Below are 72089 nucleotides of genomic sequence, written 5' to 3'. Positions count from 1 at the left end.
TGCAGTCTCAAAATTATTCAACCCCCCGAATAGAGGCACAAATCTGCAAAAGCAGTGTTGTCTCAAGCACACCTGATGCAACTAAGGGCTTCATTTCAAACGTTAAGAAAAGATATCATCGCCCTTCACAAACAAGGAACAGGATACAAAAAGATTATGAAAGCACTAAATGTTCCAAGAGACACCGTGGAAGCAGTTTGCAAGTTCAAAGTTACAGGAACTGTGGTTACTCCACCTGGACAGGGCAGAAAAAGGAAGATATTAATGGCTGCAACCAGATTTCTGAGAAGACGAGCTGAGGAAAAACCCTTGAGTGACTGCAAAAGACCTGCAGCCAGACTTGGTCGCAACAGGCACTGAGGTTTCAGCTTGCACAGTAAGGCACATACTAAGCGCATGCCAGAAGTCCAAGACGTACACCCCTACTGACCCAAAAGCACAAGAAAAGTCTGCTCCAGTTTGCTCAAAATCATATAAATAAGCTACAGAAATTTTGGGATACTGTTCTGTGGAGCGATGAAACAAAACTGGAACTTTTCGGGCCTATGGATCAGCAGTATGTATGCAAGGAAGAAGAATTAAGCATATGCTGAAAAGAACACTCTGCCTACAGTTAAACATGGTGGGGCTCAGTGATGCTCTGGGGCTGCTTTGCATCCTCTGGCACTGGAAACCTGCAGCGTTCGGAAGGCAAGATGGATTAATTTAAGTATCAGGAAATCCTAGGAGAAAACATAATGCCGTCAGCGAGGAAGCTGAAGCTTGGGTGTCAACAATGATCTCAAGCATACCTCAAATTCCACCAAGGCTTGGTTGCAGAAGTCATCCTGGAAGATTCTACAGTGGTCATCACGATCACAGTAACCTGACTTGAACCTCATAGAAAATCTCTGGTGGGATTTGAAGAAGACAGTTGCAGCAGGCAACCCCAAGAATATTACCGAACTGTAGGCCAATGGACTAAGATTCCTCAGAATGCTGCCAGAAGCTGATGTCTTGTTTGCCGCAGGTCATAACAGCAAAAGGGAGTTCTAAAGATGATTGCCATGAAGGGGTTGAATAATTTTGAGACTGCAGAAGTCATTAAAAGTTGCATTTTCAGTTGAATTTGGGAAAACCACTTGAAGCATTTGTTGTGTTGTGCTTTTTCAATTATTTTGTTTGATTTGTTCCTTGCAAACAACTGAAAAGTCTATAATTTTTGCCAATAAACCTGATTTGCGCGCGTGTGAACTCGGCAATCGACTACTTTGGACTTCACCCGAAAACAGGATGTAAACACAGGTATTTGTGCTGGCTTATATAACATCATTTTTATACATATCTTTCACATCTACTGCAGTCAGATTCACTCGTGTTCACTCTGAAGGAATCACTCACATGACCTGTGCACTTGTAATGACACATCAAGGATGTTAAGAGGCTAAAAGCAGGTTTAGTACTTGCCCTATTGAAGTCAACAGGGTGCAAATTTTAAAAATAGAATAACTCGGTGTAGGCAACACCGATTTTTGTCGTTGTTCTCTGTATTGACAGCACTCCAAATGTACAAAAAAATGAGCTCAATGTTAAAATTGACCGGAGTTCTCCTTTAAGGAAACCTTGCCATATGGCAACGCTGTACCACAATGGAAAATGGTCAAAAAGTAATCTTTCTATAATATTATGATTTTCTTTTCTATTTAAATGCACTTTTCTTTTATAAATTGATATATTATAATTGATTTATATAATCTTAACATCCAATCTTAATCTCCATCAAAATCTGCCACACAAATAGACATTCACTTACACATTAACACTTTACTTTACTACTATCCATAAGATCATACCTGCCACTTCTGCCTCTGACTCTAAATATTCTCCCTTACATGGTCACAGTCACTGAAGGCTAACTCAACCTCACTCTCATCACATGGAAGAGCTAACTCTGCACTAAGAGTAAAATATTGCTGTTTTAATTTTCAGAAAAGAAGAAATCATTTTGTTATTTATACATAAATACAACTATACTACAATAAACACTTCAAATAAATAAATAACTGCAATCATATTGTTGATGCTACTATCTATTAAAACAATCCAAATGGGGAAATACATTACTGCAATTCCACTGGTATACCAACGGCATACCTATTTTTCTGTTGCGTTGCCATATGGAAACATTGATATTTTCTCAATTTACAGTAAAACTATGGGCTGATTTGTGTTGATTTGTTGATTTGTGAAGAAACATATATGCTGTAAAAAAAAATCCCCTTTGAGAAGAGATGTTTAGAAATTAGGTTATTAGAGCAATTTCTGGAACACAACAGTTGTCTTTTGTGTGAGGGTGACAGTGGGAAAGAATTTTGAAGGACATTCAAGCACATCATTGGCTTTGCCCTTTTAATTCCCATAGTGCAATATATTGTATTTCTTTTTTTAGAATAACAAGGAAATGAGTATAAATTAATTCTTGCCATATCCCCCTGAGACCCAGAAAAAAGTTTTTTTGAATTTAGTATTTTTTCATGTCATCACATTGTTTAAAGCATAAGAAATAAATGGTAAAAACATTTTTGAAAAATGATATTTTATTCATATGTTATGCTATGTCCTCTGTAGTGGACACCAGGACTCAGTTGTTTAAAAAATATTTTTTTTTTTCTTTTTTTTTCACCAATCAATTTTGGGGTTTCTGGATTTTTTAACCAAAAATTGTATAAAAATGATTCTCAACTATGTCATGAAAGATATAACAGAATGAATCGATACACCATTTTGCTTTATGCAATAGGCTATGTGGGTAAAATGGTCATAAATTAATATTCCCATTCAATACAATGGTATATATACACTGTATCTAATTTGCATATTAATGTATTCCTGGGGCAACATGTAATGAAAAAATAAGTGTTATAACGGGAGTAATAATTGGCAACATTTTAATAATATGTAATATCTAATAGAAATATTGATGTATAATTTATTTCCATATTCACTTGTTGTGTCTCCCAAAATGCCTGATGAACATGATTTAAGTCCTGGCGTCCTCTACAGTGGACTTGTGTGAAATTGATGCTCTGTTCTGAAACAGAAAGTCATCTTTTGATTGGAAACCCCATAATGTTTTCTTGAGATGTTGGTTTATGAAATACAGATTGAAAAAAGTAGTTCAATTTAAATGATAATTAGAATTTATTATTATATTTCCATAAGAGTGCTACATTTGATAACTAAAGTAATGTCAGTCATTTTTAAAGACCAAGGAGTTGTTTTCATGGTGAAACCTCCAAACATTTGGTATCTCTGTAAAGCCCTGAGTGTGCTCTTTACAGGAAATCCAGACTGTGACATGTATGGTGACAGAGAAATTCACTAAAATATAATGTCCACTACAGTGGTCAGTGCGTGGACAAATGTATATTCTGGGTCACAGGAGGATATGGCAAGCATGGCCGTAACCAGGGTTTGAAAATTAGTGAGGTCCGGGGTGAGGTGCAGGGCCGGATTAAGAATTCGGAGGCCCCTGGGCACAATGTGTTGTAGGCCCCCCTTAGGCAGGCCAAATGTATAGTTTGTCGAAGGATATTTGAATTTTGCATTAACAGTTTTAGTTTACTGACTTAAAAGGAACTTTGTTATACTATGCTGGAGTAAATTTCATAAATGATCGTTCTTTCCCATAGGATTTTGTAAAACTATGATGGGTGGACCTCTGTCCCTCTAGGGGGGTTCGGGGGCATGCTCCCCCGTAAGAAAATTTTGTACATTTTAAGGCTAAATGCATCAATCTGGTGCTCTTTGAGAGCTCAAAATTAAGAGCTTCAACGGGCTTCAACCCATGAACTGTGCAAAAAGAAAAAACATTGACTTGTACCTGGACATTAAAGGGGGCTCAAACTTATTTTTTAGTTATGATATAGAGTTTGTCTACATTACATTATCACTGGTGTTTTAGTATGCCAAACAATTAGTGATATATATATATATATATATATATATATATATATATATATATATATATATATATATATATAATTGTATATATATATATATAATATGTATATATATATATACTGTATAAGAATATGACACATAGGCCTACTGATGATGAATAAAGTATAAGGCTATTAAATAGCAGTTCCAAAATAGTTTTTGTAAATACAAATAAGTTGGTATGTCAGACCACAATCATTTAGAAATATAGTGCAAAAACACAGTGAAAATAAGTGGCATTTTTGGGTTAAGGAAACAACAGTAACCATGGTAAATACACAATACTAACATGAGCTGTTAATGAACATGACCACTGATCCTGATGAATAGAATGAAAATTGAATGAACATAAACCTGCATGTAAATCATTCCAAACATGAAGTAAGTTGCGGAATTTATTGGCACTTTTTGGTAATTTCATGACTTACAAATTGACATCAACTACGATGTTGTTGCATCATGCTTGTAGTTTCTTTTGCGCTTTATTTATAATAAAGTGACATAAAGCGCTCTGCCGCATTTGCGCGTGTAATTGAAGAGGACGCGCAACGAGACTGACGGGACAGGAAAGTACGTTTTGTTTAGGTGAGAGACTTTTTATTTCGTAACAAGTTACAAATAACGTTAGAATAATGATACAGATCTGTATTATGCTATTGTTTTTGATAGTGTTGTAGCCTACATTTCTTACAGATAATCATGATCATTGCGTTTGTCTTACCGAATTTGGTATCTTCCTGTCAGCAATTACAGTTTGTCTAAGCTTCTTCTTTTTATTAATGCCACGAAAAACATTAAAAAAAAACAAAAAAATAATAATAATGAGAAAAAAGTTCAAAGCTTGTGTTTTGGAAAAGAAAATTAATATATCACTAGCCCTAACATTCAACTTTCCACTTTATTAACGTCCTAAAGTGTCACAATAAATGGGAAAAACGAGTCCAAAAGACGTATAATAGGTGGATCTGGCAACACAGAGGCTGCACCCGCGCCCTCACTCACAACCATAGACTGTAAGCTCACAACGCGCTCTCAAGCCCCGTTCACTGTTCCTTCTCTCAGCGACATGAATTGCAAACACACATATGACGTAGCTTAAACGGCTAATTAATCATTCAGAGAGCTTGAAATTTTATTTTTGAATATAAAAAAATGACCGAGGTCCGGACCTCGGTGACCTCATAGCTGGCTACGGCCATGATGGCAAGTCTGTACCGGTTAGGGTTAATCCGGCAGGTTTTAGGACCCAGCGGCCGGGTTCCCTCCGTTACACACAGGCTGCTCAAGGCTAACAACCATCGCAATGAAAATGCCGTCGTCTTTACTCAACATTACGCTGGTTTCATTTATACTGGTTTTTATTGCATCACATTTCGGGGAGGTCTTAGCTGATGGCAATGGACGAGGTAAAAAATGTCAATAAATTTGGACAATCGATCTAGAACAATCCCTATCAAAGCTAGCCGTGCTAACATTAGACCACCGGCTTCACACCCGGAACGCGGATCTAATGTAACTCCCGACTGACCGAGATAAAACTCACTAATATAATATCATAGTAAGGGTGACTGTCTGTTGTTAGTTACAGTATATATATAAAATCAGTGTGTTTTATTCAGATATGAGCTCATCTTTAACCTGAGTTGGTGGGATTTTGTAACATTTAAGATCATAAATGATCAGAAGAGCTCAGAGTTATGAATGCTGAACGGCGAAGTCAGCTCTGTCATTGCATTTGGGAATTGCATGAAAGACTGATCACAGGTGTTTTGTGTCAGATTTCTTTGTTCTGTTGTTATAGTCCTGGCTTGTTCCAACAGGTAACGTTACACTTGTTCCCAACCGGATGTATCATGTTACATAATTATGCACTTGTTTGTGTTTATTGAAGGATTTGGGGACCACATTCACTGGAGGAGCCTTGAAGATGGGAAGAAGGAGGCTGAAGCAAGGTATATATGACTGTAATAGCCTTTCATCTCTGTAACGTTGTGGTTTAAATATTTCTATGAAAGGTAGGCCTGTACCAGACTTTCAGAAATTTAATCAGGTCATGTTTAATCCTATAAAGCTTACTCTATCATATTTGATACAGGCATCTCTGAGGCCTCCAAATTTATCAGCATGATAAAAAAAAACCTTTTGTGCAAAATCTACTACATGCATTCTGTTGTCTGACTGATTACAGGTTTTATCCCCCACAATAAAAATTACAAAGCTTTGATCAGAAAACAGTCTTCAGTTCAGATATAGAGTGTGAGACTGATATTTATGTGTACTTTATGTAAGTAGTCTGCTATACTGTTAGAAAACATGTTAACGATTTGCATTACAAACTATCAGAATTTATTTGCCATATAAATATCAGCAACTGCACCAAAATGGCTCCGTTTGGACCTGATTAAAATTGAGTACGACTATAAAAATTATAGTATAAAAGCTCATAGTATTGCCATTGCTCATTGTGGGACTGAGAGTTTGCTTACATAAGGTTTACATCTTCCAGCGTTTGTTTTTGAATGTGATTTTCGAACATAATTCTGACCTTGTTCTGTCCAGTGGACTCCCTCTGATGGTCATTGTTCACAAGACTTGGTGCGGCGCCTGTAAAGGTATGTGGTCGCTCGAGTCTTTGGTCAGAATATCTGTCATAAGAATGGAAATACAAAAGTATTTCAAAATAATATTCAAAAGGTTGGGGTCAGTAATATTTTTGTTTAATGCTTTTGGAAAAATACAATATAAAAAGTAATGTGTACAATATAATAAAAAAAATCAGTAATGTAAACTATTATTTCAATTTAAAATAACTCTTTTTCTATTGAATATATTTTAGACTAATTTATTCCTGTGATGCAAAGCTGAATTTTTCAGCATCATTACTCCAGTCTTCAGTGTCACATGATCCTTCAGAAATCATTCTGATATGATTTGATGCTCAAGAAACATTTCATATTATAGTCAATGTTGAAAACAGTTGTACTGCTTCATATTTTTGTAGAAACCGTAAAAAAAATCAGCATTCAGCATTAATCAGCATTCTCTGATTAATAGAAAGTTCAAAAGAACAGCATTTAGTTGAATTATATATATTTTTCTGTTACTTTTGGTCAGTGTAATGCATTCTTGCTGAATAAAACTATTTATATATTAAAAAAATCTTACTGACCTAAAACTTTTTAACAGTATTGTATGTATGGCTTATTATGTTACCTTGAAGTGTACACATAAATGATTATGTTATGTTAACTTTAGCACTAAAGCCCAAGTTTGCTGAATCGAATGACATCTCTGAGTTGGCCCACAACTTTGTCATGATTAACTTGGAGGTGAGTATTATTTATATAGTAACGCTTTACAATACGGTTTCATTAGTCAACTACTTTAGTTAAATGAACCAATAATGAACTGGACTTCTACAGCATTTATTAATCTTCTCATTACATGTCCCATGTGGCTACAGGATGAAGAGGAGCCTAAAGATGAGGCCTTCAGCCCAGATGGTGGTTACATTCCCAGAATACTTTTCCTGGGTAGGTTATATATACATAAGCAAATCGGCTAAGCAAATGCTCTGGATTAGAACATCAACCATTGCTTGAAGGTGGACTCCATTTCCTTTATCATTTAAAAGGTTTATTCCTACAGAAATAACGTGTTTTTTTTTTTTTTTTCATCTTGATGAAGGCTATATTAGTGGCCTAATAAAGCAGTTTTATTTAATTTTACATGGAGGGAGGGAGGAGTCAGTGTCTTAAAGGGATACTTCAGGATTTAGCATTAAGCTTTGTATTAGTAGAAAACCTGTAGTATTTTCGAATTACCATGCTTTCCACCCTCATATCCCCCTGAGACAAGAGATTTATGTATTTTTTGTCTGGAAAAAATCCTCCGATGACGCAAAAATCGTCATTTTGCGTCATCGGAGGATTTTCTGGCCAGAGGCTAAAGACTACAGCCAGTAGATGGCGTTGTTCCGCATGTTTTCAGCCCGCCCATAGAGGGATCTCACTCACAGAATGTACACAGTGTCAGCCGTCTTTCTTTGGAAGCTAAGCTAGCAGGCTCTTGTTCTGTGGAGAAAGCTGAATAGTAGGAGAAAGCTGAGTAAGTAGGGGTTACCATCCTCCTTTTCCCGGACTTGTCCGGCGGGCGAGATCGTTCAAAATGTCCGGGATTCAGCTTTTGCGTTCTGCGGTCGCCATTCATTGTTTACATGCACACCTTTTGTTTCAATCTAACTGAATTCATTCCGATTGGTGAATCTAAATGTATTGTTTACATGAACGCTAAACAAATGATCGGTTGATGTGCGTTTTATCATTGCTAAGAAAATTCCCGCTCCTCCGTGAGCGATGCGAGACCCGGTGCGTCTCAGTAATGACGCCACCGGCCTCGCGCGGTTCTCCCGCGGCCGTCAGCCTCGTCCTGCTCGCCACAGTAAACATGATGAATGGCGACTGTAGAACGCAAAAGCCGAATCCCGGACATTTTGGGCGGTCTCTAAATCCCTGGCAAACTCATCACGTAGGCTAACCTTGTTGTTTTCAACTGTGCTCTCTAACCGGTAGGCGTGGCCTCCTAAGGCAGCGAAGCAAGTGCATTCTGGGAGTTGTTGTCTTTCATCCACATAAGCCAAAAAAAAAAATTTCTGGCTTTTCTCAGTCTAGAAAGCTCCAAATTCAAAAATTTCTTCACATTTCTAATACTTAAATGACCTATTTTAAATACACATTCATCTTCCCAGAGGTGAAGTATCCCTTTAATGGGTGGTGAAATGTTGTCATCACATAACCAGCCAAATATGAATACCTTTATCTCAGTAACCCTCACATTTTTGGAGTTTCATCACAATTTCACAGTAGCACCTCAATGCAGTCCACAAGATCCAGGGGGTGGGGTTGGATCCACATCTAAGGGGTGGAGATTGGTAGGTTTAGGGGTGGAGATGGGTAGGTTTAGGTATATGTAAGGTGGGAGGAGTTGGATCTGGATCCAACTCCTCCCCCTGGATTTTGTGTTCTGCAGTGAGGACCATCTCCAATTTCATCACAAATTAAGCATGTTTGAAAAGTGTGTTTCTACAATATCATAATTAACTAACCAGTTTACTCTTGTGCGATGCTACATCCACGGCACTAGGCGTCAGTAAATGGTCAAGCCGACTGTTACAACATAGATGGAAAATCTGTGTTTTGCTCTTTGTTAGATCCCACTGGTAAAGTCCACTCTGAGATCACGAACAAGAATGGAAACCCCAACTACAAGTACTTCTACAGCAATGCAGATCAAGGTAAGACATTTTACTTTGAAAGTGTTGCGAAATATGCAAGAAACGACTAAATATCTTTTTCTGTTTCCCCAATGAGCCTGAATTGGTAATACCATAAATAATGCACTGTATTGACGGGAGCTGTGCCTGAATTTTAGTTTCCGTTCACTTTGCTTCATAGAGTATACCGTGCATTCGAATAGCACAGCAAAACAGGATTGGCAGTGTGTACAGTTCATTCTGAAGATAAATGTGAAAACCAAACTAGACTTAAGTGCAATGTGACGAAATGTTCCTTGACCTCACATCTCTTCCATGTGCAGTTGTTGCAAGCATGAAGGAAGCTCAAGAGAAGCTGACTGGAGATGCCTTCAGGAACGCCGCTCACGTCGGCGACGAACTCTGAGAACGGCAGAAGTGGCACGGAGAGATCTCAACCAGAACACTACATCTCTCCGCTGGGCACACCAGATCCATCCATCCATCCGTTCATCCCCAACCTCAACTCCTCCTGTGATTTCATTTGACCTGCTATAGCACAAGAAGCTTCAGAAATGAAGGAATTTATAACGCATCTACTGATTACATTTCCAGATATCGCAGCTTTCGGTTGATTACTTTGCGGTTGATTACTTTGAGAACCAAAGCATACTTGCTGTCCATGTCACATAAAGGGTGCTAAAAAGTTTTTTTTTTTTTTTTTCTAATTCAAAGCTTACGTGTCCATTTTGATTATTCATGTCGAAACCGATCAACCCTCTTGACTTCATTCTCAAGGCACTCCACATTTTGTCCGACTAAGAAACATTTAACACAGGCGATTCTTGTGCTTCCAAGCCATATCTTGCAAGCTGTGGTGAAACTGATCCAGTCACCCAGTCGCATATATGAAGGGCCTTATAATCCCCAAACTGTACTCACCTAAATCTAACATATGATTTGTTTTCATGAGTGTGAAAGATCTATTATGTTAAGGCTATTAGAAATGTGTATTAGAACAGTTTTAGTCCTCAATATATGGAGTTGCCTTTGGTTTAAAAAGAGATTTTTACTATTGACAATACTTGTGATTTAAGGACTGTAATGTAAACTGGCATTTTTCTTCTTCTTTTTTTCGGATTGAGAGGGAATTGTCTTTCTTCACCATACTGTATTTTTTACCAATATGTAAAATGAGGCTACAAATAAAGTTGATATAAAATATTGTAATATTCATTTCAGTGTTAGCTTATATAGAGTGGAGTGACTGATGTTTGACTAGTTTCCCAAAGGTACTTTATGGAAATATCGTCTCTCAGGCCCTTCTTGGTGTTTTTGGATTTTATAAAACGAATTTAAAAATGATGTGTTACATTGTCTCAGCTGTATTATGAGCAAAATAGAAATATTTTTTATGCAATTGTTGACAACAGTATTAAACATAATAAATTTATAATATAGAAGTCTGATCTCTACATACCATTCAAATTTTGGGATCATTTATATATACAGTGCTATGCATAAGTTTAGACACCCATGCTAAAGTTGACTAAAAAGAGGAATAAAAAATCATCTTTTGAAAATTGAACTTAATGCCTTAATTAAATTTTTTTGGAAAAATCCAACCTTTAAGGACACCAATTTTCTTTGTGAATGAATAATGTATCGTAAATAAATAAATGTTCTTCCTTAAAATACAGGGTGCATAAGTCATCACATAGCCTTCACCATAACTAGAGTTTGGCATGGTTTTATTTCAGTTAGCCTAATAGCTGGTTTGATTTGCATTGAGAGATGATCTTATGGAAAGTACTCCATGCCAATCTCTAGGTATGGTGAAGGCTATGTGATGATGTGGGGCTATTTTAATTCCAAAGGCCAAGGGAACTTTATCAGGATGCATAGTATCCTGGATCCATGAAGTAACTGGCCTTTAAAAATAAAAATCTGCCTGCCTCTATGGGAATTTAACATAGGGGTGTCCAAACTTATGCACCCTGTATTTCAAGGAAGAACATTTATTTATTTATGATACATTATTCATTCACAAAGAAAATTGGTGTCCTTAAAGGTTGGATTTTTCCTAATTTTTTTAATTAAGGCATTAAGTTCAATTTCCAAAAGATGATTTTTTATTCCTCTTTTTAGTCAACTTTAGCATGGGTGTCTAAACTTATGCATAGCACTGTATATATACTTTTATTCAGCAGGGCTGCATTAAATAAATGCTGACCCCAAACTTTTGAAAGGTGGTGTCAATACAAGAAGACCAAAAAGTATGATTTGTTTTTGATGATTTAAGGTTTCCAAAACTTTGGAGGAATTTAATTGAAATTGTCTTATTGGAACACTCTTGGAAGAAAAGATTAGAAACTTTTAACGGTATTTAGTTTTTAATTAATTTAGTTTTGATTCATTTTTTTATTTTGATAAACTGCTCATAAACAGATTTTATCACTAGGAAAAATTATGCAATCAAGATATATAACGGTTTTGACATAAAAGGTTCTTTAAAACTGAATCAAGAACCTTAGTATTCTATATAGAACCCCACTGAACATTTTTTTTTCTAAGAGTACTAATCAAATGATAATTTGCAACCATTTTTATGTTCATATATCATTTCCACATTATGGAGCGGTTTCGTCAGAAAGAGTTTTGCGGTACAGCAGAGGGCAGTCTTCATCCAGATATTCCCCCTGTTCCACTTCTCTACTGCAGTAAGTGCAAACACACTAACAACAGTTTGAGCCTAATGCAGAGCTTTAAATGACAATTAAGTGCCACATTGTGGCTTGAATGATAACAATCTTACATGTTAGGCTATGCTAAAATAATAAGAGAACTAGATCGGCAACAGTTTATTATTTCATAAACAGTGAATGATCAAATTCACAAAGTAATTTAGTACATATTTTTTCACCTTTAATGTGAAAAAAATCAGGCAAAGACAAATCTTGTGATTTGAGCGCAATAGAAATTGTTCATACAAAATTAAATTGACATCACAACAGCGAAGGCACACAAAAATAAACATACGTCTATCATACAAAGTGATCCCTTATGGATTGTATTTTACAATAAACTCAAAACAACAAAAATCAACAATGAGAGATCAATTCATTTGTGGAATTTCTTAAATTAACTGTATGGCACCATTTGTACGGTTAATATGACGTTTTTATGTTCATGTGTATATTCTGAAATCAGCTACTGACGCTGACATTTTTTTCCTAAATCAAATCGTTTTATCACTTTATTAAATAAATTAAAAAGTCTAAAATAGCTCTAAAAAGACAACTGATGTATATCCATTATGCTATACAAAATTCTCTCTATGCAAAACGTGTTTCAAACATCACCCTTTCCCTTTGCTTGTGTTAAATATCATATATTCCCCGCTTCACCTAGAAATGCTTCCCACGGAAATAGGTCAAAACTTGGTGACTAAATGTTCTTGGAGGTTTTTTTAAAGGCTTGAGATTGTATTATGTGAAGAATATGTGATATTTACTCTTATTTTTTAGTTTTTATTTGTAAAATAATCGTCACAAAGTCAAATGTTACGCATGCTAGCTATAAACAGCTGAAATCAAGGGGATCTTTTTGAGAGTTGTGCAGTTTTTCAGTGTATGGTGGTGTGTGAATGCAGCAGCGTTTAAAACCGTCCCTGTTTGGCGTCACCGATGGCTCCCCAGACGTCAAACACAAACTCATCCGGGAAGGCGAAGTCACCGAGAGCCTGGTCCAGAGCCATGGCGAACTCGTCAGGGTTCTTCTTGTCTCTGCCCACCTCCACCATCGTGGCCGCTGTGCAGAAGTGAGACAGAACATAAAGTCATCCTGTTTTGCAATACTCAAGAGCCTGACACATATTGGTGGTATTTGTTAATGCAATGAACCATTGTTTCCAAATTACATTGCAAAGGTCAGCCGTCTTGTTTCGGCAACCAGATGTTAGACTGGACATCATGTGGTTACACAACACAGTACCAAAATTATTTAATATATAAAAGTGAATAAAATGTATTATCATTTATGTTGCTGTCCCAAATATGCACTTATTATGTTATATGGCTACTTTAATTATTCAAGTATTATTAATTAGCATTTAAGATTGTCTGTAAATCTACTGTAAGCACACACACACACACACACACACACTATACATACAAACATGCACACACACACTTATGATGTTAACATTTCTCACATATATTCATAAATACACATACATGCACATATACAAGTTAACAATTATTAAATAAATATGGATTGTAAACAAATTTGGCTTTTGACAGTTGATAATGACATCATTATAAAGAGACAATTCATTGTTGGTCTCTCAGATAATGCTATAAAATGTTTTGCCAACTACCTTTCAGTACAAACTCAGTGTGTGCTTTTAAAGGATGGTATTTGATGGAGTACATCAGGAGTCAGTTCTAGGACCCATTTTATTTTATTTTTATACAAGTACCATTTGTGATAACATTCCTAATGCTAGGTATCATCTTTATGCAGATGATACTGCCATTTATTGTTGTGCATCTTCAGCTTCACAAGTTCTTTAATACTTGCAATCAGTGTTTGATATTGTACAGTCTCATCTGTGTCAACTTAAACTGGTTTTAAATACAGTATTAAATACAATATTTTAAAACTCCAACGCTCTACCCATCAATCTTCCTGATATTACATCCTCCCTATTGTAATCCTATTACAAAAAAATATGTGTTGCTATAAGTACTGTATTCTATTTGATAGCAAATTATCTTTTAAGCATCATATTGATAAATTAATTTCTAAACTTAAGCTTAAATTGGGGTTTTTATTTCAGAAACAGAACTTTATTTCCTTTTCAGCTTGGTGTCTGCAACCTTTTTTTTTACCACTACTGGACTATGCAGATCTGCTTTATATAAATGCTCCAGTACACTATCTAAAAATACTATATATTTTTTTAACAGTGCTATACGTTTTATTACTGGTTGTAGCTATCAAAAACATCAGTTCATGTTATATGATAAGGCTGAGATACCATCTCTTTACACGCAGAGAGGTTTTACCTGGTACTATTTTATTTAGAAGTCTATCTGTGGTGGTGTCACTCCATCGTATTTGTCTCTCATTTTATCCAACACAAACACACACTCACTGGCCACTTTATTAGGTACACTTTTTGCAAGTACCGTGTTGGAGCCACTTTTGCCTTCAGAACTGCCTTAATTCTTTGTGGCACAGATTTAACAAGATGCTGGAAACATTTCTCAGAGATTTTGACTCATATTTGTCATGAAAGCATCACGCAGTTGTTGCAGATTTATCAGCTGCACATCCATGATGCGAATCTCCAGTTCCTTCACATCCCAAAACTGCTCTACTGGATTGAGATCTGGAGACTGTGGAGGCCATTTGAGTTTAGTGACTCAATGTCATGCTCAAGAAACCAGTCTGACATGATTTGAGCTGTGGTATATCCTGCTGGAAGTAGCCATCAGAAGATGGGAACACTGTGGTCATAAAGGGATGGAGATGGTCAGCATCAGTACTCAAGTCGACTGTGGTGTTCAAACGATAATCAATTGGTACTAAGAGGCCCAAAGTGTGCCAAGAAAATATCCTCCACATCATTATACCACCAGCAGCCTGAACTGTTAATACAACGCAGGGTGGATCCATGCTTTCAAGTTGTTTACGCCAAATCCTGACCCGACCATCTGAATGAAGAAATCAAGACTAGGCAACGTGATTTTCCAATCTTAAATTGTCCGATTTAGTGAGTCTGTGTGAATTGTAGCTTCAGTTTCGTGTTCTCAGCTGACAGGAGTGTCACCGGTGTTCTTCTGCTGCTGTAGCTCGTCTTCCTCAACGTGTTATCCGTTCAGAGATGCTCTTCTGCAGACCTCGGTTGTAACGAGTGTTTATTCGAGTTACTGTTGCCTTTCTATCAGCTGAACCAGTCTGACCATTCTCCTCTGACCTCTGGCATCAACAAGGCATTTTCTCCCACAGAACTGCCTCTCACTGGATATTCTCTTTTTCTGCCCATTCTCTGTAAACCCTAGAGATGGTTGTGCATGAAAATCCCAGTAGATCAGCAGTTTCTGAAATTCTCAGACCAGCCTGTTTGGCACCAACAACCTTGCCACATTCAGTCACTTAAATAACCTTTCTTCCCCATTCTGATGCTTAGTTGAACTTCAACAGAATGTCTTGACCATGGCTGTGTCTAAAATCACCCCCTATACCCTTTAATAGGGCAACACAATAACGAGTGTAAAACTGATGTACACTCAACAAATAGAGAATACCCATAATGCACTGTGAGATTCACCACCGAATGAATTCCCGCGTCTCACCAGAAGATGACGCTCACAGCTGAATCATCCATCCATCCATTTTCCAAATCGCCAGTCCAATGTGGCTACAGCCTAATATTATACTGAATATTCCTTTTTGATTGATTATTAAATTGTTTAATTAAGGTTTATAGATTCTAGTTTCCATGACAGAGTTCAAGATAAATCTTTTCATCTTACTAATGGAGCTGCCAGTTTGTTAATTTTTAATGATTATTAGACAGCAAGCACAAACTATGCAAAAGTGGCAGCCCTTCCAGAGCACTCAGTGTTCGAATTCACTGACTCAATTTCATTCACTCCTTCAAGTGAACTATATTAGTGGAGTAATGTAGGGAATAGTAAATGAGGGGTGATTTTAACACAGCTCATGTCCACATGCCTAAATGCATTGAGATGCTGTCATGATTAGATATTAGGCTGATTAGATATGTCAGTTAATGAGCAGTTGAACAGGAGTACCCAATAAAGTGGCCGGTGAGTGTATAGGCTACTATAATCTAAATTCATTGAGTCAAAGTTCATTGGAATAATCTACAAAATAATTTAAAGTTGACCATGCATCCATCACTGAATGAATTTAAGGTACTTTTATCCCCTGGTAAACTGTCGCTGTCATCCCTGATTGTATTGGCTCGTTTGATGTTGTGAATGTGTATATTTATGTTATTTGTTGTTGCCCTCTTGGCCAGGTCACTCTTGTAAAAGAGATTGTAATCTCAATGAGATTTTTTTAACCAGGTTAAATAAAGAAATGCATATTCAGCAAGGCTGCATTAAATAAATCAAAAGTAGCAAAGCAAAAATATTAAGCAGCACAGCTGTGTTCAACACTGATAATAAGAAATGTTTCTTGAGCAGCAAATCAGTATTGTTTAATGATTTCTAATTAATCAAGTGACACTGAAGATTGAAGGAATAAATTGCATTTTAATTTTTTTTTGTAAGATTAAAATTGTAATCATATTCACATTATTACTGTTTTTACTGTATTTTTGATTAAAAAATTGCAGCCTTAGTGAGCATTAGAGACTTTAGAATCTTTTAAACAGTAGTGCATTTAGTTAAAAAACACTTTTAATGCCAAAATTGAACCTTTATATGATCTTGTAAAAATAGGTGATGCACACTACATAAGATCTCACCTAATTCAGTGTCTCGAATGCCCATGTAACTCTCAAGAAGATCATCCACTTTCTTCACTGCCTTCTCTTCAAACTCATTGGGCTGTAGAGTAATAGAAAGGCATTAGATATACTCTCAACTTTAAGTGAATGTTACAACTCGATTATCAGTGCTAATACTATTGCAAGCAATGGCAACACTGGTAAAACACAGTTACCATCTCCTCGACGGTTGCAGGACCCTTTGAGCGCAATCTGAGCGTTTCTCTGCCTGTGCCTATCTTGCCTTCTCCTGAGGATTTGCCTCCGCCTCCTCTTGACCTTGGTTCAAGCATCTCTGCCAAGTGAAAGAACATTAAATTTTTTAACATTAAATCTACATTTATACATTAAATAGAGCACACGATGAAGTCTAAGGAGAAATCGCAATGCCTCATGGGAGTAAGCAAGCATCTCTGCCAAGTGAAAGAACATTATTTTTTTTAACATTAAATCTACATTTGAAGACTTCAGATGCAAAAGCCTCTTAAGTGCCATCTGAAATGTTCTTCTAAAATTAGCATTTTTATCAAGCTTGTATATTTAGGTTCAGTAATTTCACTTTAATGACATAATTAATAGGTCATTTTCATTGTCATTAAAGTGAAATAACTGAACACAGACATACAAGCTTGATAAAAATTATCATTCTAGAAGAACATTTCAGATGGCACTTAAGAGGCTTTTGCATCTGAAGTCTTAAATCATACATTCAATAGAGCACATGATGAAGTCTAAGGAGAAATTGCAATGTCTCATGGGAGTAAGCGTTCTCTGCAGTTTCCACTGCCACGGCTTCTCTCATTGGTGGGTTTCTCTAGAGGGTACTGTAGTTCCTCATTGGGAATTTAGCAATTAAACATTTTTCTTTTAAAATCAAATTGAAATCATTGACTTGTGGCTTCTTGAGAAGCAAATACAATCACTTATCAACCTTAGAGCTCATTGGTTTATGTTTTGTTAAAAATAAAATTCTGTATTTTCTGGATATGTGCTCCAGAAAGCTACTGTTGCACTGACTCAATTGTCTAGATTATCTTCCATACATCAGTCACGTACAAGATTCAAAGTTAAGAATATACAAATATAGTACTTCAACAAGAAGCGTGAATGACAAACCGAAGGCTTTCATGGGCTCCATCAGTTTGAGGGTGAAGGACTGATCTTTCGGCAGCTCCTTCAGCATTCGCGCCACCTCATAGTGCCGCATCCCCACAATGTTCTTTCCGTTAATGCTTTCGATATGATCTCCCACACAGATCACCTTCACCCCATCCACCACACTGCCCTCTTTGATACGCTGCCAAACGGAAAACACACACATGCTTCAGATTTAAGAATGTTAACATGTTAAAGTAGCAATTTGCATTCAAAACAAATGCATTTAGGTCTACTTGTACTTTAACCATTACCTAGGCTTAATTATGTACGAACAATTCAAAAAATGTGTCTGAAACACAACTGACACTTTTCTTTAAAGATAAAAACCCAGCGTTCAGAGCTACAACGTTATTAAAGTCGCTCAATCAAAGCATGGCCAAACAAAAGCAACACAGGACAAAAGGGTAAATAACATTTATATATTACAACTTACACAAAGTCATAAAATAATCTTCACTGCATTTGTTTACTTTCAAAAACATGCAAATCATTGTCTGTACGTGGGAAGCGCTAGTATTACGGCAAGCCACAGTATGTGCGCTATGCTCAGAAAACTGCATCCCATAATAACAGCCTGTTCTAGAGAGAAGCATCATTGAGAGTCTACCTTTATGAAGGCGTATCCAGCTCCATTGTCTGTGATGGTGAGCCCAAGTGCATCCTCAGTTTTGTGCACCTCCACCTCCTTTTTGATCCCTTTTATGTGAGCGAAGATGAAGTCCTCCAGTCCTATCTGCCCTCCCAGCAGCTTTTCCATATCAATTTTGTGGGTGTTGAGTGTGCAAAATAGGATCTGTTGTAATACATTTAGAGGAGAGTTTCAACTATACAGTAGTGACACGGCACTTTTTAAAATAAAACATCCAGATGACATTAAGGATTTATGCAATTTTACGTCACCAAATACACTGTAAAAATTTTAGACGATAAAACAGAAATGAGAATCTTCACTGCAGTCTTAAACAAAGCTCTGCAGATTTCTTGACAGAAATTCGGTTTAAGCCCATGATCTCTCTCTAATTTCAACACACTAAGCCTCTATGAGGACATGGTGATGGTAAAAATATGAGATGGAAGAAACATTTTTGGGTGATCTTTCATCTAAGACAGCACAAAATCATACAACATGTACTGGGCATTAGGGAAAGCAAAAGTTTTGTGCGAGAATGCAAATGCATTGAAATATAATTTTTCCTCCCATCTAATTTTTTTACTTTCCCCTTTAGGGGTTCCGTACTAAGGGGATATATGGTGAGGGAAAAATAAGATGTGAGGAAAAATTACATCTAAATGCCTTTGCGTTCCATTGAAAACATTTGCGTTCCACAGAGAAACTTTGCATTCGCTCAAAAAACGTTTGTGTTCACTCTCAAAAGTAGGGCTGCACGATTTTATGACAAAAAACATAATTGTCGATTGTTCCCTTGAAATTGTAATTGCAATTATTAATTACGATTAATTGCGATTATTAATTACGATTAATTATGAGTAAATTGTGCATAAATAGCACAATTTACATTGAATGATGTTTTGAATAGCCTAGCTTTCTAACATTGTTTGAAGCCATATTTATACCATATTGTTACCGGTATATCAAAATAAACATCTGAAAACGGTCTTCCTGAAAAACTTTTATTGCTTTTTTACAGCATCAAGCCTCAAAACTAAAATTAAAACAATGGGGAAAAAACCCTTAAGATAAGCTGTAGAAAGAAAAACACATCTTAAGCACAGAATAAGGTAAGTGGACGTTTTTTTGTTGTAATTGCACCTTTGAACGATTACATAATTGTGGCATCCGTAATTGTAATCGCGATTACATATTCGATTAATTGTGCAGCCCTGGGCATTGCATACTGTATATTTTTCCCCTCCCATTATATCTATCACTTTAATATGTGCTTGCGAAAGTATATAAGAGCAAATGCAAAACTTTTGCAAGCCAATGCAAAGTCAACAAATATACAACAACAAATCAACAAATATATTATTTTAAAGGTGCCCTAGAATGTGAAATTGAATTTATCTTGGCATAGTTAAATAACAAGAGTTCAGTACATGGACATGACATACAGTGAGTCTCAAACACCATAGTTTTCTCTTTCTTATTTAAATCTCGTTTTTGAAAAACACCCCTGTAAAACAGGCGAATCTCCACATAACACCAACTGTGACGCAACAGTTGGGATCATTAATATGTACGCCTCTAAAAATTTGCATAAGCCAGCCCATGCTCAGTGCCAGGCGAAACTGCACAGCCGAATCATCGGAAGTTCTGCAGGTGAAGAAACAAGCGAGGATCATAGAGAAAATGGCAGATCTATCTATAATCTATCTATAATCTATCTATAATCGGATACCGCTACAGTTTAATTCGAAGTTGTTAGTTGCTCTGCCCATTTCACCGCGGACTGTTTTTCTAACCTGGAACAACATCAAGCAGCCAGGCTTCTCTCGGCGTCTCAAACGGACGAAGGGGGCAATTTCAACTAACGTTATATTCCCGCAAGCGGTAAGTAGTGATTTTATTAACGATAATTTACACTGTGTTATCTAGATCCAGCGCGATATTGTTTTTTCCTCGAGAGACATCGTGGCTTGCAGACGAGCGAACGAAGCATGGCAGTTGCTCAGTGTTTGGATGTAACGTTAACTACAAATGAACACAAAAATATTTTTTTAGCTCCTTCATCCGAGCCTCTGGAGAACCAGTGGGTTATGTGAATTTCTGATGTGTAATTGTTCAAGTCCAGACAGATAATCTTTCTCTCAAAGTCGTTCAACACTGTTTATGCATCAGTAAATCGCGTTGCAGTGATAAGATCTTCATTCACGCGATCGACAGGCTGTCATCTGCTCAATGCTGGAATAGATCTAAATACTTAAAAAAACTTATCATGATTCGTTAATCCCGATAGCTGTAATAGTAAAAACGTATAATCGCTGTAATAGTAAATGTTTTCCAGATAGCTCTACATGTAATGCCAGATATTTCATATGCAAGCATGTCAGCCAATCACAGCAGTGGGCGTTTACACTGAAGTCTCACAGCAGACACGCCCCTTCAAACAGAGTGTCCAGATCAGGGTATGAAATCAGGCTAGGAAATATGCCTTTTATTTCTAAATTATAACAAATTTTGATCTAATAAACATACTAACATTATAAGGGCACCCCAGGAAACATTATAAAATAATAAAATATTCCATTCTACGGCACCTTTAAGAACACAGTGGCCAAAAGGAAAACTATGACTATAATGCAATTCCCCAGTATGACATCAAAATGAATTAAAAGAAAACCTTCAACAGTTCCATATTTATTTCCTTTAACTGTCCAGTTTCATTAGTAGGTTCTGACAAAGATAGCGGCATATCTAGGAGGAGACAAGAATCAAATACAAATGAAAAAATCCTGTTTCAGTTAATCCAGTAGGATCCTGTTTGATTTTAATTGGATTCTTAGGATCCCATAAAGATCGTTTCAGACTGTTTCCAAATTATGATACAATTTCATGGAATCATGTACTTGTTTGTACATGTGCTATCTTCCTTTAGGACATTCTGGTTAATTTGTTAATTTTTCCAAACTACCAGTTATAATCACTTAACATGTTTCACGATATTCAAAACAGAACAGAATTTCCCCCATAATCAATGCCTACAAGCCAATGAAGGGTGTATTCTTTTTAAAATAATAGTTTTGTACCTTTAGTTTTACCCCATTGAAAATAAAACAATGATTAAGCAATAAAAGTGACTTTTATGCTGCTGAGTGTCTTATAAAGCTAGTTTCAGTAGTATAAAAAATAGATATACTTAGTGTATATGCAATAATATATAAAAGCAAAAAGCACCAATTCCATAATACCCCATAACCAATGTCCACACAGACAGATGGGGTCACCCTGGTGTCAATCATCTAAAAATCTGGCATCATGTCTTTCAGTGTCTGGCAGCAGTGAGGAAACATGAGACCTGAGAACCTGAGACACCAGATTTAAGGTTGAAGGCTGATGGGCCGGGCCAATGAACACTCGATGACAACTAAACACAGTATTGCATAACAAGTCAAGAAAAGACTAAAGCATTTCACTTGCTTCATGATAACTTGATAGTTAACATGATCTCATGCTTGTAAGCGAAGGACAACCTTTGGACGCAATTTAACGTAAAAGAAGCGAACAGTCCGTATCAGCTCTTTATAGCGACCTTTGGTGGTGCAGAGACGCTCCAACAAAGACGACTTGTTTTCTCCCCCTTTTGTGCACAGCGGGCACTTTGGACACACATCAGCTGACACTCATACAAGACTGTTGCCCTGGTTACCAGAGCCTATCAAAAGGCCCGGGATTAAGGGGGAGCTTTCGCGGGGACAGGAGGGGGGAGGAGGAGAGGGCTGTCGGCTGCTAGATGACCAGCTTTGCTCCGTCCTGGCAGGCTGGAGGAGGATCTGTGGGCCGATTCACGGACACCACACTGTGTTACCAAGGTTGCGACTGACATCATGCCTCCTCTTACACATCGCACGTTTTTAGAGACACGGCGGATCTACGCTCTGACGTACCCGCCCACATCATATGAAAAAAAAAAAAAAACTCCTTCAACTGGCAATGTTCAATGTTTCACCTTCGATACGAGACACACCCACAGACAGGATTGCAACAGGCCGACCTTTCAGAAGCACATTCTTGAAACAGGCAGGAAATAACTGAGCTGATCAAAACAACTTTGTTAGCCAATATACAGGATTATAGTAATCTACTACAACACTCCGGTGGAAATTAAGTGGAGAGCGAGGCCCGTTTCTTTGGTAACAGAGTGCTATTTTGGGGGCCTTGGCAGGGCAATCTGCTCTAATGAATGAATGAGCAGAGCCTTAAAGATTAAGCCGGCATTAATAACGGACCAAAAAAGGAACAAACATGATGTATACGCCTTGAAAGATTAACACAGTTTAACAGGTCAAAATGCTGAAGCAGCCAGGTTTCACACCACACCAACATGTTTGTTGATGAAGTGACGAGAATCATCGAATCATTCATTACAACGACTGACTAACCAGCCAGTTTAGATATTACAGTGGAAATCCATTCACAACAGCAAAATGAGACTCATCGACATTTTTCCATAGGTAACTATTAACAAAGGTGGGGTAAAAGAAGGATTTACCAGCTTTCAGAACTTCACTGTGTTTACGCTATGAATGAGAGTGAACTTGGGTGAACTTTGTTTTTAACATACTTTTACATTTATCAACAAACCAAACAATTTAAAGTCCCCCTGTAGTCAGTTTTATCCCTTAAAACTCCAAAATGACATATTTAAAAGTTTTTTTTTTTTCCTGTGAAAAACTTTCTTCATGCCTTAAAATAGCTTGAATGTAACTCTACACCCTTGCTTCATTCAGTATACATTGAGCCATGAATATGCAAATGAGTCCCGCCTCCACTCACTCACGCCAGCTCAAAGATCCACTCGGCTAACTTACTTTTTCTGTGTAAGCGCTGCACAATGGTAAAACTCTTTACAACGTCGGACACATAACGGAAATTATTTATATGATTAGCCTTTTACTTGCTATGTTATTAAACAGCTAATAATGTGTTGCTAATGTTTCTCAAACCATGTTCCCGTTCGCCATGTCAGCCAATGGGAACAGGCAGCTTTTTCTAACAATCATCAGAAATGCTTTGAACAACTCAGAACCTCAGTGGAGAAAGGCATATAGTTCATCATAACATCATAATATACAAATCTACCCGATTTTTCATATCAACAGAAGAATATACCGGGATAACCTGACATCTCTCAAGATACCGGGATAATCTCTCAAGACTCCCCTGCTAGTTCACTGTTAATGATAGGCTAAAGCCCGCCCGCATGTTGATGTGATTGGTTACAAGGTAGTTTGTGACGTCAGAAACACCAACAATCTTTTGTTCACTGCAGTTTTAAGGACAAAATACTCAAGCAATGACTTGCACATGGTTTGTCTTAAAGCATATTAAAAACACCACACAGACATAAACTACATTAAAAACTAAACAACACTGGACTTTGTTTACTTTCATTGTATTGATTAAAAAAAATAATAATAATCTGGGAATTTTCAAAAAAAATTATATATAATCTTTTGTGTTTCACAGAAGTCATACAGGTTTGGAAAGACATTAATAAAATGTTTGGGAGAACTGTCCCATTGAGATAAAATAAATGGCATGTTTCTGTTTTTTTTTTTTTTTGTATTTCATAAAGTAAAAGGGTGTTAAAATGTGTTCATTCAAAATACACAGACTGACATCTGAAGTTACAACGTAACCATCTAAACGGGTTTCAATAAAGGCGCGACTCACATTCCATTCAGATGACAACAGCAAGAACATACTTGAAGGACGTGTTTCAACACTGATAAATCATATTCCTTATAATGATCCTGAGTGCTGAAGGATCAGCCTCGGTTCACAGATGACAAGAATTGCAACATAATATGATATGCTTTGTAGAGTGTCAATAAACATCCGCAAAGATTTTGACTCCTTACTGTTATACATCTTTTACTTTTAAGATTTGTGGTGCAAGTCAGGTACTTTACCCTAACAAAATATGAATCCATTTCAAGTGTATTTGAGCAAAAATATAAAAGTAATTGATTATCAAAATAACAATAAATGATTAATTTGCGAATTGTACTGATCTAATTGCAGTGGTTCTCCAGTTCGATACAGTGATTCTATATATATATATATATATATATATATATATATAGAGAGAGAGAGAGAGAGAGAGAGAGAGAGAGAGAGAGAGAGAGAGAGAGAGAGAGAGAGAGAGAGAGAGAGAGAGAGAGAGAGAGAGAGAGAGAGAGAGAGAGAGAGAGAGAGAGAGAGAGAGAGAGAGAGAGAGAGAGAGAGAGAGAGAGAGAGAGAGAGAGAGAGAGATTTTATGCATTGGAATGTAGTGAAGTAAACGTTTTCCAAAATAAAAATAGCCTACTCAGATAAAGCACAGATACTTCTGTACAAACATGTAGCCTACAAATACTTTGTTACTGTAATTGTCAATCACAATGATGTCACAATCTAATAAAGTAACTAGAATCATGTCAGGACACAATTTTATTAAAATCAGCAGTGCAGCAGCTAATATGTATAAATACCGTTTTCTGAAATATGGAAAAATTAATTCTTAACAACCCCATGACATATCATCCCCATTGCTGACATATTGAAATAGGAATATCCAAAGGACTTTCATCCTTTAATTTTTTTTTTTTTTTTAAATGGCCAATATGCTTTAGTTGAACTATAATTCTAGTAAGTGGCTGGTGGTGTTAGAGGGTGGGACATTCTCATTGTAAGATCTGATTGGACAAAAATTTGTGTCGTGCAGGATGAGTCATGAAATATTTTTGGCGCATTTTCACAGGATAAAAAAATACATTTGAATAACTATAGTCTATACCTATGGAAGCTTGTTTCCGCCACAAAATAAAACATTTTAAAAGATAATTGCGACTTTTTATCTCACAATTGCGAGTTTACATCTCGCAATTCTGACTTTATTTCTCACAATTGCGAGATATAAAGTCAGAATTGCGTGAAATAAAGTCGCAATTGCGTGTTTTAAAGTCAGAATTGCGAGATATAAAGTCAGAATTGCGTGAAATAGTCAGAATTGCGAGATATAAAGTCAGAATTGCGAGATATAAAGTCAGAATTGCGTGAAATAGTCAGAATTGCGTGTTATAAAGTCAGAATTCTGACTTTTTTTCTCGCAATTGCGACTTTATATCACGCAATTCTGACTATATAACACATAATTGCGAGTTTATATCTCGCAATTCTGACATCTTTTCTCAGAATTGTGATATAAAGTCCAATTCTAAGGAAAAAAAGACACTTTTTTTTTTTACCTCAGAATAGTTTATATCTCACAATTCTGACTTTATAACATGCAATTGCGACTTTATTTCATGCAATTCTGACTTTATATCTCGCAATTGCGACTTTATTTCTCAGAATTGTGATTTTATATCTTGCAATTGCGACTTTATTTCTCAGAATTGCGACTCTATTTCTCACAATTCTGACTTCATATCTCGCAATTCTGAGAAAAAAAGTCAGAATTGTGAGATAAAAAGTCGCAATTATTATTATTTATTTATTATTCAGTGGCGGAAAAAAGCTTCCATATATACCTGCAACTTTAAGTGCAGCAAAACATTTTGTTAATGTCTTTAATACATTAAAATAAGGCTTAACATTTATATGCAAAATATAAAATGTTTTACTTCTCTTTGGTTTTAGATGTTCTTGCTGCGCTTTACAAAACACTCCTTAATGAACAACAATATGGAATTGCATACATTGTCAGTGCATAATTCAACCAGATAAACCCTGACCTGACTGGAATTTAGTGTTTAGTCAGATTGTGAATGCAGGGTCTCGTATCTACAATGGATGATACTGTCTATGAAGCATAACAGAAATCTAGGTTGTAAATAATCTCACCAGGAGCCGTATATATAATATGCCAATGTCACACTGAGATAAACTTTGTGTTCCTGCCACATCAGATAATACTGATACTAATAAACAATGCTGCCGTCTATCCAGCTTTTAAAAAAAGAAAGCATGTGCATCTACTCATTTGAATTTTTAAAAAGTGTCAACATTTTCAGCTCTGCTTTCTTCAGGCTTTTATCTGGGCGTCCATTATAATTCCATTCGCAATACAAACATACTTTCCACTCCGATAGAAGGGAGCTTTCCAGTTCAATTGGAGTCTTAATAAGGAGACTTATGAGGAGACTGCTTCAGATCACACTATACTGGCTCGCTGTTATTAGAACAAAAAACAGTGCGAGAAGAAGAAAATAAAAATTAACTAGTCAATACGGTGCAGTTTGAAGGCCTTCGAGCAAATATTCAGATTAGGCCTGCTAAATCAAACAATCTACCAAATGACTGACCCTGCAAAAACATAGAAAGCTGTTGAGTAGACAACACAATGTCCAGACATCAGCACCTGTATGCAAATGCTAAACAAATGACATTCCAGCTCCATGAAAGCACACTTTAGTGAAGTCACGTAGTCCAGCATGTGCAACAGAGTTGTGTCGTGGTAATAAACAGACTTTGACCAGTGAAGTTCTGCAAAAAATGACAGATAACTCTTTACAATGTCTTCATTTTTACCTGCGTTAAACAATATGATAGCTGAAATCTGGCTTGAATCTGCCAGTCACTTGACAAAAGGAGTCTCTTTGTCACATTAATTTTGCATGGGAAGGTAATGAATGCTGTGGGCTAAACGCGTTAAACAGAGAGCAAGTCGAACCTAATCGACAAAGCCCTTTTAACCGGGTATACCGACATGGTGAAAGTTGCAATGATATTTTCAGTTCAACAAACAATAAGACGGCTTTCAAATTACTGCTCAAATCCCAAATAGTATCCCAAATTCATCCTAATATCCTGGTATAGATAGGAATTAGGTCTAATAGGCAACGCATGCAAAAAGAGTAATACTGTATACACTATTCTGCGCACACCCTCCATCCCCGGAGAGGCCGGAGCGATTTATCACCATTTGTTAGGGTTGTAACCACTATAACAGGATGTGAGGGACTTCCTCTGAGGACCTGCAATGTTCTTATATCATCAGGACCCACCATTTGAACACGCAAAATATCAGTGGTAGATTCATAAAGGAACTGTGTTGGATTGAGGTATCCGCAACTGATACACTTCACCAGGCCATCATGCGATTTATTTTCAGAATACTATCAAACCAATCTGTTGGCTGACCTTTAAATCATTTAAACACCACACACCGACAGATCTGTCCAAACAGTCTGGTTACTGGTCTGACTGGTTTTGGGGTTTTTAAAGCCCCTTAGTGTTTTTAGTAAGTAGTAGGAAACTTTCTCAAATGAGGACCAACCGCTATATGAGAGGCCAGACAACACTATTCACTCACACTCACAAAAATAAACGTTTCAATTGCAACCAAAAAGATTTGTAACACTTGATGCCATAGGAGAGCCTTATTGTCTTCAACAAATAACTTTTTAAAACCAAATTCTAAATTTAAGAACCTTTTAAGTTCCAAAATAACAAATTCAAGAATCTGGTCAACAAAATTAAGTCACACTATTATAAAAATGAAGAATTTCCAACTTTATCTTGAGAAATCGTGGTGGTTTTTCCATATAGATTTGTATGATGTGATAAGCCTGGAAATTTATGATTTCTGGGAAAAAGCAAGCATGATGTCACTCCTGAACCTAACCATCAGTGGGGCATAAGCAGATCGTATGCATCATCACAACATAAACTAGTTTTGTGATGAGAGTTGGAATTTCATCTTGAAGAATTATTGTATCACCAGAATTATGTGGTGCTTTCAAATTCATGTATATGGGTCAATGACAGAATGCTCATCTTTTTTTTTTTTTTTTGCAAGTCATTCAAAAATATATTAAGAATTAAATACAAAAATTTACTTTGAAACACATTGGTTATTTCAATACAAAGGCAAACAACACCAACACTGAAACTGAGAAACGTTTTTTGAACGCAAATTCTTGGGGGGAGAAAAATAAAAATACTTTTTTTTTTCTAATTTAACAATTAGGAAAAGAAAGACATTTCTAAGCACTTGGAAAATGTTTTAAAATAGTTTTTTAATAGCTAATCTAATTTGTATCATATCAAATATACTTATCTGTCATTGACCCATATACATTTTTTTATTTTGACAACTCATTTCAAGATGTAAAATTGTGTCTTTACAACGAGTGTTTTCAGGAGTAAAAAAAAAAAGTCACCGACTCCTCGAGATTTAGAGTTCCCTGTAGCCTACTCAGAAAGACGCACCTTGTGCAAACACCATGTTTTTGATTTGCAACTTTGTGTTGCTAATTTATTCCTGACTCACTGCCTGCGTAGTGCGTACTGACTCAAGTTCACACTTGGATATTTAACAGTTGACATTTACCTCATCCGGACTTAAATTAAACGCTTCAGCTATTTTGCTGTACAGCTCTTTGACGTTCGTGAAGCCCTCGATCCTCCCCGTGGGACTCCCGTGCGCGAGCTGCGTGTGAAACACGAGTTTCGGTCGGAGGCTGGCAGGTGGAGGAGGGAGTCCGCCGCCGACTCCGCCGCCGTTCACCGCGGACTTCCCGGCACCTGCGTGCCCGCTCACCTCCTCGTTCTCCACTAAGTTCGAGCTTTCCCTCGACTTGTTTTTCTTTTTCCTGAGCCCCAAAGGCATGTTCGCTCCTCCTGTAAATCCGTAGGGGGGACTGAAGTGCACACGGGAACCGGACGGCTAGAGCATTGAAAGACGGAAAACAACCTGTTGAAAGGGTCCTTTTAGTTCGGTGCGCTAGTTTCCTCTCTTCGAAAGCGACCCAGGGGCTTAAAAACAGCAGGTATTAGATTAGAAATAGACTGTACGGGGATCTACTGTAAACTCTCTTGCCGATGAGACGCAGACAGACACAATGGACAGCTCTATGGCCGAACGCACGCGCGCTACAGGGCGCAGTGACGTCACCCTGAAACTCATTTACCTGGCTCAGGTGTCAAGTAATGATTTTTTTTAAACTTCAAGCAGCAGGTTTATCACACTAACAGGTGATAAACATACGCCCAAAAACGGGATTATTAACTATCACTCAAGATTACTAATTACTTTCCTCTTCAAATGTAAATAACTGTAGGCCTAACGGGCGTGAAGAAACTATAACTGATGAATAAATAGGCCTACACACATTACGAGTTTAGCCTATTCATAGGCTACTTTCGTCCAGTACTACGAACTATTTTTGTAGGCTACATATTTGTTACATTCATTCTTAATCATTTAGTAAGGATACAGACGATTAGCTGTTTTCATTGAGATTTAAGCCCGAAATTCTGCTTTCATAATTCACAATCATCATTCTAATGTGATAAATGATTCTCAGTAGCAAAGGTTGCTGATTTTTTTGGACCTAACTTCCCTCATCTAGTCTTTTTTTTTTTTTTTTTCATGTGGCGTCCTCTGGCGGATGTTTCAATGAATCACGTGTACAGTTGTTGAGGGTTCTGTACCTCCTACAGTTTTTATTAATTGTATCATATTAGTAATAAACTTCCAAACACAAGACACTAGTAGTAAACGGAGTAAAAATGTAAGGTAAAATAATACTAAGTATGCAAATGCTCTTCAAATTTTCAATGAATAAAACATGGTATGCTATGAACCCACAGCACAAGTCACCATTTTTCTGGTCTCTGTCAAAGACAGGTACTTTATGTGAGTGTGTTGCTCACATTTACAGGGATCTGACATATCAGATCTGAAAAGGCATTATGTCTAGCTAAATGCAAAGTATCATGAATGAAGTATCCATGGTATCATCACACAGTTTACTTCAAGCCATCATTTACTAAAATTATATAGTTTTGTGCATTTAGAGAGAAGAACAGTACATGATCTGTCAGTACAGATGGATTTTCTACTTGAAAAAGGCAATCAAACACATCTTGCTAATTTAGTCTGTAAAATACTGATGTTGTATAAGGTTTCAATAAAACATTAAAACAATTCAAATGAAGCGTTAAAAAAAATAACTGCGGGGAAAAAACATTTCAGACAAAAATTGCACTTTAAGCCTGCACTGTCACTGACATACATAGGCATGCAACACAAACACACACACACACATATGTGTGTGTGTGTGTGTGTGTGTGTTAGACAAATAACATACATATATATATATTTAACAAACATTTAGATAAAAAATAGAAATTGCACATTCTCAAAATTTGATTTGTCATTTTAGTCCACGTATGCGAGGGGACCGAATTGTTCATGTAGAAATGTCACTTAAGTCCAAGTTCACTTTATGAGACGGGTAAGTGTCTTTTCAGGACATCCTTGGCATTAGATGGCAGACTTTCAGGAAAGTTCACATCAAACTCCACAATGAGGTCCCCTCTTTGTTCTGGGTTCTTAGGGAAGGGCAGTCCTTGTCCAGCAATGATCTTCCTCATGCCGGGTTTGATAACATCGGTTATCTTCATATTGCACGTGTTACCGTCTATCGTCGACACGGTGACGGAGCAGCCACACAATGACTATGATAAAAGAAATACAATACAGTAGTTAGTAGGATAAGAAATATTCTTTAAACTTTATCTTTGTGTGCTATTAGTTCTAAATTTACCCCTATTTCAACTTAATATCAAGTTCAGTTGCTGCCTTAAATTTTAAGTATAATCAAATTGGTATATTTTAAGTATAACTAGTTGCGTAGTTAAATCCTGTATAACTTAAAAAATAAAGTTGAACAACATGGTAACATTATTTTAATGAGACAAGGATAAGACAAGGATACACAAAAGCAGTTTTGTTGTTCATAAAAGTTGCTTTTAACATTTTTAAGTACAATCAACTTGGATGTTTAAGTAATTTCAACTTAAATTACATTAAACTGATTTAAAAAGTGTTGAATCTTGTATAACGGATAAAAAAGTTGAAAATTGTTTAATTGTTTGATGAGTTACAACAATGTAAAAACATGTTGCCATTACTTATTGATAATATATTTTTTTTTCAGTGTGCATAGCTGCATAAATAGTTTGATTTTACATTGTCATCCATCTAGAAAAAATAATTGAGTAAGGCAAATATAGGCTACTTAATATTCATGTCTGGTATGAGCTGCTGTTTGAAGATAATTGGACCTGCTTAGATGTGCTATCATTTAATTATTATTTTTTTAATATTATGAATTTATATTCATCCCGATTCACAGTGTACTCTTTACACTTTCTTCTTACATGACCAGAATCAGGACAGGAATCTGAGAATTTTAGATATTACATGTGTGCACAGCTTTCACATTATGACAGTAACCCCTGCAATGAACCACTGCCATTTCAATAATCATTTCAATTCAATCATTATACTGCAGATATTGTGTGCAAAAAGGTATCCAACTCTTTCCCTTTCAGTACACACACACAGCCTAAAAGCATATTTTATTGGTTTGACATGTTTGGTACTCTATGTACAGACACAGGACTGATTCTGCCATAAAAGTACATCTTGATGGCAGTTAACAGTTTAAGTGGGCGAGCTCCTTTTCTGGCATCTCACAACAGCTGATCGAGCTCATATTCCTTCTCGTGTAAACTGCATTATGTAAGAGGTGAAATTTCACACAGAAGAATGTAACGTTTTTAACTAGGGAAATTTACAAAACAGTGCCTTATAAACCTGCACAGAATCGAAAGTATAGACTGAAAAAGTGTCAGTATAGACTGTAAAAGTGTTTGTAGTTGTAACTGAAAAGCAATATAATAATGATTTGGTAAAAAAAAAAACATGTTAATTGGTTAAACTATAATTGATATGTGCTGCAAGTTAACTTACATGGTGGAAAATTATATTGCATTTAACGGACAATACATGTAGACCTAAGGTTACTGTAATTATTATACTGTAATATTATTGTATAAATTAGATAGATAGATGGATGGATGGATGGATGGATGGATGGATGGATGGATGGATGGGTGGATGGATGGGTGGATGGGTGGTTGGGTGGGTGGGTGGGTGGGTGGGTGGATGGATGGATGGATGGATGGGTGGATGGGTGGGTGTGGTAGATAGATAGATAGATAGATAGATAGATAGATAGATAGATAGATAGATAGATAGATAGATAGATAGATAGATAGATAGATAGATAGATAGATAGATAGATAGATAGATAGATAGATAGATAGTGTGTGTGCCATTTGTAAAAGGCTACAGTAAAACAAGTTAATTGGTAAACTGTAATTTATAGGAGGACTTACTGTAATTTAACTTACCATATATGGTGGGATATATGATTTACTCTAAAATTGGGAGTGAAAATCTATATATTATTTTTTAGATACCACTTTTACAGGCGGATGGATGTATGGATGGATGGATGGATGAATAGTAATAGCATTTGTAAGTGGCTCTTCTCACCTGCCGCAAACTGACCCGGACCGGGTACACAATATCCGACCCCTCTCGTCGAAAGTGGCCATGAGGCTTGTCTTTAATGACAAACACAATGTCGGCAGGAATCGTGTTTGGCGATTCGTCACCCTCGCGTGGAAACGTGATTTTAGTTCCCTCTTTCCAGCCACGCTTGATCTCAATCGTGAGGATTTTGTCCTCGGTTCTCATGGTCCGACCGTCCGGATTCAAGCGCTTGCGTGAGATTTTCATGCGCTTGGTGCACCCATGAAAGACCTCCTCTAGAGACACCCGGAGCTCGTGGTGGATCGCGGGGTCCTGCTTTCTGCGTGGCGGGCCGCCCTGACCAACGTGTCGTTCGCGTGGAAATCCATTTATGTTAAAACTCGTAAAAGAACCAAAGGGGTCACTCCCGTCCACCTCCATGTCATCGTCATCTCGTCCATTGACTTTCCTGCCAAAAAATATCTCAAAAGGATTGGCTCCTCCGAAAAACGTGGCAAACGTTGCATGAGGATCTCCATGGAAGGTGTAGGTGAAGTTGCCTCCTGGCCCGTCGGACGCTCCTCCACCTCCTTTAAGGCCTAAAAATGGACAAATTTGAGAGAAAACACATTTTATCTCAATGGAAGATTTAGGCCAAAGAGAGCATGGTGTTAGGCTTGCATTAGGGTACAACGGGGCAAAAGTTGCACCGGGGTAAAAGGCACCTTTGATTTTATTTGATTATTTTAGATGGCACAAAAACTTGCCGCAGGACTTTCCAAAGCATCCGCTTTTCAAGATGCACGTGGAAATTTGTCTGACCCTTGACGCAGCAACACACCGTTGATTATGTGCTAATTAGATCTAATATTTGATGTTTTTAAAAATAATGTAGATTTCAGTAGCAAACGAGAATCGCAAAAATTGCTGAACATATTTTGAGACAAAGGTCATCTTAATGACTTTCAGTTTGGTTCAAGGTAAATAAACCTTGCATGTCAAGGCAGCATGTATGGTATTTGGGGTAAAAGGTGCCCCTGCTGTCGGGACTAAATGCACAATAATTAACATGATAACAAAAAGCTGCCTGACTTTTCAGTTTGTTGACATGACGTGGTTAGATTCAGATGGTAAATAGTTGGGTGTCCACTTTCCAGATAATCACCATATTTATTATGAAACCCTTATATTTAAAATATGATATTAATCCTATCATTCAATAAACTATAACTTATTGTTACTTACTATATTGTAAATCTATATTCAATTATTATGGGATCTCCTTCAATGCTTTCAGAATCTTTTCTTTATTTTTTTTATTTTTTTTACATTATTAATGAACAAAAATGTATTTGTATATTTATCAAAATAAACAGAAAATAGTACAAACTTCGTTAAAGTAATTGTTTTGAACAAGAATTAACTTAGACATTATGCAAAACATATTATTTTAACTAAAATATTTGAATACCACCTTGCCACCAGATAGCACAAGTACGTCTGTAAGATGTCTGCTAAAGATCTGGAAAACATCTTCTGTGTAAATACATCTGATAAACATAGAAAGAGCAGTTTTACATACATTCTAAATAAATATCTTACTAATCTTCTAAATGTCTCTGACAGGAGATGTCTCAGAGATGTAGGCCTTGCTGATGAGCAACACTAAAAAATACATCTTGCAGATGTAAATGCAGACATCAAATAGACGTCTCTGAGATGTTCTTGTGCTATCAGGATTATTAAACAAAACAAGCCACTTTTATTTTCACACAAAATATGTCGCTCCATCACCTGATAGCACACATCACATAGCCTAGAGTTTTTGCTCCTCTGCATGTCTATAGGACGTTTCCTGTCAGGTGTCAAATAGACGTTTAGAAAATGTTTATGATTTAGAATGTATGTTAAACTGACATCTTAAAGACGTCTATCAGATGTTAGTAAACAGCAGATGCTTTCCAAGATGAAGTCTTTATCAGACATCTTGCAGACGTGTGCTAGGCAACGTTTTCTCCAATCATAAACTAGGAGTATGCGAAAAGCACATTTTTGCCCCGTTGTAGCTACTGCGGTAGGCTGTGTATCCCAGCAAACACTAATAAGCACGTACAGACCACTAGAATTGGACAACAGGATCTAATTTCGACGCTTACATACAATACAGAGCTTGTTGCCGACTTAAGATATGTTGGTTGAGCACTGCCAGCACAATAAAACCATGACTCCATGGTCAACTTTGTATAGCCATACTGTACGATAAATGTCCAGAGATTTCGTTTTCATTTCAACATCCTATTTGTCTACATTGTCTAACGTTAGCTACATCCGACATATTTAAAAGATGAGCAGAAGGATTAAGCATTCGTGGTCAAATAATGTTCACTGCTAATATGGATGTGCTTCAGAAGTTCAGAGATGGAAGAAGCCTACCTTCTTCGCCGTACTGGTCGTATATTTCCCGTTTCTTTGGATCACTGAGAACTTCATAAGCCTCCGCGATCTCCTTGAATTTCTCCTCCGCATTGGCCGCCTTGTTTTTGTCAGGATGCCATTTCAGAGCCTGTTTTCTGTACGCTTTTTTGATGTCGTCGTCTGATGCTCCTTTCGCGATTCCCAATATTTTGTAGAAATCTTTGCCCATTTTCTCCTATGCAGAGCGGGTTGGCACCGCTGCCCGAGGATTCAGTCAGTCCACTGAAAAAGAAGAGCGTGAATAAAAGCACCGTCGTGGCTGTCAAACCCTGCCTCTTTAAACCGTGACACAGATGATCAGTTGATCCTGTTGTGTCTGTTTGGAGGCGGTTACTCAGCACTAAAGATCTTGTGTTATTTTAGCCTCTTTAAATAGCCACTGCTCCCTCCCCTGTGCCAGTGCAGTTCTGGAATCAGAGGGCGCTTCTAGAACGTGTGATAGATGAAGCACGTCATTTCCCATTTTCAGATACATCCATTTTCAGATCTAAAATCCTCTCGAACCAGAAACGCAAATAGCCAATGTCTCTGAGAATGTTGTCTATCTATCTATCTATCTATCTATCTATCTATCTATCTATCTATCTATCTATCTATCTATCTATCTATCTATCTATCTATCTATCTATCTATCCATCTATCTATCTATCTATCTATCTATCTATCTATCTATCTATCTATCTATCTATCTATCTATCTATCTATCTATCTATAGGTCTGTTCAATCCACATGAAGACAAGATCGGACAAGAAAGAGGTTCCACTTTAATACCCATTTACAGTTTTTAAAAAATATATATATGTTTTTTTTATCAAATGCTAGGACCCATTTCTCAATACTTTGTATTTGTTATGTGAGCTAAACTATTGATTTATCATTGCTTTGGTACAAAATGCATTCAGTGACGACAACTTTCATTTTACATGAATTCTTTTTGCACTTAGACACAAACATCACCATAACTCTTATATAGCCTACTATACAGGCCAATTTGCACGTTTAGTTCTAAAACCTAGAACAATACAGAAATGTGCTACATTTCTACAGTAATACCATATTGAAATGCCTATTCTAAATCTAAAAAATCAAATAGGCCTAGGCTACTATCAAAACAATTAGATGTATCTGATCTTTCAACGTGTTTTTTTTCTCTTTTTTTCTCTCTCATTTCTCTCCTTTCTCTCGCCTTTCTTCTTCCTTATTACATCTTTGATTATTGCTATTGATGTGTGTGTATATATATATATATATATATATATATATATATATATATATATATATATATATATATATATATATATATATATATATACACACTCACCCAGGGGCGGAGTGGCAATCGGGAGAGTCGGGACTTTTCCCGGTGGGCCGGTAGTGTTTTGAGGCCGCGGAGGGCCGGTCTGATAATAGTTATACATTGCGAGTTATTTTAGCAACACCCGTCTGGCGGCCTGATGTGCGGCCGCTTCTCGCTGGTCAAACTGTGCAGCCTCTCTGCTCAACACAGTATATAAAAGTGCTCAACCCGTTCGGCAGGTCCAACCATGTCTATAGGATTTTCAAAAACATAGGGGGGTCAGTGAGCGGCCCCTCCCAAAATCGGGTCGGCCTTTGATGTAAAAAGCCGCCGAACACCTCTTTTTCCTCGTCACGTCTTGGAAGTCTAACGTCCGTAAGAGTGAGTTAAATGATGGAAAGGCAAAAAAGAAAACTTATCTTGTTATTTCGAGATATTAAGACGTTATTTCAACATAATATCTCGTTATTTCGACATAATAAGTCGTTATTTCGACATAATAAGGGGGCATTCTAATCTGCATTAAGCTAGCCTATAAGCGTTCTTAGGCCTAATGGTTTTCTATGGGAGGAAATTGCTTAACGTGTAATTAAACGTTGCGTTCATATTCTGGGCTCATCTGATTTTTAGTAGGCTACATAGCATTTTTATGCTTTTAGTATCATAATGATTAATAAATGCACGCACAATTATCCGTGAACTTGATTTGAACAAACGCCTTTCAACTTGTGCAAAATTCAGAATTAAATGAATGTGCAGCAATTTGCACAAATAGAGAGTCTGTAGGCCTATTGTAGCCATTAAATAAGCGCATTTAGTTTCATATTTGTTAAAATATATAATGTCATTTCTTTTCCATTTATGTTTATTTATGAAAAGTGAACAGCACGAATAAGATATGATGCCTATCAAGAGACAGAGGGTCAGACAGACATGATTTTGACCATTTCATTCAGTTTTGTTTTGTAGAAAACCTTTCATTAAAGTGAATTTCGTTTTGTATAAATTGTATCTTAATTTTAATCATTTTTTAAATAATAATAAGCAAATATAACAAACAGACAATATAGCCTAATCATGGAGGCGCCCGCGCGGTCAATTGCATTGCACGTTAACTGAGCGCATCTCATCCGAACTAAGTTAACGAAACTCAGTGTATGCCTCACACAGACATGCGAAACACATCAAATACACAAAGCTTGAAATAACTTTAAACGAAATAATTCAAAACGAAAAGAAAAAGGCTTGCCTACTCTCTGATTACGTAATCATGCATTTCTCTAGGCGCGTTCACTATATATGGCGATCGTCAACTTCATCTTTGCAGCCGACACCCGACACTGTCAGAAAACACTAATTTATTACTAAAAATCAATGCACGCGTTACTGGATTTACAAATGCACATCTTGCTTGTTGCACGCACACACATAAATGTTGAAATAACGAAATATTATGTTGAAATAACCTTATTAATAAGCTACTAATAGCCTACATCTTTTAGAATATTTGATTGAATGCTGAATGTTGCGCTTGTTCAATTTAATAAAATTAAAACTTTAATTGTGATCATTAAAATAATTGAATATTAAATATTTAGTGGCCAAGTTTTGCTCAATTATTATTTGTATAACTGCGCAGCTCCCCCGTCAATGATCTAGCACCCCTCAGCACAAGCGTTAAAAAATCTGGCGCTGAGAAGGTCAGACTCAAAAATGATGGAGGAGGAGGCAGTGAAATGCTCCAAAATAACAGACATGTTCCGGGCATCAACAAGCAAAGATACTACAGATGAAATAAACTGAAGCACATGTTGTCAAAGCTAGGCACAGATGGGAATTAGCACCAGCTATGCAGCCAGCCAGCCAAAAGCTTGTGTAATTTGAAAGTAGCAGTGGTAAATATGAGACAAATAAAAAGTTTACTATTGAGTGACTATCTAGGCTACTAGTGGCAGATTTCCTAGTTTTAAAACGAGTAACCTCCCTTGGCTGCTGCTGCTATGTTAACACTAGCAGAAGCTAACGAGCAAGGTGTCGCGTCACCGTGAAAATGCCATAGACCCTTTTCAACAGGGTGATGATGACACGTTTTAACGGTCATCATCCGCATAAATCCTGGAAAGTTTTTTTTTTATATTTTCAATTGAAAAAAATATGTATTTACATTTAACACTATTTTATATTATATTACCTTTAATAAAATTACAAAAAAAAAACGAGTTAATGCTGCTGTGAGGGTTTCTAATGCTGCGTCTGTGGGAGTGATGACAAAGTGACTTATATTTCTCTCTTCTGAGTTCTTCTGACTGCCGTTATCCATCTCTCGCAATTTTTTTACTCTTTTAGAAAGTTGTGAAAAAACTATAGAGGAACAAAAAAAATCTATTTAATATTCTCTGCTATATTTTGTAGCAAAGGTTTTTTTTTTTTTTTTTTTTTTTTTTTTTACCACCGAGGGCCGGTGGTCTACGAAATTTCCCGGTAGATTTTTTGGTCCCACTCCGCCCCTGCACTCACCTAAAGGATTATTAGGAACACCATACTAATACTGTGTTTGACCCCCTTTCGCTTTCAGAACTGCCTTAATTCTACGTGGCATTGATTCAACAAGGTGCTGAAAGCATTCTTTAGAAATGTTGGCCCATATTGATAGGATAGCATCTTGCAGTTGGTGGAGATTTGTGGGATGCACATCCAGGGCGCGAAGCTCTCGTTCCACCACATCCCAAAGATGCTCTATTGGGTTGAGATCTGGTGACTGTGGGGGCCATTTTAGTACAGTGAACTCATTGTCATGTTCAAGAAACCAATTTGAAATGATTCCAGCTTTGTGACATGGTGCATTATCCTGCTGGAAGTAGCCATCAGAGGATGGGTACATGGTGGTCATAAAGGGATGGACATGGTCAGAAACAATGCTCAGGTAGGCCGTGGCATTTAAACGATGCCCAATTGGCACTAAGGGGCCTAAAGTGTGCCAAAAGAACATCCCCCACACCATTACACCACCAGCACCAGCCTGCACAGTGGTGACAAGGCATGATGGATCCATGTTCTCATTCTGTTTACGCCAAATTCTGACTCTACCATCTGAATGTCCCAACAGAAATCGAGACTCATCAGACCAGGCAACATTTTTCCAGTCTTCAACTGTCCAATTTTGGTGAGCTCGTGCAAATTGTAGCCTCTTTTTCCTATTTGTAGTGGAGATGAGTGGTACCCGGTGGGGTCTTCTGCTGTTGTAGCCCATCCGCCTCAAGGTTGTGCGTGTTGTGGCTTCACAAATGCTTTGCTGCATACCTCGGTTGTAACGAGTGGTTATTTCAGTCAAAGTTGCTCTTCTATCAGCTTGAATCAGTCGGCCCATTCTCCTCTGACCTCTAGCATCAACAAGGCATTTTCGCCCACAGGACTGCCGCATACTGGATGTTTTTCCCTTTTCACACCATTCTTTGTAAACCCTAGAAATGGTTGTGCATGAAAATCCCAGTAACTGAGCAGATTGTGAAATACTCAGACCGGCCCGCCTGGCACCAACAACCATGCAACGCTCGAAATTCTTTGAGTATATATATATATATATATATATATATATATATATATATATATATATATATATATATATATATATATATATGTGTGTGTGTGTGTGTGTTCTGCTTTAATAAAAATAAATAAAATAGAAAGATGTATCTTAACACCTGCAGGTGTTAGTCTTTGAGTTTCATTACCATCCATTTAAAAGGGGAAGCTTAGGAATAATTTTGTACTGTAATGTAAGCATGGGCAATATACCATACACTATAGTGAATTATAGGTAGTAGAAATTGTCATTCTAGTTTTGTAAAGAAAAAAACAAAAAACATTGCATAATGCTCCTGTTAGTGTTTTTAGCTCATTTTTTATGAGTGACAAAGTGTGTTTGTTTATTGACAACCATAACATAATTAATTATAGTTTATTATAATTCATTCAACTTTAGCATCAACTAAAGTTGATGCAATTTATTAGGTTGCTCACAAAATGCAAACAAATATTATTGTTACAGTTCCTGTTTTGTTTGTTACTATTAGTGTTGTTGTAGTACATATATTTAAATATGGTATTACTATAGCAAATTGCTGTCTTATGCAGTTGTATTATATTTTTAATTTAAGTTTAAAAGTTTTGAAAAGTTTAAGTAAACGTGCAGATTTTCATGTAGGTTCATAGAGTTTTGGTGGTTTGTGTCTGAGTAAGAAATGAATTGATATCATTTGAAAGATGTTGTCATTGAATGCATTGTTCTTCATTTATTATATTGGCTCCTGCCATTTAACGCCAGTTCTAAACAATATGTCTTTTAGATTGCCTTTAGATTAATATGGGAGACTTTTATGATTCATTTTACTGTTAATAACAGGTTATTAAGTATAATGCCTATAAGTGAAACCCCTTAAGTTAGCGTAAAGCTTTAGCTCAATAAGATGCAACTGTAAAGCACACTGTCTTCATCAGAAGTTGATGCAGGCTATTTGTCATGAACTGCTCCGAGACAAGAAGGTGGAGGATCCAAATGCAGTATTTATTGAAAAGGGTAATCCAAAGACGTAATCCAGATAACAGGCAAGGGTCATACACAAACAAACAAGGCAAACAATATCAGATCAGGGCTTGAGACAAAGAGAGAAAACAGGCAGAGAAACAGGCAGAGAACAGGCAGAGAATCAAGAGAACCAGGACACGGGAGAAACAGGATACAAACACGCTCAGAAATGCAGTAGAGACACTAAACAAGGCTTCACAGGGAATGACAGAAAGAACCAGGCTTATATAGGGTGAGCAAACAAGAAGATGAGATACAGGTGAAAACAATGAGTGCTAATGAGTCCAGACAGAGAATCATGGGAGATGTAGTTTGTGAGGGAATGACAATGGTCTGTTGTGGAGTACCCTGGTGGCTCTCAAGGGCACTCCAGCTGGTGACCGTTACACTATTACACGTCATTTTCTGAAAATAGATGGAAAATCTGACATTAACAGGCAGCACTCTAAGTATAGTAGTGGCAGCCTGCCATCAAAATATCCTGTTTCCTCTCTATCACAAACTCCTTCACCCAGACCGACTTTGCATATTTGAAGTAGGTCTTATCTTTGAAAAAATATTAGATAACAGGTCTAATAGGAATACATTGTAAAATGTGATCAGGCACCCACAGGTTTACTTTTAGAAATGACCATGTTTGGACATTGGAGCCTACATAGTTTTTTTAGAATTGCTTATTACCACTAAAAGTGGTACTTGAGGCCCACTCAGTGAAACCATTCACTCATCTACATAACCTTCAGACAAGTCTTTAAAACTGCAAGCACATTGGTAAAACAAACTTACTAGTTCCATTAGACACACATTGTGTTTCATTTAGAACACTACCATTTAAATGCCACAATCATTTCCCATTCCTCCACCCAATGATCATGTGTGAAAACACTTGTTGGTTGCAAAATTGATCACTTATAGAAATCAAACCTCAACGTTTTCAGAAAGATTTTTTTTATTTAGTGTAAATATACCTTATTTGATCACTTAAAAATCAAAACTCAATGTTTTGAGAGAAAAAAATCACGCTTGCATTTCTGTTTATTTTGTGAATACAGGGCCTACTGAATGCACAAGTCAAATAGCCTATGCCTACTTCTATTTCTATAGCACTTTATACAATACAGATTGTTTCAAAGCAGCTTCACAATAGTAACACGTTCAAATTCTGCTGTAAAACAGCTCTAATAAGCCAAAAGTGCCATTATTCAGCTCAAGTCACTTCAGTAGGCTATATTTATTCAGTTCAGTTCAATAAAGTTTATCAATTGTGCAGTCCTATACATACAGTGTATTTGTGCACATAGGCCTACATGTACGTGTGACAAACTCCTGTACAGTCCACTGCACACTGAATAAGCAATGCCACAAGTATTGTTTTACATTTTTTCACATCTGTGTGTAGTTTGGCATGGATGTGGCTTATCATTTAATGGTTTGTGTGCAGAGTTATTGTGCAAAAACACAAAATATTTTTGAATTAAGTGTTTGCTTTTGCAAGGGATGTGTGACGTTTTGCATCTTGTGTGCGTTATTGCGTGTAGAGAGAAATGAAGCCATGCATAGAAAAGTGTGTTGTAAGCAATAAAACACTAACACACACCGCCGCAGTTCCATCTGCTGTTTAGCCTCGGTACTGCACGACATTTCCCGGTAAGAGGAGGATTAAACACCGCACTGAACTCCATCCTCTGGCAAGAGATGTGACTCAGCATTAATCAGCTCAAAATATAATAACCGACCACAAATTAAGTAGTAAGCTTACTTAAACTATTTCTCATATGAATCGTTATATTTAAATAGCTTTTTGTCTTTTACATCATGGATAGCTTCCGCGGTTTGTTTGATAAACTCGACAGGAATAAAGACGGTTTTATATCTCGCGAGGAGCTGCATAGTGAAATGCGAAGGATAGGTGTGGAACCAGTGTGTGAAAAGGTTCAAGTAAGATTTTCTACTGATATCAATTGTAGAGATCATGTCAAGTAATCATTCTTTTATGCAGCCTATCTGGAGATACAATCATTTTCTGTGTGAACAAATAACAGCATACAATTCTTTCGTTCAGGCAATCTTGTCAAATTATGACCAAAACGAGGATGGACGTCTAAGCTATCAGGAATTTCTTATTTACATAATGGACAGAGAGAAGAAATGGAAAATAGATTTCCATGCCCTTGACAGAAATAAATGTGGTAAGTTGTCTGTGACAAATAGCCTATTATTCTTTTCTTTTTTTAACTGAAACAGCTTTCAGTAGCCTATTGTTATAGAACTGGCATTTGTGCAGTGGTGTACAATGTTCTCTCAACTACAAAACAAAGTAGGCTACCAAAACAGTGTAAAAAATACATTTTTAATCATATTATTTTTATAGTCCATTACAATTAAATGATATTGTTTGTATTTTGTACATGATGTATGATCTGTAGCCTATTGTCTTAGAACTGCACATTTCAATTTGGATATTACTTTGATAGTCACCTCTGGTAACATCAATCTTACAGTTACAATCGCTATAGGACACGTTTCTTAATACTTAGGTCACTTTTTCAAATCTCTTCACACAGTTCCCCTAACCAACTTTTATATTGCAAAGCAGTCAATTTCACATTCAAAATGCACTAAATCTATCAAAACACTTCATTCATGTCTCTAATCAAGTCATTCTTCCATAACACTCGCAAATGTTTCCCCCCAACAAACATTGTCACTCAAAACAACCTAAAAAACATGAACAACAGGAGCATTATACAATGTTTTCTTTTGTAAAAGATATCTTGGCCAAACAGTTAATCGTACCTCCAAACCTCACTCAGACCAACAAAACACTTCATATACTGTATGTCTCAAAATAAGCTTGTTCCACCATAACACTAGCAAAAAAAAAAAAAAAGTTTGCCGCTTGTTTTTATATTGCTTAATAAAAATGAGCTAAAGCAACACAATTGCTGTACATTTTGTCCTAACTTAATTTGATTGTGTTCAATCCACTTAAATATATGTAAAATTGAAGAGTACTTAATCTGTTTGTTATGGGATTACCATAACATTACAGTAAGTTTAACAGTTTTGAAAAGAGTATATAAACATGTGCAAAAGTTTTGGTGGTATTTGTGTTTAAGTGAGAAAAGAATTAATGTAAATTGAAAGTTAGTGAATGCATTTTGTGCCAAAGCAATGATAAATGATCCACAGTTTAGCTCACATAATTTGACTGTGTAAAGAGTTTTGAAAAAGTAACCTAAGTAGGCTATTGAGAAATGTGTCCTAGCGATTGTAAAAAAAACTGTAATTAGAAACATGCATTTCTGTAAAGCTGCTTTGAAAAAGATATGTATTGTGAAAAGCGCTATACAAATAAATATGAATTGAATTGAGAATTCTTTCCTCTGATTAGGGGCAATTGACCTGGAGGATATCATGACTCTGTTTAAGGAATTAGGTTTGGTCATATCAAAACCCAATGCAAAAAGAATCATTCAAATGTAAGAGACCTGATGCTGCTGCCTTCACATTTGCAATATTTAATTTCTATTCCATTCGTAACAATGCCATAGAAAATAAATGTCACATCAAGATCACTCCATGCTTTTGTATGGGGTCAGATACCTTGTCATCTACAGATTTATGTAAATCTTAAATAGACCTTGTGTTCTGATACAGTTCATATTAAATGCATGAAATCAATGAAATGCTTAGGAATTTGTATTGTTTGGATTATTATTATTAACATTAAACTCTGATTGTCATTAGGATGGATGAAGACAACTCTATGACAGTAGACTGGGATGAATTCCTCCAGCACGTCATCATCAACCCAGCAGAAAACATTGGAGAGTTAGTATCTTCCTGGAAACATAACTTGGTAAAACATTTCAGCTTTTACTTATTTCTAAAATACCTTCAAACTTTAAAATAATAATTGACCCAAAAGGGAAATTATCTCATTATTTACTCACCCCAGTGCTAAAGATGTGTTTGACTTTCTTTCTTCTGCAGAACACTTCCATTTCAGCTGTATAGATCCATCCAGGATTAAAAAAAAAATCCTAAAAACCTATATACTGTATGAGACATTTGAGACATTGATTATGCCATTGGAGCCATATGAATTACTTTTATAATTTATGTGCTTTTTGGATTATCAAACTTTTGGTCACCATTCACTTGCATTGTGTGGACCTTGAGAGCTAAGATATTATTCTAAAAATCTTTGTGTTCCCCAGAGAAAATCATACTTTACATAAAGACTATGACATGAGTAAATGAGTGGAAAATGTCATTTTAGCAAAACAATTCCTTCAAGATTTTGCACATATACTGTACGTTTAATCTGAACTGTTCATTGTCATCAAAAGATGTTGTCTTTTTAGGTGTTTGATGTAGGAGAGAGTCGCTCTTTGTCTATTGAGTTAACCCAGGACGAGACTGACTTGTCAATCTGGGGTAACTTTATACTGGCCGCAGGCTTGGCAGATGCAGTGTCCAGAACTGTGACAGCACCAATTGACCTGTTAAAGACACGACTTCAGGTATTTTTTGTCAGTCAAAAATTAAGTGTTTTTGTCCACACTTGCTGTTAAAGCAACAACATGTAACTTTTCAACCTTCATAATATATTTCCAAGACCCTTGTGATGGTACATCGACTTACAATAGGTTGAATGAGACGTCTGCCAGAGCCTGACGGGGTCTGTATCGCTTTTACTGGCACTATGTAACTTCAGGGTGCGGGTAGTAACCAGCGCTCAAAAAGAACTACAAAATTCGACTGCTTTACGGCATACGTCACTTCGCCCAACACTTCCTCAAATGTGGCCAACCAGCGCGTTTGTTTTCGTGCGTCTGTTTTCGTCATGGCTGAAGCAGCAGCGAAACGTAAGAAGTCCAAGGTTTTGTCGGAGTAGAGTCGGAAGAGGAAAAGGGAGAGTGATAAACTGAAAGGCAGGACGAGGATCAATATTGGTCGAGCGTTTGCTCGCTGGCGTTAGCTTATGGAGGAGGAGAGTTACCAGACCGATGCTGACTTGGCCGTCATGCTGTTGAACTAGTAAGTAACTGTAAATTGCTTGCATACTATCTTTAGTTTTTCTAATCTGTTGTCTGCCTGGCTACGTTACGGAAACTATCTGGTCCTCCATTTATTTATCTTCATGAATCAGCTAGTAGATGAGCGAATTATCAATCTGGTAGCTAGTAAACACTAACATGCGTTAGTTTTAGATGGTTAGGATGCTATCACTATTATTCTCGTTCAGATTTGAGCATTGTAATCGACATGCAAATCGCAAATGTTTGAGTTAAAATGTTTAGTCTACTAAATATGTATAAATTATAAAAGGAGGAAGATTAATAATATTATCATTGCCCATATGAAAAGAAGCCTACATGCTTCATATACAGTAACCATAAATCATTTTACGACAGCGGTAATGGACAATTCCGCTTCCAACCTGTAGGGCAACCGCTGAGGAAAAGTTCCATGTTGTTGCTTTAAATTCACTTAAATTCACCGCAGAACGGTCCCCCGAGGACACCGAAGGGAGACGGGCACCGGATAATGAGGTGTTGACCGCTCCACTTCGGGGGGGACTGCCCTCACTGGCCTGAGCCCTCGGGCGTCAGGACCTCTTCCCCCCAGCCTTCTTGGAGATAATGACGGTCCTCAGATCTGTCTTACCCCTCGAAGACTGTGGCTGAGAGCGCCCTCCCTGTCCCCAACCTTTCTGTGGGGGAGCACGGGAGGCTACGCTCTGCTTCTGCGTGGCACGGTGTGAGGAGCTGGCTTTAGAAGTTTGGGGCTGCTCCCGCTCAGCAGCCCCAGAGACATGAGAGCGACTGGGGAGGAGCTTCTGGAAAGTGGCCGCCTGCTTGGCTGCCTCCTGGAACCTCTCGACGACTGAATTTACAGCGTCGCAGAAGAGGCCAGAAGGTGACAGGGGCGCATCCACAAGAAACTTTTTGTCCTTCTTTTTAATATTGCTTAGGTTGAGCCACAGATGCCTCTCAGCGGCCACCAGGGCTGCCATAGAGTGGCTGATGGATTTAGCCGTCTCCTTAGCGGCCCTAAGAGATAAATATGTGGCTCGACCTAGTTCGCAAACTATGTCATGACCAATTCCCCAGCCCTTGTCCATGTTTCCTAACAACTCAGCTTGGTAGGCCTGCAGCAGAGACATGGTGTGAAGGCATGCTGCAGCCTGACCAGTGGCTGTTACCCACTAGCGAAGATGTGGTTCTGACTGGCTTAGTGGGCCTTTAGGGAAGATGCCGCCTCGGAGGAGAGATAGCTCGCGAACGTCTCTTCCACTTTGGCATCTCCCCATAACCTTGCTCATTATAATTCGATATAAAGGAATAGTTAGATGTTTGTGCACTATATGTACGAAACCGGTGTGTGGAGATGGGGGGAAGAATGGTAGGCCTTGACGTTGAGGTTGTGACCATGATGGCAGGAAGCGTTCGTCCAGCTTGCTTTTGGAATGAACGTCCTGCTTATCTGCTGGCCAGTCAATACTCAGTCTTTCAACTGCTCTTGTTACAACCTCAACCAGCTCCTCAAACGCATAAGACTGAGGTGGCGAGTTCTCAGTACTAGATAGTTGCAGTGTCAGTGCCTCAATCGGGGTGGAGGGAACCGCAGCGCATGCTTCCAAACCCTGAGAGAAGGCACTGGACCTATCAGGTAAAGGCAGAGATAAGGCTGGGCCCGTCTCTAAGCACACTGATAGATCCATTTGCGAACCCCATGACTGTGATCGCCGCTGTGCCTTGGCTTTGTGCTTTCAGTCTTTGAACTGGCTTAGCTTAGTGCAGCATGCCATGGGAATTGTCCTAGCCCTCCTCCTTCCCCAGCACCACCTGCCTTTCCTTGCAGCAGCTCGTATCCTATTCCCTGTATTCATGTGCATGTTTTGGCAGTAGCCTTCACTCATGCATCAGCAGAACCGTAGCAGATATAGTCTGCCAAGACAAAGCTATGTATATTCCATTCTTATCATTAATTTGCTGTTGAGTTCTATTCTGAGAGTTGACATTGTAAAAATAAAACTGGATTGCAGGGCCAGCAAACAGAACCAACAAAGAGATACCCTCACGGGTGAGGGCAAAAAATGCTGCTGCATTATCCATTTTCAGTTGTTTCTTGGTCCGGTCTTCTGTCATAGTTGGTTTCAGCAAGGAAGAGAAGTTGAGGCAGGATCTATATGCAGCAGTCACTTTATTTAACAATAAACCAAAACAAATAACACACAGGAGCACAGGAGAATACTGGAACGCCAGAGAAACATAACCAACTAAAAATAAACGAGAACGAAAAAAGAACATATCAAACTGAGGAATAAATATATACACAGAGTAACTAAAGAGCTGGTGGCTCAAAAAAAGGAAGAACAGGAAACTTTGATCTAAAAATTAAGGTTACATTTACACAACAATAACGTACTAAAACCGTTTTTAAAAAGCTTTGCATACAGACGATAAGTTGTCAAACCGATCATGTTCACACGGATCTGACTAAAAAACGACTAAAACGCTGTATTCTGCTGCCTGGCCAGTAGGTGGCGATGTCAGTTTGTAAAGAAACACTATGTGCCTATAAACAGAGCACGTAATACACATGCGCATGACGTCATCAGTTTCACAAATTCGTGGTTTTGTAGTTTACACAGAAACAATAACGGTATCGTTTTCAAAAATGTGCACTTTGAAGCCGTTTTCACCAAAACTGAACTTTACACAGTGTCGATGTTGCAAAATTGGTCACTTATTAAATAGTCGATTAAGCCATTAAGCAGCTCTACAGAAGACAGTAGTGTCGTCATCCAGCTCAATTCAGTTCAAGATTTGGTTCTCATCCAAAAGTGTCAGTGCAGTCCAAGCAATAATGCAGTATATTAGGTATTTCAGTTAAATTAGGAGTATATACCATATGTTTTATTTGTAAAACTGAGTGTGTGAGATCTAACAGAATTGCCTAACACATTGCAATATACTGGATAGGTTTTTGGATCCAAAGCTGTGTCTCTGGGACTCCGAGAGCTGCAGACTGGAGGTTTTAGATCCTTGTGGCAAGGAAATGCTGTGAATGTTCTTAAAGGAACACCACAGTCAACGCTTCAGTGCTTCATCTATGCCCAGGTGAGCACAGAAACATGCACAAGCATTCACTCACATGTGCACAGATGTTCAAATATTCTTTGTCACTCTCCCAACAGATGAGGATGTCCACTCTGGGCGAGAGGGAAAGTCTGTCGGTCCATCAGAGGTTCGGACTGGGCTGTGTGTCAGGGGCTGTGGCACATGCTGTGTTCTACCCCTTAGAGGTATCACAGTGACACAACAGGTTGGAGCTCCTTACTGTTAGGTGTTGTCTGTCAAATATGTAGTTTTTCAGAGTACAATACACCTTGCGTAATTAACATTTTCTTTCTCCCTTCTTTACTTGCCGGCAAAGACAGGCAAAGCCTTTTTTAGTCTTAATACAACAACATGAAGAGCAAAAGATGCGTATAACTGATTTTTCTTTATTTTTATCTTTGTATTGTGTCAATTTCATGCTCCCAAAAAGTATAATGGCAAATGTAATTTTGTCACACGAACTTGTTGCCTTATATAATGGCTAAATGGATAAATAAATGGCTAAATTTCTGCCTCAGATTAAAAAAATGAAATGACAATAATTGTCGTAATTGTGGCGAGGGACCCAGGCTTATTATAGCTAACTAAAACTAAAACCATTAAAAAAAAATCCTACTTGAATAAGATTAACCTTAACTAAAATAAAATCATAAAGAACTTTAACTTTATTTCAGCTAGTTTCTCATTTTCATTTAGTTTATATTGATGTATTAAAACAACTAAAACCAAAGCTAAAATAAAAATAAAATAAAAGACATATTAAATAATAAAAATGGCACAAAAAAAACATTATTTAACCAGCAACATTATTTAAGACTTAAGACATAACACTTAACTAAAATTTTAATTCAGTTTATTTCAAAATAAATAAACCAATAGTCTCAATGATACTAAAATATCACTAATTGTGACATAAAGATTAAAATGTAATTTGAGGTATAAAGTTATAATGGTAACACTTTACAATAAGGTTTCATTTGTTAACATTAGTTAATGTGATAACTAACACGAACTAAACAAGTTTATAAAAACACATCTGTTCATTGTTTATTCATGTTACTTCACAGTGCATTAACTAATGTTAACAAATGCAACTTTTGATTTGAATAATGTATTAGTAAATGTTGAAATCAACATTAACTAAGATTATTAAACGCTGTAGAACTAATGCAGTTAACTAAGGAAACCTTATTGTAAAGTGTTACTGCTATAATTACAATAAATAAAGTTGCTGTTGCAAGAAATAAAGCCACAGTTGCAAAATATTAAGTTACAATATGCCATTTCAACTCACAATTATTAGAAACGTGAGGTAAAGTGACATTGTGAGATATATAGTCACAATTATGAAAAAAAGGTGTAACTACGAGAAATAGTCTCAATAGTAAGTCGCAACTGTGTATTACAAGTAATAAAGTTGCAATTGTGAGAATTCATACATACAGAACAAGTACTTTTCATATTAGTCATTTTTCATCAACAATGCAAACTAAGTTGTAGTTAACATTCAGAACTTATTAGAGTAATCCCAGTTATTAACGTTTTTTTTTTCTAACGGCAGGTGCTGAAAGTGAGACTCAATCTCCAGCCTGCCGGCACCTACAACGGAGTACTGGGATGTGCCAAGCTGATTTACCAGAACGAGTCTGTGGCAGCTTTCTACCGAGGGTTCAAACCCAGCATACTCTGCATGATACCTTATGCTGGAGTGGAATGTGCAGTGCATCAGGTATTCGAGAGGAGAGGAGGTATCTGAGTATTCAATCAACAAGAGACAAACTACAAAACTGCTTTTACTTTCAGGCAGTGTGGCATGGGCAAGCTGCAACTTTTATTTTCTTCTCACTAAATTTAAAGTCATCAGTCATTAACATGAACCCTTTCTCCTCTTGCAGTCAATTATGAGCTGGGCCAGAAAGGATCCTGAGCAAGTTAGTGACTCCAAGCTGTTCCTCTTCAGTTTTGCTGCATTTGCATCGGGACAGGCCACCAGTTACCCACTTGCTGTCATTAGAACACAACAGCAAGCTCAAGGTGAACGTTAATAAGAATTACTTTCATCAACGTTTTCCTTTATCAATAAAAATGTATTCCAAGGCTTTTAATAATTAATATCTGTGTTGTACAATCAGGCAAATTTGTATCATGCTCATCTTCTGTCTGCATTAACACAACATCAGAATCTAACAGGAAATGTTCTCAGAACTTTGACTAACGTTCTGCTATGGTCTCTTTCAAAGTTATGAACAAACGTTAGTAGAATGTTCGTTAAAAGTTCATGTTCTATTGTTCTCAAAACATTAGTACAAAAAAACATTATTTATACCTTTCTCACTGAACTTTTTTCTGAAATTAAGTTGAACGTTTGTCTAATATTTTTTATATGTTACTGCTGGTTTCAAAAATAATGTTGAAGAATGATAAAAAATGAATGTTCCATTAAAGGCTCACTGAAGTGCCGTGAAACGCGCAGCATTATTCAATGTGTTGATGTCATTTCCACTGAAACAGGAAGACAGGGCTGGACATATCGAACAGCCCCTCCCCTTTTTAAATAGCCAATAGCGTTCATTCACCCCAATGGAAGGCATATTTACACTATCTCAATCGTTCCCTATCACCGATATAGTGCACTATATGCTATTCACCATGTAGAAAATAGTAATTTTGTCTATTTGTAGTGTAAGGGGCGGGACACTTTAGATTCTAGAGAGCATTTGATTGGACAGAAAATCTGATGAGAAGCTGAGGTGCAGAGTGATGTCATCAAAATCATTGATCCATATTGATGGAAGTAAGAGACTGTAAGTTTTGAACGCTTATATCTTTGTCATTGTTTTGGAGCACACTAGCTTATAGATAACCTTAAGGCTACCATATTCATATTAAAAGCCAAAAAAACTTCCATTTTGATTGCATGGGAACTTTAACGTTCATAATGAACGTTCTTTACTTTATAAAGAAAAAAAAAACTTTTTTAAAGCATTTGAACAAACTAAACTGACTAAATTAAACATTCAGAAATAACGTTTTCATAACTTAAATTGGGACATTAGCTAAATGTTCTTATGCAGGATATGTTCATCTCAGACTGTGTGAATGTATCAGTATTTGTCTTGTGAATCTCTTAGACATTTACTAAATATATCTGTAATTTGATCACTGTGTTGTTGTCTTTTCTCTCACAATCTCAGCTTTCTGTTCGACCTCACAGAAGACTGCGGATGCTCTTCAAGGACTCGTCGGAATCTATGAGAAAAATGGAGTCCGAGGTTTTTATAATGGAATGGGTGCTAGCTTTGTGAGAGCTGTTCCTTGTGCTTTGCTGAATTACACCCTGACCTCAAAATTTGAGACATTGCTTTCTTCATTGTCCTAATGTAGAATAATGGGTTTAAGTCAATGTTTTTTTTTTTTAATTATGTCAGATCACTTACATTCTTGTGTTACCTAATGTTATGGTGATAACATATGACTATGGTATGAGTATATTGTGTCAGTTTTTGATATCTGAGCCTTTTAACAAGTACACAAGCACCATATCAGTATTTTGTTCATCCTTGTTGTCATTTGGGTTAATATTTCAAAGTCTGCAACCATATGTTTTTATGTCATGAAATGTTAATCATGTTACCAACCTTCCTGACATCAAAATCATTATATGCTTGGTGCTATATGATGTACTTAATTATTATGACACAGGTGGTAAAGTGAAAAAAAAAAAATTTCTTTATAATACTCAGGTCTAAGCCCTGACGTCACTTAAGTCTTGAGACTCCTCTGCGGAATATGTGCAAATATTAATTTTGCTGTGCATAATTTATCTTGTCGCATTTAGGCTACTGTGCATAAGTTTAAATTGTTGCTTTTCCTTTTAAACTAATTATGTATAAAGAAAATTTGAGCTTGCACAAGAAGGGAAATATTCAGTGTTGCAACTGTAATAAAAATCTACAATTGGCAGTATTTAAACATCCCCCAAAAAAGTCAATTTTCCATTTTTTTCTCAAAGAACCAAACTATATATAGTTAATTAACTGAAACGAAAGAGCGATGGTTATGATGGAAGTGGAGTGAGATCAATGAGTTTCAATGAGCAAAAACAAACAAAGATTAAGGAGAATGACTAGCGAAATTCCAACTTGTAATATACTCACATACTTCTGAAGATTTTTAGAAACATTAAATTTGAATTATTTGGACAAAAATTAGTCTTTATAGACAAGATATAGGGGAGTCTGGGGCTAGGCTAGGCTACATCTCAGTATGGTTTTGAGGTTTTGAGACAAAAGTCCAATTACATAAATTCTGGTTATCTTTTTTTGGATGTTTGGTATACCTTGTCTTAATTTATAGTGTGTGTGTGTGTGTGTGTGTGTGTGTGTGTGTGTGTGTGTGTGTGTGTGTGTGTGTGTGTGTGTGTGTGTGTGTGTGTGTGTGACTTGTTCTCAAATTAAACACAACACAATAAACACAATAAAACCAGTACATTCAGACAAGAGTCACCTACGAGTTTAACTGTGTTAATAACAGTGTTCATAAATTTAAAGGGATAGTTCACCCAAAAATGAAAATTCTGTCATTAATTACTCACCCTCTGCAAGACTTTCGTTCATCGTCAGATTAAATTCGCTCAATTCATATGGATTAGTTTTAATATCTCTTTAAGAACTTTCTGAAGTGACAAAGTGGTTGCGTAGCTCTGTCATTGGAAGGACAGAAAGCTCTCACATTTCATTAAAAAGATCTTCATTTGTGTTCCGAAGATGAACGAAATTTTGGGTTTGGAACGACATGATGTAAATTATGACAGAATTTTTTTTTTTTTTTGCGTAAACTATCCCTTTAAGGTTGGGGCAAGTTGCATATGTTTTATTGTAATATACAAAAGTAGGCCTAAATTAAAAATCACTTTTCATTGCTTTCCAAAATCCTTTAAAATATTGTAATTTACAGACAATGAGCAGCACTGGACGGAATAGTGGCTTTATCCACAAATGTAAAACTATGAAAGCGACCCCCAATTTTTCTCACTTTCAAGATGTTAAGGTCGTCTATATATATAAAGTCTACCTCCTGTAACAAAAAGACTAGGCTACTAAAACTTTGAATGTACCGGTATGCTCACTTTTTGATGTTTTTGTAGGCTATAATCTTTATTTAATATTATTATTTTATGTTTTGTGGGGAGGATTATATATATAGGCCTTTATATATTACTCATTTATTTATTTAGTTTTTTCTCCTTTATTTATGTATTTATTATTTTGTATTCTATAAGTAAATGTTTAATAATCATAAAATTGTGTGTGTATTATACAAAAGACGGTGTTCGCCTAGCTATTCCTCACGACGCCACGAGAGGACACCGTACACATTCATCAGCGAAACGCCAATATTATCTGCCTGCAGAGCCGGAGGCTGCATTTTCAGGACCCCACTTCTAGGACCGCATTTCTAGGACCCTAGTTTTTTGTGACAGCGCCACCTACCGAATTAGAGGACCGCAGTCTCAGGAACGCATTTCCAGGACCCTAGTTGTGCCAGGCAGTATTTCCACCCACCCAGTTTTAACTACATTAGAGTTTTACAGTTTTATTACACCCAAATACTACTTTATTTATTGCAATTAAACCTGGTTCCTAGGAATGTTGAGAAATTATTGGGTCTAGCATAATATAATAACTCAAGTAAAATAAACAAGGAATCATGTTATAGTCTTTTCAGTCACTAGATCGACCACATTTTCAAGTATAGAGGGAAGACAAGGATGACTCTGGGGGTAGATTGTGTATATTTTACAAAATAAATTATCACACCTCAACTTGAACACACTAAATATTTTACAAAATAATATATAACAACTGAACTTGCACACACAAAATATTTTACAAAATAATATATAACTGAACTTGCACGCACAAAATATTTTACAAAATAATATATAATAACTGAACTTGAACACACACAAAAACAAATTTGTTCATGATGTGGACCACAAACAGAACTTCATGGACAACATCATCACTGACTCCTAAGAGAGAGAGAGAGAGAAAGAGAAGTTAATTAAATAAGGAACATTTAGTTGAACATGTTCTACTCTTTAATTTTTTTTTCTTAGTTACCAAAAAGTGCACACATATCAATTCATAATACTATTATTGCATACTGTTCAAAGATTAAAAAAAAAAAAAAGGTTTTGATGTTGTGGGAACAAAGGTTCTAGAAACACTCATGTCAATAAAGCCCATCTCAATTGAGAAATCTGAATAGAAATAACATTGACACGACTTTTTTTCTGACCATATATATATATATATATATATATATATATATATATATATATATATATATATATACACACACACACATTTAGCCTACATATGTATTTAATATTTGAGGCACACATTATAAAACCATGTTAAAATGAAGAGACGCATGTAGACGCATACTATAACATGTATTGTGGGTAACGTTAAACAGGCTGACTGTGAGCACGTGACAGTGAAAACATTAAGATTATTTTAACTGAATTAAAATGGAAGAACAATGAGTAATTAACAAGCTTTCAGAACGAACATGCTACAGTTTTATTGTGCTGTCAATAAGTCAACACAGGCTTATCACGCAACAGTTCCGTTAAATGAACGTGCTAACAATTCATTTTCAAGCATTAGAGGCTAAATACTATGGCTATGCATTCAAGACTATTTATTTAGCAAATCACCATCACGTTTGCTACGTGCATTTAAAGTTAAAGTTAACTTTCCAATTAAATGCATCGCAATTGTAGAAATTTATTCGCATTTGATACTCACACTCTGATTGTCATCCATCTTCGCTGGTCCTCTAATTCGGTAGGTGGCGCTGTCACTAAAAACCTAGGGTCCTAGAAATGCGGTCCTAAAAGTGGGGTCCTGAAAATGCAGCCTCCGGCTCTGCAGGCAGACCCTACCAGAGCCCGTCTACGGAGAGCCTTGGCACTCCCTATTCAGCCCCATTGTATTGATTTTGGTTGCAGTTCCATTAGAATTCCACTGGGGGTGATCGCGAGCGAGTGCAGACTGAATGGGAGTCAATGGGGCTATACGGCTAAATGTGTCTCTTTCACCCAAATGCCGTTGAGAAATCTCAGATTTTATTGTAGGTTTTGCAAGTTCAACATGGGTTATAGGTCGAAAGTTGAATGAACGAGTACTTATTTCTTTTCTATTTCTTACAGGTTGAGTTGTTGTTGCCCATAACACGCTAGCATTCTGCTAATGACGTCAGCATTCTGACGTCATTGACATTTTAAAAGACTTTTTAAACCAAATAAGTGACTCTAAAAAAATCGAACACCCAGCAATGTGTAATTTCTTTGCATCTCCTTTCGAATACAACATTCAAATTACTAGACAAAAAATTATATCCTGAGAAAAGTGGGTTTTGAGGGGTATTTCGCCATAGACCTCCATTCATTCTGCACTCGCTCGCGAGCGCCCCCGCATGGACAGAGACGTGTTACTGCAACCAATCCAGAACCCGGAAGTAAGCAGAGAGTGCCAATTCTCTTCCTATTAGACATTCTCTGACCCTACTCGCGAAACGAAGCAAACTGTTCTGGTTACGTGGCCATAGTGACGTCGACAGAGTTGACGTTTCACAAACATGGCGTCGCAGCAGAATGAAGTGGATGAGCTGTTCGATGTTAAAAATGCCTTCTACATCGGCAGTTATCAACACTGCATTAACGAAGCCCAAAAAGTAAAGGTGAGTGCTCTGAAAATATTCTCCATGGCACGAAAGCATTTCTTACTAAAACACAACGTTATAGATTCTAGAGTAACGTTATGTCTGTTAGCCTTCGGCTAATTCATTATAGTTTCTCTATATTTTAACAAGACTGTAATTAACAAATGACAACCAACCACGTGTAAATGTCTTATATTTCTTTTAGACATCAGGGCCAGAAAAGGATGCAGAGAAGAATATTTTCCTGTATAGAGCATATATTGCTCAGGTAAGTTCTGCTAGCATCAGTCTGTGGGTTTGATGTTGATGAGAATAAACTAATCGAAGTCGAACACCAACCCATGTTAAAAATAAGATTGATTTGCAGTTATATTTCGATATATGTGTGTGTGTGTGTGTGTGTGTGTGTGTGTGTGTGTGTGTGTGTGTATTCATTCACATATACTTATGTTTTTGATTTAGTGCTGTTAATTTTGAGTTGTAATTAAATGATGATTTGTGTTGTCTTCTCAGAGGAAGTATGGTGTGGTTCTGGATGAAATAAAGCCCAGCGCCTCTGAGGAGATGCAGGCTGTTAGGATGTTTGCCGAGTACCTGTCCGATGTAGGCAAGAGGTTTGTGCCATTTGGTCTATCAATCAAAGTTATAGGCTAGTTCACCCAAAAATGAAAATTCTATCATTCATTTTTTCACCCTCATGTTGTTCCAAATGCGTAAGCCATTCGTTCATCTTCGGAACACAAATGTAGATTATTTTAATAAAATCTGAGAGCTTTCTGTCCCATTGACAGCCTATGTAACTAGCACTTTCGAGCCCTAGAAAGGTAGTCAGCACATTATTAAAGTAATCCATGTGACTACGGTGGTTTAACCTCAATTTTCACACAAGTGCTTTGTTTGCTAGGAAAAAAAACCCGCCACTTTATTTACTTACCACGATGCATGGTGGTTGTGTTGACGCGAGAGCAGATGTGAACGCGTGTTGGAGATTGATATTTTTAAAATTAAGTGTTAATGTTTTTTTTTTTTTTTTTTTTATTATATAAACTAAGCACTTGCATCTCTTGATAAAATTAAGGTTAAAACACTGGAGTCCCATCGATTATTTTAATGATGTCTTTTCTACCCTTCTGGGGCTTAAAAGTGAAAGACAAAAATCTCTCAGATTTCATTTAATAAAAAGATCTTCATTTATGTTCCAAAGATGAACGAAAGACTTGCGTGTTTAGGACGACATGAGGGTGTGTAATTAATAACAGAATATTCATTTTTGGGTGAACTATCCCTATAAATGAGTAGACATGAAGTGAACTACACCATACACTGCTTTTCTTAGGGATGCAATAGTGGCAGAACTGGACAAAAAGATGGCTAAGAGTGTTGATGTTTCCAACACCACCTTCCTGCTGATGGCGGCCTCCATCTATCTGCATGAGATGAACACAGATGCTGCGTTACGTACCCTGCACCAGGGAGAGACTCTGGAGTGGTGAGGCCAGAGTTTTCATTAATAGTTTATGAGTGGGATTACAAATGTATAAGTTTGCTCACTGTCTATTTGTATTTCTCTTATAGCATGGCCATGACTGTCCAGGTACTTCTGAAGTTGGACAGAGTTGATATGGCAAGGTATTGTTTATTTATTCATTCATTTATTTTAGGTTTATGTGTGTGCGTGCGTGAATGCTTAGCTATTTGCATGTTTTATTAAAAATACCTTTTAACCAGCTAAATATTATTTGACAATATATTTAATTTGATTTAATATATTAGGTGTATTATTAGACAGGTTAGCAACTGTTTGGATAACTTTATCGACAGAAAACAAATCATCTTTAAATAGCTCAACACTTTTAGTCTTATTGCCACTTAGCCGCACATCAGCTTTTATTAATATGATACCGATCAGCCACCGATCTAACGCACATATAATGTTATAACATAACGTTCAACACACTCAAACATATTTTTAGTATCTTTGTTTTGACCAAGTAAAACAGCGCTGTTACGCCACAATATTTATTTGTCAAATAAAGTGACCTGTACGAGTAGTAATTCAGCGAAACTTTAATACATTAGCTCATCCATGAACAGGATTTTGCATTCCATCGACTGTGGAGGTGAAGACAACAACTCCCATGATTCCACACTCATTCGCGGTGTCATCAAGCTATGCCTCTGTTATTGTTTCGAATAAGTGCAGGGCTAAAAGTATTCCGGCACCGTGCCGGATCTCCGGCGTGCGGCCGTGAGGAAGAAAAAAAATAAATTTGAATCTTGCATGCGGTTCAATATTTTCGAGTCAATTGATTTCACCTACTAATCATATGAAAGAAACGCAGCTCTACTAACGTTACAAGCCTATCAGAAGCAGAGCAGGGCGGGGCCTGGCAACACAGTGTGATTGAGAGTTATACGTCACGTTAGCGTTGTCGGGGAAAGGAGCGCTAGTTCATGAAGCTTTGGATGATGTCCTGCACGGGTGTAATTTCCTATGGGGACACTTTCCAAAATCCCGTTGTCCCCCCCCCCCCACCCCCACTCAAATTCGTTTGTTATGATGTTTAACCGCACGCCGTCATTGACATGGAGGAGCAGGACCGAGCCTGTGTAAAATAGCTCACTGAATGTTCTAATGAGCAAGTAACTTACTGCTAGCGGTTGCAGCACAGACAGCGATGAAGCGCCAGAAACAACAACAGGTAACGTTACGTGGCTTTAATGTCATCATGGATGAAAAGAAAGAAAGGAGAGGTGTGAGTTGGTTTAGTAAATTAGCTCAGGTCAGGATAATCATATTTTCTGTCTACACCTGTTGATAACTGAGCTAACGTTAACATACACTGCTCCTTGGTAACTTCAGACTTGGCTAAATATTTAATTTGAATATTTAATTAAATATTCTGTGTAGCTTACAAAAAAAAAACCACATTCTATGTAGGCCTACCATGAAAACGAGTCCACTTTAAACCGCAACATTTTCTGTCAGCAATGTACAAGTAGCCTAACGTTAGTGCTGTCAAAGTAAACGCTTGCGATTAATTTGTTCAGCTTTAACGTGTTAAAATATTTATCGCAGCGTCTGTTCTTTCTGTCATCCTTTGGGTTATATGATCATGCTCTCCTTCACGCAAATGTTTTAAACTATCAATGCGCGAGAAGACAAAAGAGAACGCGCTGTCAGTGAATGAATGTCCTCCTGAAACACACACACACACACACACACACACACACACACACACACAGAAAGACGCGCGCCAGTATCGCATTCGCAGTCGACAGCGCGCCATCGAGTTCCCTTTCGCGCTTGTACGAACCATAACACACACACACACACATTTAGGCTATGTCAAAATGTCAGTTTTGTCGAGTATCTTCACAAGAACAGTAAAATGAGTTAAATACAATCTTAAATAGTTCGTAAAGAGTAGAGAATGCGTGAGATCCTGTCAGCAGCGGCTGGTAAGTGACAGCAATTCTCTCTGTTAGTAAAGTTAATCAAAGAACAATGGGAACAATTTCTATATAATTCACATTGGTTAGACAGGTAAGGTACAGGTAAATATTACATTTATTATGGGTTTAAGTGATGATTGTTTTAAGTTTACTTAAATTAAAAGTTGTTATATTTTTTTAAGCCCAATAAATGTTTCAAATTTTGGACAAAGAGACATAAGTAACTATATCAGTGATACTGGTCTTTATTCATAAAAATATGCCATTAAAATGCATGAAAATAAATGGTGCCAATGAAGCCCAATGCACCCCCCCCCCACCCGTGCCTCCCAGAAAATTTTCAGGCTCAGGATTTTTTTTCACTTTAACCCCTGTAAGTGACATCTAGCGGTGAAAACTTGCATACTGTGCCTTTAATGCCTTTAAATAAGTTATTTTCATGGATATGTTGTGTTCACAGAAAGGAGCTAAAGAAGATGCAAGACCAAGATGAAGATGCCACTTTGACTCAGCTTGCTACAGCCTGGGTCAACCTTGCCATGGCGAGTATACAAGTCAATTCTTAATGGGCATTCTTGGTGCATGTCATCCTAAAGAAAATTTTTTTTTTTTTTTTTTCATTATCTTTCATAAAATGTAATAACTTTCCTCTGAAATAACTTTGCAGGCTAGTGGGTATTTTTTTTTTTAGCTGATTTTATCTATCTAATCTCTAAAATCTATGATTTTCTTTATTTTTCCCACCAGATGGTCTTGCATGCATTGGATTTTTAATAAATTTGCTATATTTTTGTGTAAACAAATTAATATTTTGTGTAGACAAATGCTGCATAATTTAGAGGTGATTATGAGGTGAACATGGTCTAGTACCATAAAAGATTTTACCTCAAAATATTAAAGTAAATATTGTTAAAACAAAATATTGTGCATTCATTTCATTAAAAAAATTATTACTTATTGTCTTCAATCTGTTTTGACTGCCGAGGTTCAATAGCCTCAATCATGAACAAATACATACATGCATGCTATCCAAATACACCCATTTACTGTACAGTTTAGCATTTAGACATATGCATTGTTGTAGCGAGCTGAATCACTTGAGATTATTTTGTTTCTTTAAAATCTCTCTGCATGCCTAGTGCCTATTCAGTATTTGCTGGTTTTGCTGAATGATGTTTTTTCCTTGTCGACTGGGAATTAAATGTCTTTCTCCTTCTTCTGCCAACAGGGGGGAGAGAAACTGCAGGATGCGTTCTACATCTTCCAGGAAATGTCAGACAAGTACTCGCCCACACTGCTGCTGCTGAACGGTCAGGCTGCCAGTCACATGGCTCAGAATAAGTGGGATGAGGCTGAGTCAGTACTACAGGACGCTCTGGACAAAGTAAGAGCCTGGGTTTTAGCACAGCAAATGCAAGGAAGTTTTGTCTCCCACTGCAAACAAAAGTTTAACTTTGGTCCTGAGAGTCTGCATAGCAAAAATACATTTAACAAGTATAGATTGATGGTTAGACTTTATTTCCATGGTCTTTGTTTCCAAGTAACTTTGCAACTACATGTCAACTAACTCAGAGTATTAGTAGACTGTTAGGGTAAGTAGAATATGTTGATATGTAGTTGTAAAGATACTTAGCAGATATTAAGCAGGCAGTCTACCAATACTCTAATGAGAGTCAGGGTGTGTTCACACTTGCCATGTTTGGTTCGATTAAAACGAACCCTGGTGCGATTGTTCTGTTAGTGCGGTTCATTTGAATAAGTGTGAACCATCTGAACCCTGGTGGCATCAAACAAGCGGATCGAGACCTCTGGAAAGATGAGTCTCTGTCCACTTCTAAACCAACCCTGGTGTGGTTCGAATGAAATATGAACACAAATCGGACCAAAGGCATGTAAATGAACCACAATCAGGACATGATTTCACAAGATGGGACCCTAAAAAGGACAGAATGCTCAAGCAAACCTGTTTTTTCTCGTCATTGTCACTGTTGCCCATCACAGTTCGGTACAGGCATCAGAACCGCGTCTCCTCACAGCAGATCTTCATTTGTGTGACGTAGGGATTCCTGCCGCTGTTTTGACTCTTTCACACATTTCACAAGCTCTCCACGAGCGCTCAGCTGGTCAAAATACATAAAATATGTGCACATACAACGAGTGCATTTATCCCAGCAAACAGCATTGTTCTGGTTGTCTGGTACGTTTCGTCACAATATATACAATACGTCATAAAAGCCGGTTAATTAGGTTGTGAACGTATCCCTATGCTTTTAGGTTCTGTATCTTTAGGTTTGGTGTTAAAATGCCAAAATGAACGCTAAGCAGACCAGGACTACCTTTGGTCTGGACCAAACGAATCAAGTGAACTGAACTACAAGTATGGACACACCCTTAGTTGACATGTAGTTGCAAAATAACTTCTAGTTAGAAGAATGTCTAAAGTGGACCATCAAAATAAAGTGATACCAGATTGACTGAATTCAAGACAACTTTCACGCTGACCAAACATCCCAAACTCAGACAATACTTGAAATTCTATGGCTAATGCACACTTTTTCCTGATCTGGGACAATTCTGCTTTATTTTTCCATTAGTCAAGTCACATTTATTTATATAGTGCTTCATCAATTATAAAACACATTATTTTCAGCTGTCAAGCAGCTCTACAGAAGATAATAGTGTCAGTATTCAAGCTCAATTCAGTTCAGTGTTGATTCAATTCAGTTCAATAACAGTGTTAATGTTGCAAAGTTGCTGTCATTATCCTGCTCAAATTCAAATTGTCTTCTCATCTATCAGTGCAGTTACATCGATTATATTACTGAATATATATTTTCTTATAAATCCCATTAGTCTCTTATACTGATCTATACAAGGTTGTAAATTGGAGGGAAAACAAGCATTTCCGGTTAAAAACTACAATCACTGTTAAAGTCTCCCTGTGGTGAATCAAGTTTTTAATTTTGTTTATGTCTATGTGGTGTTTTTAATATGCTTTAAAACAAACCATGGCAAATTCATCACCATTGCTGAGTATTTTCTTCTTGAAACTGCAGTGAAAAGTGCGGTTTGAAATCGCAGGTGTTCCTTGCGTCACACCCTCACCCTTCTTACGTCACAAACTACTTTGAACCAATCACGTAAACGTACGGACAGGCTTTAAGCATATCAATAACTATGCGCTATGCTATAACAATGCTTTGAAGCAGGCGAGACTCAAGAGATGCCAGGTTATCCTGGTATATTTTTCTGTTGATATGAAAAATCATGTACATTTAGCAATATATTTGGTGAATTATGTATGTGATGATATGATGAACTATATGCCTTCCACTGACTTTCTAAGTATTTCAAAGCGTTTCTAAGGATACTGATTTTTAGAAGGCAGCTGTCTGATTCAGTAGCAACACATTATTTACATTTATGCATTTGGCAGACGTTTTATCCAAAGCAACTTGAATTTCATTTCAAGGTACACATTTACATTCTTATCAGTTCTTACTTTCCCTGGGAATCGAACCCATGACCTTGGCGTTGCAAGCGCCAGCGCTCTACTGTTTGAGCTACAGGAAAACTTAGCGGCTCGATAATGTAGTCAATCAAATGGCTAATAATTACCGTTACGTGTCCAGATCAGTCGGTGGTCCAGGTTTAACTGCAGAGAAATGCAATGATCTGTCCTTTATCCTCTATAGGACAGCAGCCACCCGGAGACACTCATCAACCTCATTGTGTTGACACAGCATTTGGGCAAACCTCCTGAGGTAAGCTCCATAAATGTAAATGTTAACATGTCAAGATTTTTGATTTTTTTATTGCGGTCTTCAATGTATCTGAGTTTCATTTTACACCCTTGAGAGATCAACACAGATGCTTATATTTTCTGTGTTTGTGTTTCTGCACAGGTGACAAATCGATATTTGTCTCAACTGAAAGATGCACACAAATCACATCCTTTTATTAAGGATTATCTTGCTAAGGTAAGGTTATTTAGTATGTTCTGTTTTTCTATTTTGATAAATGTATTGTGAGAGCATTATCTAAGTAACTGTGAAAAATAACTACTAAGTTTAATGTAAACTCAATTGTTTCCACAGGAGAATGAATTTGACAGACTTGCCATGCAATATGCACCCAGCGCCTGAAAGAAGAATGGTTTCTATTTATGTCTCCTACGCTGCAACACAATGTTATTTCTCCTCTCTTTTTTTCAAACTCATTTTGACACTCTACAAACATTCCTGCATCATGGTTAAATAAAAATGTTTATCTTACAATGTGATGTTTCCTTATTGAATATTCATGTTGTGTTTAAAAAAAGAGGTGTAAACGGCTTTCATAACACATCAGTTCACCCTATTGATTGCCTGTTCATAGAAAGGGTATAAATATGGTACAGTACAGCTGAGGCCAAAAGTATTAAAATAATTTATTGTTTTGCAAAGTTTGCTGCTTCAGTATTTGTTCATTATTTTTTCACGTTTCTGTGGTGTACTGGAAAAAAATAAGCATTTTATAAATTTTAAAGGCTTTTGTTGGCAAAAATATTCAATATATATGCAGATAGTCAGTCAATATTTACAGTGTTGACCCTTGTTCATGACCCTTGTTCATGACCCTCGTTCATAATACAGTGTTGACTTCCTTCTTCATAATCAGATTCTGGAACAAATCCTGACTGAAGGCACTCCATTCTTGCCTTATTGGTGCTCGTAGTTGATCACAATTTGTGGACTTCTGCTTGTCAACTTGCCTTTTGAGGATTGACGACAGGCTTTCTATGGGCTTTCCCGGGGAATTGCCTGGCCACAGATTCAAAATTTTAATGTAATGATCTCAAAGCCACTTCATTACGATTCTTGGCTTGTGACATGGTGTTCCATCATGCTGGAAAATGCACGGGTCATGACCAAAGTGCTCCTGGATTGTTGGGAGGACGTTTTGATACCATTCTTTATTCCTGGGAGTGTTTTTGGGCCGAATTGTGAGAGAGCCACTCCTTTGGATGAAAGGCAATCCCACACATGGGTGGTCTCAGGATGCTTCACTGTTGGCACGGCACAGGGCTCATGGTAGTGTTAACCTTTTTTTTCTCCGAACAATCAATTTTCCAGATGTCCCAAACAGTCGGAAGGGGGCTTCGTCATAGAAACTAACTATGCAAACAATATGCAAACCTTAACAATAAGCGTGACCTTATTTGTAGGCAGAACAGAAAGTGTTATAGGACACAATGCTGACTCAGTTTATCACAGTGAGGAGGAAATTATATCTTGTCTTTTTTTATTTATCTAATCGTAGTTACGTTTTTTGAAGGAAAATCTCTCGTATTACAATTTTGTCCAATGTAATCGCATTCCAAAATAGCGAGTTGCCCAAAAATAATTTCCTCTGTTTTGCTGACGTCCAAGTCTGTTTTAGACCTCATTCATCACTGATGAAACAAACAATAGTGGTGTCATCAGTAAATTTGATGATGTGGTTGCTGAAGTGGAGACACAGTCATAAGTGAATAGTGATAAGCTATTATTTAGAGCTGAGGCAGCAGCTCTGTGCAGTGCAGGTGCCTGAAATAAATGACCATCTTTTTAGTTTTAGGAGTCAGGTTAAAAACAATGCATTTTTATAGTAGTTATTATATTTCAGTGAATGCAAAATACTTCTCATTTTAGGGTTTGGATGTACAGTGGGGTCCAAACATCCAAGACATGAACACAGCTTAAAGGGATAGTTCACCCAAAAATGAAAATGTATAGTGGAATAAAGTCGCTATTTTTGTTTGTTTTTAGTATTCTCGTCGCTTGATAAACTTAAGATTAAGCCACTGTGGTCACTTGGACTATATTAACGATCTCTTTAATAACTTTTCTGGACCAGCAAGTTGAAGTCTATGGAGGAGTGAGACAGCTCTCAGATTTAATAAAAAATATCTTAATATGTGTTCCGAAGATGAACAAAGGTCTTACGGGGTTGGAACAACATGAGGGTGAGTAATTGCTGACAGAATTTTCATTTTTGGGTGAACTATCCCTTTAACCCAGTAAAGAGACAAATATGAACAATCAAAACAATAAGTCAGAACTGAAGTTCAATCAATTAACAGCAGGGATTAAAACAAAGTTTCATTCTGAGCAAAAACTGTATTGTTTTTCATTCTGTTCAAGTGTTCTGAGGTCTTATTTCCAAGAGGTTGCCGGTTAACTAAAAGTACACCAAAAATAACAGTTATAGCTGATTTTTTGCTTTCTTTTCATATCTTTGCCTTTGAAGGCTGAGTTTTAAGATTTATTGTCGTACAGTGGGGAGAACAAGTATTGGGCGGAATCTAAAACAAAAATCCAGAAAATCACATTGTATGATTTTTAAGTAATTAATTTGCATTTTTTTGCATGACATAAGTATTTGATACATCAGAAAAGCAGAAATTAAAATGTGGTACAGAAACCTTTGTTTGCAATTACAGAGATCATACGTTTCCTGTAGTTCTTGACCAGGTTTGCAGCACACACTGCAGCAGGGATTTTGGCCCACTCCTCCATACAGACCTTCTCCAGATCCTTCAGGTTTCGAGGCTGTCGCTGGGCAATACGGACTTTCAGCTCCCTCCAAAGATTTTCTATTGGGTTCAGGTCTGGAGACTGGCTAGGCCACTCCATGACCTTGAGATGCTTCTTACGGAGCCACTCCTTAGTTGCCCTGGCTGTGTGTTTCGGGTCGTTGTCATGCTGGAAGACCCAGCCATGACCCATCTTCAATGCTCTTACTGAGGGAAGGAGGTTGTTGGCCAAGATCTCGCGATACATGGCCCCATCCATCCTCCCCTCAATATGGTGCAGTCGTCCTGTCCCCTTTGCAGAAAAGCATCCCCAAAGAATGATGTTTCCACCTCCATGCTTCATGGTTGGGATGGTGTTCTTGGGGTTGTACTCATCCTTCTTCTTCCTCCAAACACGGCGAGTGGAGTTTAGACCAAAAAGCTGTATTTTTGTCTTATCAGACCACATGACCTTCTCCGATTCCTCCTCTGGATCATACAGATGGTCATTGGCAAACTTCAGACGGGCCTGGACATGCGCTGGCTTGAGCAGGGGGACCTTGCGTGTGCTGCAGGATTTTAATCCATGATGGCGTAGTGTGTTACTAATGTTTTTTTTTAGACTGTGGTCCCAGCTCTCTTCAGATCATTGACCAGGTCCTGCCATGTAGTTCTGGGCTTATCCCTCACCTTCCTCATGATCATTGATGCCCCACGAGGTGAGATCTTGCATGGTGCCCCAGACCGAAGGAGATTGACCGCCATCTTGAACTTCTTCCATTTTCTAATAATTGCGCCAACAGTTGTTGCCTTCTCACCAAGCTGCTTTCCTATTGTCCTGTAGCCCATCCCAGCCATGTGCAGGTCTACAATTTTATCCCTGATGTCCTTACACAGCTCTCTGGTCTTGGCCATTGTGGAGAGGTTGGAGTCTGTTTGATTGAGTGTGTGGACAGGTGTCTTTTATACAGCTAACGAGTTCAAACAGATGCAGTTAATACAGGTAATGAGTGGAGAACAGGAGGGCTTCATAAAGAAAAACTAACAGGTCTGTGAGAGCCGGAATTCTTACTGGTTGGTGGGTGATCAAATATGCAATAAAATGCAAATTAATTATTTAAAAATCACACAATGTGATTTTCTGCATTTTTGTTTTAGATTCCGTTTCTCACAGTTGAAGTGTACCTATGATAAAAATTATAGACCTCTACATGCTTTGCAAGTAGGAAAACCTGCAAAATCGGCAGTGTATCAAATACTTGTTCTCCCCACTGTATATTAACATATAGAGTAATGCTTATGAAAGTAAGTCACAGAATTTCATTTGGTCTCTGGTTTTTGGACTTTACAGGTAGATTATGTACTGCCAGATAAGCAGCCAATATTTTAAAGTAATATTCCAGTTCAATACAAGTTCAGCTTAATCAAAAGTATTTGTGGCATAATGTTGATTACCACACAAATGAATTGATGTACCTTTACACAGAAAAGGTTTAGTAAACAATTTTTCACATTAAAAGCATGCTAATGTTTGCATGTGGATACTTTTGAAATGGTGAGTAGTTAAACGTTTATGAATTGGCCATATTAATTTTCATTGTAAGTGTCCCGCTGTGTATCTCAGATTTTTTGGTGGGGTTTTAGAGCAAAAAAGGGAACCGGTGAAGATTTAGCCTATCAACATTATCCCACAAGTGTTTTCGATTGAGCTTAACTTGTATTGAACCTGGCAGGGTTATTATAACTGAAACTAAATCTAAAACCATAGAAATACCTTGAAACAAAATAAAACGTTACAATGATAACAATAAAAACATATACAAATGACAAAAACACTCAACAAATTTATTAAACCTGTAAATGAAATTAAAATGAAAATGTAAAGATCTCATTCAAAAAAATAAAAACTGTAGTATCTCAATGATGCTAAAATAACACTAGAACCTGGAAAGACACGTGTCCGTAAGACAAGAATGACTAAATGTCAGGTTATTCTCACTGCGTGGATCACATTTTGAGTGCTCCTGTGATTATGTTTACCATATTGACCACCTGGAGGCTGCCTGATAAAAAGTCAAGTGCCCAGTTTCAGATAGATTTACTGAGCTCCGGACGTTTTAAGGCCGGTTTTGACGTATTTATAATGTTGAAGGTTGAGCTGTAGACAATAAATCAGTACACACATCCCAGAATATGTATGAACAGCTCAAGGGCTGTTTGCAAGGCTGGAGAAGTGGTGTCATGCATTGATTTGTTGGTTCAGTATGCAACTGCTGAGTGTCTAAGGGTTGATGAATGATGCGGTAAGTAGAGGACATTACTATTTGTAGTAGTTACATGCTACAGAAGTTTGACAGTAGTTACAGTAGTCTGTTTGAAACAGACTGAAACCTCAAGGTGAGTCAATGAACTCTTGAATATGTCAGTGCAGACTATGTCCGACTGCTTTACATGGGTTTTGAGGACTCATGTTGAGAACCCATTTGGTTGCATTACTTGTTGTATGAAAGCTTATTTCCGCCACAGAATAAAAAAAAATGAAAAAAGGTAATTGCTACTTTTTGCAATTTTTTCAAAGAATTGGGTGATATAAACTCGCCAGTGCTGCTGTCATTCGATTAAAAACGAATTAATTGTGATTAATAAAACTGAACATTAAAGTTTTCAATGTAGTTTTATATTGTAATAATTTCACATTTACTCTCCAAATTAATATAGAAACAACATAAAGACAGTAGCCTATATTTTAAATATTTGTTTAACAGCATCTTTTTATGAACGAAGGCCAGTAGGCCTATCACTGATACCAATACTGCTACTGACGTCTCTTTGAAATAGATTTTTTTAGTAGTAATAGTAGTAAGAACAACAGACAATCTGCATTAATAGACACAGTTTTAGGTAATAGTGGCCCACAACTCATTAGCAGAATATTTTGTATTGGCGGTTTGGAGTCGATTCTTTCTTTTGGGAGACAATAACTTTATTTTTAGTTACAACTTTGCTGAACATTTACATTCACAAACAGCGATATTACACACTGCATGAAAGGGAATATTCGAAAAACCATAATAGGGGCACTTTAAGTGAACTTAAAACAATCTTTGCAAAACCCATTATATAAATCTCACATTTACCTGTGTCCTTTAATATATCAGGGCTATTTTTTTTCTATTGGCCCAGTCAGACCAGTTCAGATTTGTACTTGCCCTGTCAAAATGCACAAAAAAGTTATTGTTTTCATTGTTTTTATTATACCTATGTAACCTCGTAAACAGTGCTTTAAGATTGTCAGGTCTAACAGATATAGAAATTGAATAAAGTTATCAAACACTTCACAGTCTTCACTGCATAAATTATAAGTTAAATATAGATTCAATCAAGAGCAGTGAGCGATTTTCTCACTGAATCTCACTGCAGTGCGTGAGTCTTTTGTTCTTTGACTAACATTAATGACAGACATCACTGCAGCAGGTTTATTAGGCTGCTGTCACTTTAAGACCTGCCGCACATAATGTGGATCTGACATGCATCATATTTTCACACAACTCTTTACATTTAAGACTTCATTTAACTCATTTAAGACTGTGCTTGGGAGGATATTTGATAAAACGGGCATTTTGTTATAATTTTGTGTTTTCGTCCGTTTAAGTGATGTCTGAAGTGGCTTTCTGTGCGAACGAGTCATGTGTCCCACAGACAGGAGATTCACAGAGTTAACGCACTGCCTTCTCTTTTGTGTCTTATCGTGAATGGCTTAAAAGCATTTGCATGAATAAGAACATGGTCTTATAGATCAGGCTATTGTAACTCTAGCCAAAGGTTGACAGAAATCAAAGCTGATACTTCGTTAATTATTTTTAACATGTTAAACTGGAAAAATGTATCATGTGCGTTAACGCATTATTTTTGACAGCACTAAAACACGACATTGTGAGTTTAAAAGTCAGAATTGTGAGATATAAACTCGCAATTCTGAATTTTTTTCTTCTTCACTTTTTTTTTACTGTTTATCTTGCAATTCTGACAAGTACCCGAACTGCGAGTTATAGGCCTATAAAGAAAAACAGTCAGTCTACCCCCCCCCCCCACACACACACACACCCTCAGAACTGGACTTTATAACTTGTAATTGCGATTTTAGCCTATATCTCACAATTCTGAGAAAAGAAGTCATAATTGTGAGATGTAAACTGGTGCGGCAGTGGTGTCGCACTGCCTTCAAATTCTCATATTTCACAGAAATCATTTTGTTCGTCTAATATGATATCACAGGTGATTCATGAAGTTTGTAAGACACCAAGTGTGTGGACTGGAAGCTGATATGACAACTGATGTTGCTTAACAAGGTAGGTTTAGATTTACTTTATATTTACATTTAATCATTTAGCAGCACTCTTATCCAAAGCGACTTACAAATGAAGAGAGCAATGAAGTATCAATTATTAGGGCAACAATATGCAAATGTAGTGACCAGTCTCAACTAGACCAGCGCAGCACATGTAGCAAGGATTTGTTTTATATAATAGATATAGAATAGTAAGTGTTGGTATTATTACGTCAAATGTCGCCGATATATTTAGAGACGAGTAAAGACTCAGTTTGGTAGTTAGGTTCTGACTCACCCCAGTAGTTAGAAGCTGTGACGTAGACGCCCTACCTGAGAGGTAAGACTTGAACCATTGGAATGCTGTTCCTGAGATACCTGTCATCTTGACGACAGGAACAGGAGGATCTGGTGGATAACTAACTCAATAACTGAGAGCAGGGCAATCTCAGTTGAGTGTCCACTTTTAAAACCAGACTGGTAATGGTCTAGGAGGTTGTTCTGTGTAAGAAAGGCTCGGTCAAGTGTTTTAGCAATGAATGGAAGAAGGGATACCGGTCTGTAATTTTCTAGATGTAGAGTGGGTTTCTTAAGCAGTGGGGTTATCCGAGCCTGCTTAAATGCTGT

At 37.1% G+C, this 72089-nt stretch overlaps 5 protein-coding genes across 5 annotated transcripts; 3 read left to right on the top strand and 2 right to left on the bottom strand.

Annotated features, from left to right (window-relative positions):
• Positions 1 to 5153: 5153 nt before the first annotated feature.
• txndc12 (thioredoxin domain containing 12 (endoplasmic reticulum)) lies at positions 5154 to 10456 on the top strand. The gene is made up of 7 exons (XM_081375200.1): positions 5154 to 5387; positions 5873 to 5933; positions 6541 to 6593; positions 7237 to 7310; positions 7445 to 7514; positions 9191 to 9274; positions 9577 to 10456. Exons 1-7 carry the CDS (start codon positions 5285 to 5287, stop codon positions 9657 to 9659), a joined length of 528 nt encoding a protein of 175 aa, XP_081231326.1. The 5' UTR covers positions 5154 to 5284; the 3' UTR covers positions 9660 to 10456.
• Positions 10457 to 12080: 1624 nt separating this feature from the next.
• On the bottom strand, positions 12081 to 29469 carry gipc2 (GIPC PDZ domain containing family, member 2). The gene is made up of 6 exons (XM_081373464.1): positions 28919 to 29469; positions 18526 to 18711; positions 17877 to 18057; positions 16937 to 17055; positions 16740 to 16821; positions 12081 to 13042 (listed from the first exon to the last, which is right to left on the bottom strand). The coding sequence occupies exons 1-6, from the start codon at positions 29195 to 29197 to the stop codon at positions 12891 to 12893; spliced, it is 999 nt and encodes a 332-aa protein (XP_081229590.1). The 5' UTR covers positions 29198 to 29469; the 3' UTR covers positions 12081 to 12890.
• Positions 29470 to 30000: 531 nt separating this feature from the next.
• dnajb4 (DnaJ heat shock protein family (Hsp40) member B4) lies at positions 30001 to 35790 on the bottom strand. The gene is made up of 3 exons (XM_081373422.1): positions 35351 to 35790; positions 32939 to 33516; positions 30001 to 31050 (listed from the first exon to the last, which is right to left on the bottom strand). Exons 1-3 carry the CDS (start codon positions 35559 to 35561, stop codon positions 30817 to 30819), a joined length of 1023 nt encoding a protein of 340 aa, XP_081229548.1. The 5' UTR covers positions 35562 to 35790; the 3' UTR covers positions 30001 to 30816.
• Positions 35791 to 43090: 7300 nt separating this feature from the next.
• Positions 43091 to 52789, top strand: slc25a24l (solute carrier family 25 member 24, like; the record flags this gene model as incomplete). Its single annotated transcript, XM_081375551.1, has 10 exons — positions 43091 to 43213; positions 43338 to 43464; positions 44670 to 44757; positions 45026 to 45137; positions 45646 to 45804; positions 49273 to 49410; positions 49488 to 49595; positions 50972 to 51139; positions 51306 to 51444; positions 52605 to 52789. 10 exons carry the CDS (start codon positions 43091 to 43093, stop codon positions 52787 to 52789), a joined length of 1347 nt encoding a protein of 448 aa, XP_081231677.1.
• A 4162-nt stretch (positions 52790 to 56951) lies between these two features.
• On the top strand, positions 56952 to 65046 carry cope (COPI coat complex subunit epsilon). Its single transcript, XM_081373408.1, has 10 exons — positions 56952 to 57162; positions 57350 to 57412; positions 57658 to 57758; positions 58481 to 58633; positions 58720 to 58773; positions 61061 to 61142; positions 61829 to 61984; positions 64296 to 64364; positions 64506 to 64580; positions 64698 to 65046. The coding sequence occupies exons 1-10, from the start codon at positions 57061 to 57063 to the stop codon at positions 64743 to 64745; spliced, it is 903 nt and encodes a 300-aa protein (XP_081229534.1). The 5' UTR covers positions 56952 to 57060; the 3' UTR covers positions 64746 to 65046.
• The last annotated feature ends 7043 nt before the right edge of the window (positions 65047 to 72089 follow it).

Source organism: Scardinius erythrophthalmus (genome assembly GCF_964197995.2).
Source record: "Scardinius erythrophthalmus genome assembly, chromosome: 9".
Lineage (NCBI taxonomy): Eukaryota > Metazoa > Chordata > Actinopteri > Cypriniformes > Leuciscidae > Scardinius > Scardinius erythrophthalmus.
Note: the sequence above shows the minus strand (reverse complement) of the source record. Positions and strands in the feature narration are given on the sequence as shown.

Coding starts and splice junctions, on each gene's coding strand:
- txndc12 (XM_081375200.1), top strand. CDS start 5,285: ATGAAAATGCCGTCGTCTTTACTCAACATTACGCTGGTTTCATTTATA. Junction 6,594..7,236: donor TTGGTGCGGCGCCTGTAAAG/GTATGTGGTCGC, acceptor TGTTAACTTTAG/CACTAAAGCCCAAGTTTGCT. Junction 9,275..9,576: donor CTACAGCAATGCAGATCAAG/GTAAGACATTTT, acceptor TTCCATGTGCAG/TTGTTGCAAGCATGAAGGAA.
- gipc2 (XM_081373464.1), bottom strand. CDS start 29,197: ATGCCTTTGGGGCTCAGGAAAAAGAAAAACAAGTCGAGGGAAAGCTCG. Junction 18,712..28,918: donor TTAATTTAAGTCCGGATGAG/GTAAATGTCAAC, acceptor GTATTACAACAG/ATCCTATTTTGCACACTCAA. Junction 16,822..16,936: donor CTGCAACCGTCGAGGAGATG/GTAACTGTGTTT, acceptor ATTACTCTACAG/CCCAATGAGTTTGAAGAGAA.
- dnajb4 (XM_081373422.1), bottom strand. CDS start 35,561: ATGGGCAAAGATTTCTACAAAATATTGGGAATCGCGAAAGGAGCATCA. Junction 33,517..35,350: donor CGACCAGTACGGCGAAGAAG/GTAGGCTTCTTC, acceptor GTCCATTTTTAG/GCCTTAAAGGAGGTGGAGGA. Junction 31,051..32,938: donor TCCGGGTCAGTTTGCGGCAG/GTGAGAAGAGCC, acceptor CTTTTATCATAG/TCATTGTGTGGCTGCTCCGT.
- cope (XM_081373408.1), top strand. CDS start 57,061: ATGGCGTCGCAGCAGAATGAAGTGGATGAGCTGTTCGATGTTAAAAAT. Junction 58,634..58,719: donor CAGGGAGAGACTCTGGAGTG/GTGAGGCCAGAG, acceptor TTTCTCTTATAG/CATGGCCATGACTGTCCAGG. Junction 64,365..64,505: donor ATTTGGGCAAACCTCCTGAG/GTAAGCTCCATA, acceptor GTTTCTGCACAG/GTGACAAATCGATATTTGTC.